We start from the raw sequence: 61,656 nt of genomic DNA on the forward strand, positions 1-61,656 counted from the left end.
AGTCTACCAATATTTTTTTTTTTATACCTATCAATACGCATCATCTTACTTAAAACATAATTTCATCTTGAAATTAGTGGGAAAACCGATATAAATACATATGTACTGTACTTTATCATATATCATATAAGGGAAGTAATTTCATGTACAAACATAAATGAAATTTAACTTGGGTGTCTGTGACCTTGAATTTGTACATGACACAATGTCTTGTGATGGTGAATATTTATGCCAACTTATTTGCAATGCATAAAAATAGTTACAGAGCAGACAAAAAATACAAAAAGGTGAACTTGACCTTGAGTCAGAGGTCTGAGTTTTACACGGAACAAATCAATTTGCTGTGGTGACTGTTTGTGTCAAGTTACTTGAATATCCATACATGCAAAGTAAAGTTACTGACTAGATAAATAAACAAGACTTACTTGCTTTGACGTCTAAGTGTGACCTTGACCTTAGAGACAGGAGCCCGAGTCTTGCACACGATATATCGTCTCATTATGGGGAATATTTGTGCTAAGTGGTTTTAAAACCCTTGATGAATGGTAGAGTCATGGACTAGATATGAAATTGATGCTCAAATCTATGACCTCTATGTGGGACCTTGACCTTGGAGCTAGGGGTCTGGGTCTGGGTCTTGCGCATGACATATCAACTCTTTATGGGGATCATTTGTGCCAAGTAATTTTAAAATCCTTCGATAAATGGCAGAGTTATGGACTGGACAAGAAACATACCATGTGAACATTAAACCTCTAAGAGTGACCTCGACTTTGTCACAATGGGTCTGGGTCCTGCACATGACTCGTTGTCCCATTATGGTGAACATTTGTACAAACTAATTTCAAAATCTCTTGATGAATGGCAGAGGTAAGGACCGGACATGAAACAGACCCAAGTTAACCTTTGACATCTATGTAAGACCTTGACCTTGAAGCTAGGGGTATGGGTCTTGTTTATGAAACTTCAACTCATTAAAGGGATCACTTGTGCCAGGTAATTTAACAAGAGGACCATCATGGTCCTGAATCGCTCACCTGTCCCCACATGACCCAGTTTTGAACAGAGTATGACGTCGTTTTCTCTATTATTTGACATAGTGACCTAGTTATTGAGCTCATGTGACCCAGTTTTGAACCTGACTTAGATATCATCAAGATAAAAATTCTGACCAATTTTCATGAAGATCCATTCAAAAGTATGGCCTCTAGAGAGGTCACAAGAGTTTCCTATTTTTAGACCTACTGACCTAGTTTTTGACCGCAGTTGACCCAGTTTCAAATTTGACCTAGATATCATCAAAATGAACATTCAGACCAACTTTCATACAGATCTCATGAAAAATATGACCTCTAGAGAGGTCACGAGGGTTTTTATTTATAATATTTGACCTACTGACCTAGTTATTGACGGCACATGACCCAGTTTCGAACTTGACCTAGATATTATCAAGGTAAACATTCAGACCAACTTTTATATAGATCCCGTGAAAAATTTGGCCTCTAGAGAGGTCACAAGGTTTTTCTATTATTTGACCTACTGACCTAGTTTTTGATGGCACGTGACCTAGTTTCGAACTTGACCTAGATATTATCAGGGTTAACATTCTGACCAATTTTCATGAAGATCTTGTGAAAAATATGGCCTCTAGAGAGGTCACAAAGTTTTTCTATTTTTAGACCTACCGATCTCGTTTTTAACTACAGTTGACCTAGTTTCGAACCTGTCCCCACATGACCCAGTTTTGAACAGAGTATGACGTCGTTTTTTCTATTATTTGACATAGTGACCTAGTTATTGAGCTCATGTGACCCAGTTTTGAACCTGACTTAGATATTATCAAGATGAACATTCTGACCAATTTTCATGAAGATCCATTTGAAAGTATGGCCTCAAGAGAGGTCACAAGGTTTTTCTATTTTTAGACCTACTGATCTCGTTTTTAACTACAGTTGACCTAGTTTCGAACCTGACCTAGATATCATCAAGATGAACATTCAAACCAATTTTCATACAGATCCCATGAAAAATATGGCCTCTAGAGAGGTCACAATGTTTTTGTATTATTTGACCTACTGTCCTAGTTATTGATGGCACGTATCCCAGTTTTGAACTTTTCCTAGATATCATCAAGATAAACATTCTGACCAATTTTCATGAAGATCCATTCAAAAGTATGGCCTACAAAGAGGTCACAATGTTTTTTCTATTTTTAGACCTACTGACCTAGTTTTTGACCGCATGTGACCCAGTTTCAAACTTGACCTAGATATCATCAAGGTAAACATTCAGACCAACTTTTATATAGATCCCGTGAAAAATTTGGCCTCTAGAGAGGTCACAAGGTTTTTCTATTATTTGACCTACTGACCTAGTTTTTGATGGCACGTGACCTAGTTTCGAACTTGACCTAGATATTATCAGGGTAAACATTCTGACCAATTTTCATGAAGATCTTGTGAAAAATATGGCCTCTAGAGAGGTCACAAGGTTTTTCTTTTTTTAGATCTACTGACCTAGTTTTGGACCGCACTTGACCCAGTTTCAAACTTGACCTAGATATCATCAAGATAAACATTCTGACCAACTTTGATAAAGATCCCATGAAAAATGTGGCCTCTAGAGTGGTCGCAAGCAAAAGTTTACGGACGCACGGACGACGGACGCCACGTGATCACAAAAGCTCACCTTATCACTTTGTGGCAGGTGAGCTAAAAATCCCCTGATGAATGGCAGAGTTATGGACTGGACAAGAAACATACCATGTGAGTGACCTAGACTTTGGCACTAGGGGTCTGGGTCCTGCACATGACTCGTCGTCCCATTATGGTGAACATTTTTGCCAACTAATTTCAAAATCTCTTAATGAAAGGCAGAGGTACGGACCAGATATGAAACAGACCCTGTTAACTTTTTACCTCTAAGTGTTACCTTGATCTTTGAGCTAGGGGTCTCGGTTTTGCGCATTACACATTTTCTCATTATGGGAAACATTTGTGTTAAGTTTTTTCAAAATCCCTTCATGGATGGCAGAGTTATGGACAAGACATGAAGTGTTACATACAAATGGACGGACAGACTAAATTCTAAGTCATAAGGTGGAATGGCCCTATATCGCTTACCTGTTATCATTGAACTTAAAAACAAGAAAGGTCAAAAAATCATGATCAAGATCAATCAAAAAAAGAATTACGAGAAAATATAGTTGAAATTTCTTAAAGTTACTTCAAATAAAACTATTTTCAAATCAGGCCAGTAGTCTCATACAAGAAGTTTTCTGTATAGCCATATGGGAAAATGAGCCCCTCCACCAGGCAGCCATTTTGTCAATGAATCAAAATTGTTTGAAGGAATTTGGTAGAGGGTCACCGAAGAAACATTTTTGTAAAATATGGACCAGCAGTTTCTAACAAAAAGATTTTCAAAGTTCTATATAGGCATATAAGGAAAATAAGCAAAACCCCTTGGGGCCATGTTTTTCGCTGAATCAAAATTATTTGAAGGAATATAGTAGAGGGGTCACCCAAGGAACACTAGACTTGTATAAAATTGTTTTGAAATCAGCTTTCTATACAGCCATAAGTCCAAAGGACAGGAACAACAAAGGGAAGAAATTTAACCAAAAAGAAAAAAAAATTCTTACAAGGTACAGATGTGTCAAAATACACCTGAAAATTGGAGATACCATCCATGTTGTACCACTGAAATGTGGTCTCGGTTTTTCCCTATGGCCAATAATAAAAAAGTTACTAAATAAGCTATTTAAAGTAACACAAAAGGGAAGTAATTAAACAATGATGGTCCTGAATCGCTCACCTGTCCTCACATGACCCAGTTTTAAACCGAGTATGACGTCGTTTTTTTCTATTATTTGACATTGTGACCTAGTTTTTGAGCTCATGTGACCCAGTGTTGAACCTGACATAGATATCATCAAGATAAAAATTCTAATTAATTTTCATGAAGATCCATTGAAAAATATGGCCTCTAGAGAGGTCACAAGGATTTTTATTATTTGACCTACTGACCTAGTTATTTGAAAGCACGTGACATAGTTTCGAACTTGACCTAGATATCATCAAGTTGAACATTCTGACCCATTTTCATGAAGATCCATTCAAAAGTATGGCCTCTAGAGAGGTCACAAGATTTTTAGACCTACTGACCTAGTTTTTGACTGCAGTTGACCCAGTTTCGAACTTGATCTAGATATCATCAAGATAAACATTCAGACCAACTTTCATACAGATCCAATGAAAAGTATGGCCTCTAGAGAGGTCACAAGGTCTTTCTATTTTTAGACCTACTGACCTAGTTTTTGACTGAAGTTGACCCAGTTTTGAATTCGACCTAGATATCATCAAGTTGAACATTCAGACCAACTTTCATACAGATCCCATGAAAAATATGGCCTATGGAGAGGTAACAAGGTTTTTTTGTTATTTGACTTATTAACCTCGTTATTAATGGCACGTAACCCAGTTTCGAACTTGACCTAGATATCATCAAGGTGAACATTCTGACTAATTTTCATGAAGATCCATTCACAAGTATGGCCTCTAGAGAGGTCATAAGGTTTTTCTATTTTTAGATCTACTGACTTAGTTTTTGACCGCAGTTGACCCAGTTTCAAACCTGGCTTAGATATCATCAAGATGAACATACAGACCAACTTTCATACAGATCCCATGAAAAATTTGGCCTCTAGAGAGGTCACAATGTTTTTTATTATTTGACCTATTGACCTAGTTTTTGACGGCACATGACCCGGTTTCGAACTTGACCTAGATATTATCAAGGTGAACATTCTGGCTAACTTTCATGAAGATCCATTGTAAAGTATATTCCTATTTTTAGACCTACTGACCTAGTTTTTGACCGCAGTTGACCCAGTTTCGAACTTGACCTAGATATCATCAAGTTAAACATTCTGACCAACTTTCATAAAGATCCTATGAAGAATGTGACCTCTAGAGTGGTCACAAGCAAAAGTTTACGCACGCACGGACGCACGCACGCAAGCATGGACGACGGACGCTGCGCGATCACAAAAGCTCACCTTGTCACTTTGTGACATGTGAGCTAAAAACAAGGAGCTGCGTTCAATAAACGCTTGATGCCCCCTGTGGCATCCTTGTCGATACAAAGCAAAACGAGGTCAAGGTCAAACTGAGGTCAGGTGATGTTTGAAGATGAGAAATGGTCACAGGTTTCAACTGTATTAATATCAATTCATTCTTGTAAGCGGTATTAATGCTAGACGAAACGGTCCCATTTGGTTAACCAAGAGATGGCCCATATAAAGCAACCTAAGTCCAAAATGAGGTCAAGGTCAAGGTCAAACTGAGGTCAGGTTATGTTTGAAGATGAGGAATGGTCACAGGTTACATCTGTATTAGTATCAATTAATTCTTGTAAGCCGTATTGATGCTAGACGAAACGGTCCCATTTGGTTAACCAAGAGATGGCCTATATAAAGCAACCTAAGTCCAAAATGAGGTCAAGGTCAGGGTCAAACTGTGGTCAGGTGATGGCTGAAGATGAGGAATGTTCACAGGTTACATCTGCATTAGTATCAAGTCATTCTAGTAAGGGGTATTGACGCTAGACGAAACGGTCCCATTTGGTTAACCTCGTACGGACGGACGGACGGACAGGACGATCACTATATGCCTCCCGCATCAGTTGATGCCAGGGGCATAAAAATTATTGTAAGTGAACAAAAGAAGGATCTGCCAAATAAAAACAAGAGCACTGCAATGCAACGCAAATGCAGAGCAATATACACACAAAACAGTCATATGACCTTTGACCCCTTAGTGTGACCTTGACCTTGAAATGAGCCATCCTAAACATGCGCTCTGCACGTCGTTTCGATGAGGTGAACATTTGTGTCAGGTTTCTTTGAAATCCTTCAAGGAGTTCAAGAGTTACAGAGCGGAAGGGAAATTGCTAACCAACAGACATACAGACATACGGACACCAAGGCGATATCATAATATGTATAAACAGGAATTGAGATCTTATGGTGATACAAGTTGTGTGCAAGTTTGGTTAAAATCAAATCATAAATGAAACTGCTATTGTGTAGACAAGGTCAAAATAGCCCATTTTGGCCCTTTCCAGGGACATAAATCTGGAACCCATTATGGGATCTGGCCGGTTCAGGAAATGAACCAAGATCTTATGGTGACACAAGTTTTGCGCAAGTTTGGTTAAAATCAAATCATAAATAAAGTCGCTATTGTGCAGACAAGGTCAAAATAGCTTATCTTGGTCCTTTCAGGGACCATAACTCTGGAACCTATAAGCTATTGTGCAGACAAGGTCAAAATAGCAAATTCTGACCCTATCAGGGGCCATAACTCTGGAACCCGTAATGCAATCCGGCCAGTTCAAAAAAGGTATCAAGATCTTGTGGTGATACAAGTTGTGTGCAAGTTTGGTTAAAATCAAATCATAAATGAAGCTGCTATTGTGCAGACAAAGTCAAAATAGCTAATTTTGGCCCTTTCAGGGTCCATAAATCTGGAGCCCATTATAGGATCTGGCCAGTTCAAGACAGGAACCAAGATCTTATTGTGACACAAGTTTTGTGCAAGTTTGATTAAATTCAAATCATAAATGAAGCTGCTATTTTGCAGACAAAGTCAAAATAGCTAATGCTGGCGCTTTCAGGGGCCATCACTCTGGAACCCATAACGGAATCAGGCCAGTTCAAGAAAAGAACCGAGATCTTATGGTGATACAAGTTGTGTGCAAGTTTGGTTAATATCAAATCATAAAGCTGCTATTGTGCAGACAAGGTCAAAATAGCTAATACTGGCCCTTTCAGGGGCCATAACTCTGGTACCCATAAGGCAATCTGGCCAGTTGAAAAAAGGAACCAAGATCTTATAGTGACACAAGTTATGTGCAAGTTTGGTAAAAATCAAATTATAAACAAAGCTGCTATTGTGCAGACAAGGTCAAAATAGCTTATTCTTGTCCTTTCAGGGGCCACAACTCTGGAACCCATAATGGGATCAGGCCAGTTCAAGATAGGAACCAAGATCTTATGGTGATACAAGTTGTATGGAAGTTTGGTTAAAATAAAACCATAAATGAAACCACTATCGTGCAGACAAGAAATTGTTGACGCACGCATGCACGCAAATTCTGGCCATTTAAGGGGCAATAACTCTAGAACCCATGATGGGATCTAGCCAGTTTTCAAAAGGAAACGAGATATCATGCCAATACAAGTTTTGTACAAGTTTTATCAAAATTGCTTGCAAAATGTGGTCTCTATGGTGTTCACAAGACATTGTGGACGGACAGACGACGGACGAAGGGCGATCAAATAAGCTCACCCTGTCATTACGTGACAGGTGAGCGTGACAGGTGAGCTAAAAACAGGAGCAATGACATGGCACTTTTAAGTATGAATCATGTGAAAAATTATCAAAACTTCAACCTGAAAATTGAATTAATTTGGGGCATAATTGATAATAGATTGGTATAAAATTTATGGTCTTAGTTTCATATGATGTGAGTGTTATGAGGAATAGCTATTTTAAGTCTGAATAAAGCTATCCAGTAATAACACAGATGAAATAGAAGTGCAAGAAAACTTGAGTAACCGAACTGCAGGCGCAGAAGCCGGTGCCAGAGAGACGAGGATAGCTCACCCTATATTTTGTACAGTCAAGTCTTAAATATTGATTTGTTTACACAATTTATTTTCAGCAAGTACATACAGTATTCTTACACATGTATTTTCCTTACCCCTTTCCTAAAACAATTTCTTCAAGGCCATACATGTGGAACACAAATCTGTGCAAAAAATGTGAACTTCTTGGGTGTGTCTATGACAAACTGCAGAGCTCTACCTCATGTATTTCTCTACAAAAGAAAAAATATTTCCTTACATGATTACATAAAAGCAAGTTTTTTTTTTTGCAAAGAATATAAGACCATATTTACAATTCAAATGTGTTTCCTATAAATGAAAGTTTACATCAATGATATATAACATTTTATAAGCTGTTAAGCTGGGAGCATTTCAAGGGTTACAGAGCTCTGCTGGCAGGACCTGATAACATATCTCAGTGTCATATCAGAATTGTACGTTGTAGCAGTTGTTTCTAAGTGTGTGATGTGATGCTGTGTTAAAACATTTAATGTTCAAACAGTTGCTTTCATTATTTTCAATTTTGTTATTTCTGAGACTGATAGCAGCACTGGACCAAGTAAAACAAGTGATGTAAGACTTACCGATCTGCAATAAAGAAATCCCTGCTATTAGGGGAAATTACACAAAACAAGACAGCCATAATGGCCCTAAGTTGCTCACCTGACCTTTACTATGACCTTGAATATATGTTTGACACACTGATCCATGAATGGTAACAAACATGTTTAGTTAAGAAAAACAGAAAATAGGTTAAAGTACCCCTATCTGAACAAACCTGAGGGAGGACCATACAAAGATGCTACTGATAAACTTAAAAGTTAGTAGAAATCTATTTGAGAGAGGATATTACAATGATGGTACTGAAGTAGTTTGATGAAAAAACATTCAGCAGGCCATTGAAAGCATTTGTTCTAATGGTTTTTTTTTCTCTCTATTTTTAAATCTGGCTGCCCATCATACTGGAAAATGTTGATGATATCAAATTCAAATTGATCTCTTGTGAGGTTTGGTGAATTTCATGAAGTGCAAACCCTGTAAAATACAACAAATCAAGGGCCATAACCCTACTGAAATTCAAAGAATCAGGACATGCCAACAATATGCATAAGTCTTGGCAAGGAGGATTTTCTGTAAGGTTTGGTGTAAATCTGCCTAATAATATAAGAGAAACTGCCAAAATATCATACAATTTGATGAATCAAGGGCTATAACTCTGATGAAAATCACAGCACAAAAAGATGCTTATAATGTTCATGAAAGGCTTGGAAGTGATCACTTTTGTGAAGTTTGGTGTAAATCAGTTTGTCGGCCTGTTCGTGTCTGAGGAGTTGCGTGGACAAATTTTGTGATAGACCAATTGACAGCACTAATAGAATATGTTTCTGCCGCTACACGTAGAAGATAATATTCCGATAAAACTTATTAACAAGAGGGCCATGAAGGCCCTGCATCGCTCACCTGACCTATTGACCTAAAGATCATCAAGATAGTTTCATTAAGATATGGTCATAAATGTGGCCTCTAAAGTGTTAACTAACTTTTCCTCTGATTTGACCTGGTGACCTAGTTTTTTATGACTCAGATTAGAATTTGACCTAAAGATCATCAAGATTAACATTCTGGCTAAGTTTCATGAAGATACAGTCATAAATGTGGCCTCTAGAGTGTTAACAAGCTTTTCCTTTGATTTGACCCAGTGACCTAGTTTTTGACCCAACCTGACCCAGATTTGTAAAAGACCTACATATCATCAAGATTAACATTCTGACCAAGTTTCATTAAGATATGGTCATAAATATGGCCTCTAGAGTTTTAACTAGCTTTTACTTTGATTTGACCTAGTGACCTAATTTTTGATCTTACATAACCCACATTCTAACTGGATTTTGAGATCATCATGAGTAACATCTTGATCAAGTTTCATGAAGATAAAGTCATAAATGTGGCCTCTACAGTGTTAACAAGCTTTTCCTTTGATTTGACCTGGTGACCTAGTTTTTGACTCCAGATGACCAATTATCAAATTCTTTCAAGATTTTATTGAGGGTAATATTCTGACCAAGTTTCATCAAGATCAGGCCAAAATTGTGACCTCTAGAGTGTTAACAGTCAAATTGTTGACGACGATGTACGACGGACACCGGGCGATCACAAAAGCTCACCTTGAGCACTTTGTGCTCAGGTGAGCTAAAAAGTAACTATCTAAAATGGTGGTTCTCTGGTGGGCAACAAACTGCTACAGTTCGTAAAGTCTTAAGTATTCATACCTCTTGGCCATGAAGGCCCTGTATCGCTCACCTGACATATTGACCTAAAGATCATCAAGATTAACATTCTGACCAAGTTTCATTAAGATATGCTCATAAATGAGGCCTCTACAGTGTAAACTAGCTTTTCCTTTGATTTGACCTGGTGACCTAGTTTTTGATCCTACATGACTCTGATTCAAGTTTCATAAAGATACAGTCATAAATGTGACCTCTACAGTGTTAACAAACTTTTCCTTTGACTTGACCTGGTGACCTAGTTTTTGACCCTGGATGACCCAATATCAAATCCTCCAAGACTTTATTGAGGGTAACATTCTGACCAAGTTTCATTAAGATTGGGCCAAATTCGTGACCTCTAGAGTGTTAACAAGCTTTTCCTTTGATTTGACCTGGTGACCTAGTTTTTGACCTCACATGACTAAATATCAAAATCTTTCAAGATTTTGTTAAGGGTAACATTCTGACCAAGTTTCATTTAGATTGGGCCAACAATGTGACCTCTAGAGTGTTAACAAGCTTTTCCTTCGATTTGACCTGGTGGCCTAGTTTTACACCCCAGATGACCCAATATCGAACTCGTCCAAGATTTTATTGAGGGTAACATTCTGATCAAGTTTCAAAATTGTGACCACTAGAGTGTTAACAGTCAAATTGTTGACGACAGACGACGGACGACTGACGACGGAGGGACGACGACGGACGCTGGACACAGGGCGATCACAAAAGCTCACCTTTGAGCACTTCGTGGTCAGGTGAGCTAAAAATTCATTCACTTTCAGGAATTGTTTATTATGTTGTGTCATATCTGTGCAGTGTTATTGTTTACTTATGTTGTTTTTCTGACAGATACACAATCTCTCATTGTATACAGTCTTAAACATTTTTAATTTTGCAACTGTATACATGTTATTATAGAGGCTCACAGGGATGACCCGGCATGCCCAACTGTATTGCATCTTGAAATAAAGTTACTTTTGTCCTCGTTATTTAGAGTTTAGGTCAGCAGTTTCAGAAGAGAAGATTTAAAGAAAAGATTAAGTTCTCCATACAGTCATATAGAGAAAACTAACAAATTAATCTGGCTTGAAGGGCTTTGATACAGGATCATCCACGGAAAATTGCAATGAAATTATTTTGAAATCAAACAAGAACTTTGAGAGGAGAAGATTTTAGAAGTTTCCATATAGCCATATAGAGAAAGCTAACCATTACCCCCTGGCAGCCATATTTCTTTTGACATAACCATATGGCTTGAAGGAATTTGGTACAAATTCACCCAATGAACATTGCTGCAAAATTGTTTTGAAATCGAGCCTGAAGTTTGGAAGAAGGTATTTAAAGAAGCCATATAGAGAAAACTAGCCACGACCCCAGACAAACATACATACATTGAAGGAATTTAGAAGAGTGTCGCCCAAGAACCATTGCTGTCATGTTATTTAGAAATCAGACATGAGGTACGAGAGTTAAAGATTTCAAAACTTTATACATATAGCCTTTACGAGAAACTAGCCCCACCTCCTGCCAACCATGAATTTTAAAGAAACAGAATGATTTGAAGGACTTTGGTAGAGGGCCATCCAAAAAACATTGCTTTAAAATTAGTTTCAGTTCCAGCCAGACATTTCAAAGAAGATTTTCTAAGTTTTCCATATAGCCATACTGGAAAAACTAGCCTGGCCCCCATGGTTTTTAATAAAAAAAAATGATTTAAAGAAATCTGGGAAAGGGTAAGGTAAGGAAAATTGTTGTGAAATTATTTTAAAACTTGACAAGCAGTTTTAGAATGATTTTCAAAAGTTTTCCATACAGCCATATTAGGAAAAATAGCCCTGCCCTCTGGCGGCTATGTTTTTTAATGAAACAGAATGACTTGATTCACTTGAAGGACTTTGGTAAAGGTCACCCAAGGAACATTTCTGGAGTCAGCAACTTCTGAGTAGAATATTAATTCTGCTATGATAGTCTAGATTTTAAGAAATCTGAAATAAGAGCAAACCTGTGATATTTGGTTGAAATTGGCATTGTGGTTTAGGAGGAGATGGAGACATTTTGGATGATAGATGGAAAACAGACAACCAATGATCCTAAAAGCTCACCATGAGCACTTTGTGCTCAGGTAAACTGAAAAGATTTTACACCAACGAAGAAAAATTACCTAAAATCCTTTGCAACCTGTCTTTGTAACTGTGAAAAGTTATGCCAAGTTATTTGAGAATCTACGTATCCATTGCAAATTTGTCGGCTGGACAAGTGATAGCCTGACAGACTGATACACACATCTCTGTCCTATAGTCCTGTAAAACATATATGGTATGGTAGTGGTTAAATGGTATGACTAGAGCTATCACTGAAGGTGATAAATGTACCCCCCACATGCACTGACACTGTACATTGCAATTTGATGCACACAAGACTGCATAATTATGTGAACTGTAAGTATAAAGACTCTATGTATATAGTATAGTAACAAAAAACAAAGTCCCATAACTCTGCAGAATATTTATCTAAAAGAACGTAACATGCACAAGTAGGGTTGGTACTGATCACTTGTGTGAAGTTTCATTAAATTGTGTACAAGGCTTCGGGTGATTAGGTGCGCACAAGATTGTACATGCAGACTGTATGTATATAGTATATTAACAAAAAAACAAAGTTCCATAACTGAGCAGAATTTTTTTCTGAAAAAAAAACCTAACATGCACCATGCACAACTAGGGTTACTACTGATCACTTGTGTTAAGATTCATTAAATTGTGTGCATGGGTTCAGGAGATTATGCGCGCACAAGATTGCATATGCAGACTGTATGTATATAGTACAGTTACAAAACTCAAAGTCCCATAACTCTGCAAATTTTTTTCTGGAAGAACCTAACATGCACCATGCACAACTACTGTTGTTACTGATCACTTGTGTGAAGTTTCATTAAATTGTGTCAAGGGGATGAGGAGAGTTGGTGCGCACAAGACTGTGTCTATGTATATGTAGTATAGTAACAGAAAACAAAGTCCCATAACTCTGCAAATTTTTTTTCTGAAAGAACCTAATGGAATCATGCACAACTACTGTTGTTACTGATCACTTTTGTGAAGTTTCATTAAATTTTGTCATGGGGATGAGGAGAGTTGGTGCGCACAAGATTGTATCTACGGACAGACGGACAGAAAGACAGACAACCTGAAACCAGTATACCCCCTTACAACTTTGTTGTCGTGGGGTACAAAATATAAAACTGCATTTATAGTAATTATTGAAGCATCCATCAATTCTAAAACAAAGAGCTGCGTTCAATAAACGTTTGATGTCCCCGGTGGCATCCTTGTCGATACAAAGCAACCTAAGTCCAAAACGAGGTCAAGGTCAAGGTCAAACTGAGGTCATGTGTTGTTTAAGATGAGGAATGGTCACAGGTTACATCTGTATTAGTATCAATTCATTCTTGATGCTAGACAAAACGGTCCCATTTAGTTAACCAAGAGATGGCCCATATAAAGCAACCTAAGTCCAAAATGAGGTCAAGGTCAAAATGAGGTCAGGCGATGTCTGAAGATGAGGAATGGTCACAGATTACATCTGCATTAGTATCAAGTCATTCTAGTAAGGGGTATTGATGCTAGACGAAACTGTCCCATTTGGTTAACCTCGTACAGACGGACGGACGAATGAACAAACAGATAGAGAAAAGAACGATGAAATCCAAAATTCCACCATGGTTCCATCACACATCATACACCATATAGAACAAAGACCTGCATCTCTTCAGTTCTGAATTAACAGTCTTTAGCCATTTTGCTTTACTGTAACTTCACACTACAAAAGAAGAGACAGTTTATAAAATGTTTAGAAAATACAAAGAAATATAAGATGCACATATCACCTATGCGTTTTTTTTTATGATATTTTCCAAGTCCAAAAGGGGCCATGATTCTTGCAAAAAGCAGGATGGAGATTAGTTTCTTGCTGTACAGAGTCAACTATTGATGGTGAAAAGTCTTGCAAGTTTTAAAACAATAGTTTTAATAGTTTAGGAGAAAAGCTGACCTAAACATAAAACTTAAGCAGGCAAAATGATGACATATTAAACTCAACTTTTATTTCCAAAAATCAGATGAGCTAACTAGGGTCTGAGTTTCCTATAATTATGAGATTTCCTGCAATGTTATTTGGAAGTGAATCTATGTCTGTAAATAAAAGGTTTAGACCAAGCAAGAAAGTATACCTAAGTAAATCATTAAAAGTGACGCTAAAAGTACGTCAAAATTGATGTTTTGTTCGTCAAACAAACCTTAAACCAACAGATTCGTTAAACATGCAAATTATTACACCTACAACGGCTATGTCAAGTCAATTTGAAACCGAAAGTAAAAATAAGGAAAAACTGACAATAACAGCATCAGTGACGACTGATTCAGGTAACGATCTAAGTTATAATGAAACACAAGGTACAGTCATGTCTGTTGTATTGCAAGCTCAATGAGAGATGAATATTTGCTTGTAGAAGTTTTTTTTTTTAATGAATAAATATGATATCTTTTACCATAAATCTTGCCTAAAAAGTATTGTTAGTTCATTTATTCTGAAATATAAAATCCCAATTCAAAGAGCTCCAGATAAGGGCCGTATTTTCGTAATAACGAATTTGTTAGGGGTCTGATACGAATTTATTTTAAAATGTGGCCGTATCAATACGAATTTATTTTAAAATGTGGTCGTATCAGTACGACATGTAAACAGTATTACAAATTTCAAAGGAAGATCGAGCCGAGTTGCATGTCTGCGCCAAGTTGCGCTAATCAACGCTATCCCGACTGTTGACAATTTGCACGGTGTCAAATGAGTGTGGAATAGACGAAACACACGCCAATAGCATAATGTAAGCTCTGCCTACTTTAGGTACTTGCGAGAGTTTCCCGAGAAGTGTGAAGCGAATCAAATTATCCGATACACTACAGTAGATTGTGTTCAGCCAATTGGCGCCGTGGTTACGTATTTGACACTTTGTTTAATTGTCAGCATGTCCGAGAGCAAAAAATAACACAATGTTTTATAACCGTGAGATTAATTGGAATAGTGTACACATTTTTTGTCATATATGGTAAAAGAACGACATGTAATGTATTATTATGTTAAATCTAACTGACTTCCATCGATGAATTGATTTGAATATAATATGTAATTTTAGTTTACACAGTTTTACTTTCAGTTTTTATTCGAGTGAGATACTGTTCACCGATGATATGACTTATGCTCATTTTTGTCTGTTATCTGGAACTACCATTACTAATTTCACAAAATATCAGGTAGTACCATTACTAATTAGAAAATATATCAGGTAGTACTATTACGAATTTCATAGAAAATTTGGTAGTACCGTTACTAATTGTACAAAACCTTATCTGGAGCTCTGCAAATTTCCGTGTTTTACGAAGCATTTTTCCAATGGTAAAGGCTCCGGCCCCATTCCCAAACTATCGGAAAAAAACCCACTGAAATAAGATTGCTCTGTGCATGTCAAAGTTGTGGTACAGACAAACAAATCTGGATACACAGATGCACACACATACAACAAACAGTCATTTGGACAACTATGTCTTCACTTCAGCAAGAAGGCTCAACAAAAAAAAGATAATTTATGAAAAAGTGAGTGATGAGAAACTACTTTTCAAAGTTTTAAGCAAATCCATCAAGTAAAAACAGACAATTTAACCAAGATGTGAAACAGAAGCCAACACTAGGCAGAGTAAAACAGCTCTCCATATATTTCGTATGGTTGATTAATAGATTTATTTTGTTGGGTTTAACATTGCACTGACAATTATAGGTCATATGGCGATTTTCCTGCTTTAATGGTGGAGGAAGACCCCAAGTTCCTTCCACACATTATTTCATGAGCACCTGGGTAGAACCACCAACCTTCCGTAAGGGAGCGGGATGGCTTTCTCACATGAAGAATTCCACACCCCATAGTGAGACTCGAACCCACTTCGATGAGGGGCAATTGTTTTGAAGTCAGAGACCTTAACCACTTAGTCAAGGAGGCCCCTTTGTATGGTTGAGCTAAACACAAATCATACCATATGTTTTAAGCTGGAAACAGCTAAAGTTCATTAGAGCACCTCTCCCACTGATCTACGGCCAGTTCTGCTCCTCTGTTGAAGTTCATTTCTGTGGCAGTTGTACAATCACATTGTAGATTACCTTCAAATAAATCAGAAAAATATTGCTCCTTCTTTAACATCAAACGCACGCTATTCTGCACATTTATGTAACGTCATTTAAACAACGTGTTGACGCTAAAATATGATTTTGGACGTCACAAGATCATATACAATATCCATAATCCGCCCCTCTCCCAAAAAGAAAGAAAGCTGGTTCGAACATACTATTTAAGTGAGTTTGCCTTTCAATGCATCATTTGTACGTCCATTACATTGTATTTCAAATCCAAAAAAAATGAAAAAACAGTAAAATATTATCAGTATAGCAGCTTTGACTTATGCCAATTCGATTTATTGACGAAACTTCGGCATAATTTACTTTACCTTATTTGTTTTGTTTTTTTAAGTACAATAACATCACTGACCTCGAAATTAAACTATAAATAACTCCCTCCGCTGTGTACATGTACTCTGGATTCCTTTATCGGATACGCACTACACAGCTATGTTGAACAGGAACGGGAACCAAGTGCATCTAATTTTAGGCCCGCGCATGCGTAAACACCGACACGTGCAGATCTGACAGATCGCGGGAATTAGAGGGAGGTAACTTCTGATGCAAAATAAAATGCAGACTGATGCATTTAATTTATTTTACGCCAATCGAAAATCCAAATAAACTTGCCCAGGAGAAAAGGATTAATATTGTCTAAGCTTCTTCCCCAGTTATCGGTTGCCGAAATCTCCGTTTTTCTCTTCCTTTATTTATAAATGGTCTCATGTGTTCGGGATGAATAATTTATCTAACAGCTTACTCGTAAAAATGAATGTACCACCATACGCAAAACAAAGAAAAAAGATGGAAATACAAGTTGATTTTTACTTTTGCATGTTCAAATTTGTCTGTATACAGGTCATATTTACCGACAACGAAAATGATACAGTATAATGCATCATCGGATACATACAAAATACATTCATATTACAAAATTGTTTTGTTTATAAAATGTGCAACTCTATAACCAAATATCAAAACATGTTTATATTCCCTAAGTACTGACATTAGCATAATTATGTTGCATATCATAGTGAAAATGATTTACAAAACAAGCTATTTTCACAACAAATGAAATTTCTACATGAAGTAGAACTGGGTTAGAGGCTTACATGCCACCAACCACAAAGTTTAGGTTTAACAAAAATATGTTTAACAAATCAACAGGAAAAAGAAACAACAAACGGGTTAGCGGCTTCCATGCCACACACCACAATATACCAAAATAAAACAGGTCTATATTTCCGACTCCAAAACTCGTAATTTACTCATCACTTATCAGCAGAAAGAAAACTCGGAGGGTTAGCGGCTTCCACGCCACACACCATAATACAACAGGAGCATGCTTGTTTATATTTATGTTTTTAAAAAACTTAGTTCTTACAACTATTTTTGTGTTCTAAAAACAGAGCTTTAGAACGTCATAAACCATCAAGCATTTATAATAGGTGTAAAAGTGACCAGTGCTATATAAATTTCGATCAAGTGTTTAAATATAATAGGCCTGTCAAACTGTAATTTCTTACGCTTACAATTGTTAAAGACCTTACGAATGAAATGACATGGTATTGAAAAAGAAAAGAGACTACATTTACACTGTGTGATCTAACTACGAATAATAGCTTAATCAAATATTCAGGACAACAAACGCGCATTATATTGGGCATTGTTTGATTAAAAAGTTTCAAATTATAGATTCTGTATATCAGAGTGTCTGTATATAACTAGATTTAAGTCTTATTTGATAAGCTCGCTTGGTTCACGAATCTAGGAAACATAGTCACAGATCTTTAATAATGAAAACTATACACAGATATTAGTAGACTTGAAAACTTAATTCAAGTGTCGTTTCTCCCAGGGGTCAATTATACCGTTGTATACACAGTTCTCATAATCTTGGTCAGTACACGAAGGACAGTAGCAGGATATTTTCCTTACATATAGGATACCTGGATTACCGGACATTGAGCGTATGCAGTGTAATTTTCTGTTTTCTTTTACAGCTTTAACCTTTAACGTATACCTTTGTCTGTCTATTTCGCTGTCCTCAACATAGAAAAACAAACGCCCTTTCAGTTTTGTATCCCCATTCCTAGGCTTGTATGAAGAAGTTGATGGATTACGGAAGTATTTATCTAAATACAAATACAAATCTTTTGCGTTATGAATTTCGCATTCTCTACGAATTACAGACATATGTGCTTTGTTTTTAACATGGCTACCCGCGGCGTCCTGCTCACCTTTACCATGGGACGTTTCAAAGTAGTTTCTTTGTGTTGGACAGTTGAAATCTGACTCTGAGAAGCTGACATCACGCATACAAAATTTAGATTTATATTGCTGACTACAGCCATCGGTAAATTCATGTACATATTTTAAATCGTACTTCAACTGATCTTTCAGGTAATATTCGATCAAAAGTTTGCGAACATGGTGAATTGTATCTCTGTCATGAGTATTACTTTCAAAAATTACAAAAGCATATTCTTTTACAATGTTTGGTACATGCGTCGAGCTTGATCCAGTATTTTCTGTTTCATGACGGTATAAAACAGTTACATGTATAGATACTTCATTTCGTGAAAAATAATCGGATTGAATCTCGTCCTGAAGTTCACACTTGAAGTCCTCCGAGTAATCATGTACCATGACAACATGCCCTTCCGGTAAATTATCTACGATACTATGTAGTTGTTGTCTCTGCCAATGACACAAAAAATTGTGTAGTGGAAAATTTGAAAGCGAGTTTTTGATGTAATCCCACATTTCTTTCATTGTGGAAGTAACTTTTACAAACTGTTGCTTTTTTATATCTTTACCATTTCTGTCTTTCTTACCTATAAATACGTACTCATACCTGTTCCAGGTTACAAAACTAGTACTATCGTCCAATTCTTGTGCCATCAACTTTATGTTACTTACACCACATTTTGTACAATCACGTTTTAAACAGGACATTCTAAACATTTTTTCATCATTGATTGATACAGGCGGGCATAGACTTTCTTCAGTTATATCAGACAAACTTTCCCATAAAACATAATCATCTTTTAAATTTGGCGTTTTGTCCAAAATCGACTTTCTGCACTCTTTTGCTTTTTTAAATAAGCTGGAAACTTCAACGTGCTGTTTACATAAACAGGTAATTCTATCTTTTCTTTTTGCAGATTTAATGTAGTATGGTTTTAGAGATTCAAAGAGCCGTTGCCCTATTTTGATATCAGGATTTTCCTTAACAAAATTTAAATATATACTTGATTGTGTTGATGTTAAGATATGTTTTGGATGTTCTATGTATGTTTTCGGACCAATGCGTTCTCTAATAACCTTCCTTTTATCATTGAGAGGTTGACTGTTTTTGACCCAGTATTCCGCTATTTTATTACGGGCGCCTTCGCTCAATTTGTCTTTTCTTGTCTTGCGCGTGCGTGGTAGATTAACAGCTTCGCCACTGATTATCTTTTTATTAAGTTTCAAACCTTTGTTCACCAGTCGCCTATTTAAACTGGAATGATTACTTAGGGCAGTTTGTAGTTTATTTGTTTCAATATTGTTGCCTACTATACATGAGACGACTTCCTGAGTTTTTGTTCTGCATTCCGTTGATAAACCTTTGATAATACGTAATGAAGTTTGTACGTCAGACAGAACAGCATCTGCGACCTTTTCACGAATTTTTTCGCCTTCACCTTTAATCACCTTTTCAAATTCAAGGCGCCGTCTTGTTTTTAAGGAGTTAGGACTGTTTGCCGATATTAAAGCAGATATAATTTCAGATCTTTTCTCAGGTGTATAATCTCTAATAGTATCTTTTACACATTTCACGGCCCTGCTCTTTTGCATTCTGTTTTTAAATGGCTTAGTGACAGTTATGCTGCTTTCTGTTTCAGTAGGTTGTTTTGTCCGAAATTTACGTACTCTTTCTTTTGTTAATTGTCTGATGTGTTCTTTCTTTTGCTGAATTTTATTTAGATTCTCTAGATACTTTATGTATTTCTTATTTGTTGGTGTCTTCCTTTCAGACTTGGGAAAAGAGCTTCTATGTTTACTGACAGCTTGTTTGTTTTTTTCTTTCTTTTTATTTTTATACCACTGTAACCTTTCTGCCGGAGAAAGACCTATAGGAGGTTTATCCTTCATCTGAAAATTAATTATAAATGTATTTATGCTTTTTCATTACGTATATCCATCCCAAAATTACGTACAGCATATAGATCAGAACTTGGAGCAAAAACGTACGTCAAGAAACTGACACTTCCTTGTATACTCGTATTTGAACGTCGACAGAAATAATGTAATTTTTTTAGCATAACACTATATACGCTGTTTTATCTAAAAGTGTATTATGTTATATACCAATAGGAAGATATGATTTTGTACATTTATTTAGAGGTAAACTGGTTTCAGGCTTCAGAGCATAAAAACACATTACTATTGATTCAGGTAGGATACCCGTTGAACAAATATGACAAAAACTACGACGTCAGAAAATTTGTAATTATTTTAAATCTCAAATTGACCAATAACACAGTGGCATTTTATACTTTCGTTTACAAAATCCATCTGTTTGTAATATGTACTTTTACATGATATAATTTTCTTTTAAAAAAATAAACAGAATAACACAAGATAAACATTTTTACATACCGTGTTCTAGTTGTATCGAATGCGTTACGCTACGACGCACTACCGTTGTTTACATTTGAAATGACGCAAACAAAGTATCTGACGTCATAAGTATAACGTCGTATTTACGCGCCAAATCCAGAACACGTTGGTGCAAAAATTATCAAAATCGGATAAGAATTGCTACTCCTACAACATTTTAAAAACAGATTAAATATGTTTCTTGTTACGCGTTACACATAGAAATAACGGAACACCTTATATTTATTTTGATATTCTATTTTCAATCAACAAAAAAAAAATTATACATCGTTTTACATTACATGCTACATATGTAAACTCTATCACGATGTATGATTTTACAGGTTTCTGACGCCTTAATTTATTATTTTTAGTCAGTTTCAAACGACTTAACGCATAAAACTAAATGTGCAGAATAGCGTGCGTTTGATGTTAAGTGAGTAAAGGAATTGTTAAAATGAAATTTCTAAATGGTAACCTTTTTACATAAAATAATTTAAGCTTGCACATTGTATTTCAGAGCATTTCAAATAATCAATCCAAACAGAATTCAGTTTAGTCTCTGCCCCCATTCTGCCAACAGCACCGTAAAAATATTTTGTAATGCCAGTGTAAAAATAAGGCCATAAGACAGCCAATGCTTGGCTATTCGAATTGTTGTCCCAGAAGCAGGAATATTACCCTGAACGTTGAAATATCTTATAGAGTTTCAATCCAGTATTCTACATTAGTTTTGGAGATAGTAACTTGCATGCAAAACTTTAATCAGGATTTTCTCAGTCCAAAAGGGGGCAAAAGTTGCCCAAAATGCATGTCAGATTTACACGACTTGACTAAGAAAAAGAAAATCTTAAGTTTCAATGCTACATGCCTTGAAATAACAGCTATATGTACTTACATGGAAAACTTGAACAAAGGTGTCAAATATAAATATCAATGTCAAAAGAGGGGCACAATTTTGTATTAATGCAAGATAGAGTTATGGAACTTGTACAGTGCATGTCAGCTCATTACAGTTGAAAAGTGTGTAAAGTTTCAGTGGGTACTGAGATCCCAGCTTACATACAAAAACTGAACCAAAAACTGTTAAGTGGAAAAATTTTATAAATCAGCGAAGTGCAGTTATGGAACCTTTGCATTGCATGTCAGGTCATCACAGTGAACATGTCCCAGAATCCTAACAAGTTTTAACATTCTGGTTCAGGTGGTTCTCAAGTTTTTGATCAGCAACAATCAGCCCTATCAACCTATGAAATTTAAGGTTCTTGGTCAAGCTGTTCTCCAGTTATGGAAAAAATTAAGTGTGACAGGGAGATGGCCCCTGTGATGTTGACCTTTGATTGAGTGACCCCAAAAACAAAAGAGGTCAATTACTCTGCAAGTCCTATCACCCTATGAAGTTTGAAGTTTCTAGGTCAAATGGTTCTCAAGTTACTGACAGGAAATGGATTTCAATATTCTGGCTGCAGTGACCTTGACTTTTAATAGAGTGACCCCGAAATCAATAAGGGTTAGGGTTAGTTATTCTACATGTCCAATCATCCTATGAAGTTTAAACATTCTTGGTCAAGTGGTTCTCAAATTACTGATCAGAAATGGCTTTTCATGTTCAGGCCCCTGTGACCTTTACCTTGAACAGAGTGAATTCAAAATCAATAGGGGTCATCTGCTCTGCATGTCCAATCATCATACGAAGTTTCGACATTCTGGGTCAAGTGGTTCTCAAGTTATTGATTGGAAATGGTTACCTTGACATTTAATGGAGAGACCCCAAAAACAATAGGGGCCGTATACTCCATAAGCTCTGCCATCCTATGAAGTTTCAAGGTTCTAGGTCAAGTGGTTCCAGTTATTGGTAGGAAATGAAGTGTGACACACAGATAGAATGAAGGACAGACACACAGGGTAAAAACAATATCGCCCCCTTAACAAGAATTCTCACTGGCACCAGAACAGAAAAAAATGCCTCTGTACATGTTATACCTTACCCCTAGGTATTCTATAAGAACTATTGTTTTTTTTTGTGTAACGTTGAAAAAACTATAAACTACGCGTTGTTTTTGTAAGATAAGAAGTATTGAAGAAATGTGACTGGTACACAATGGAAGATAAATTACCATTTGTTTGATATCCATAGTACACATTTACCAAACTGCATGCTGTATGTATGAAATGCCCGATTGAAACGGGTTAGTATATTTTCCCGTTCATGACCATGGTTCTTATAGAATACCTAGGGGTAGGATAGAACATGTACAGAGGCATTTTCTTTCTAGGCTGGCACCAGTGAGAATTCTCTAACTTGGTATTACACTGACCTTGGATGGGAAGGATGTCATACATGTAGCTGTAACCGAGATACAGCTTGGTAAGTCAAGTCAAGTTTATATTTATTTATTGTTGGTAGATAAAATAACATTATAAACATAAGCTATGTATAGCTTTTGGCTGATAGTATTGTACTAGTCCAACTTACTGTACGTGAGCCACGATATTGTGATTATTTTTGCATAGGTCAATATCTTTCCTCCACGACGTAAAGAGAGGGATTATGACCTATCACGAAAATATCTCAGAATCAGTTTTGACGTCAAATAATTTGGACTAGTATTGTACTTGCACATAGAAATTTAACCAAGGCATCAAGCACATGTAGGGTGAGTAGAATAGCTCTTGGAATTGTCTAGGGTTACGGATCGGTATAGCCTTACTCATTTGGTCTATTGGATGACATATTTTATGATCTGATTTTTTTAGCTGTCATCCCTCAACGACAGTCAAATGTTATCACGCTGTCCCGAAACGTCTTATCATTTGGACTAGGATCCGTAGCATTAGACCCTTCCATAGCCCCAGACACTTCCACAGCTATAACTTTTCTTCGAATAGTTGACGCTCCCGAGGTAAAACTGAAAAAAAAATTGTTCAAGTGAAGATTGGCAGTTTTGAGACATTTTCTTGCTATACATTTATGTGCGTCTTGCGACCAAGATTGACTCCAGCTAGTTGTATCGCAATTTTACGCATACTTCTCGCTGTCAATCCGAATTGTCTTGTTTTGTTAGTAAGTATGGATTGTATTTTATTCATTTAAATCGCTGTCACCTTTCCATATAGCATGTTTAACATAGAAATCAAGCTCCAAAATATACGCGCGGACTGTAAGCGCATTTGTTTATCCGGACGTGACATCATACTTGCTTTCACGTGCAAATTTTATTTGAGCTGCGCCATATAAAACAAGAGCGCCGCCAAGAGGGGCAACATACGCCCGAAGGGTTACATCAGAGGATGGGAGCAAAATTTAAAGAACTTGACTGTTGAAGCCCAAAGGACAGGAACAAGAAAAAGAAGAAATTTCAAAAAAATAATTTTTCAAAGTCCACAAAAAAATTTTACCTGGTAAAATTATGTCAAAATACACCTAAAACTTTGATGTACCATCCATGTTGTACCACAGAAAAGTGGCCTCGGTTTTTCCCTACTGCCAATAATAAAAAAGTTTCAAAATAAATAATAATATAGTAATAAAAAAAGGGAAGTATTTCAAAAAAAAAATTACTGTAAGAGAACAAAAAGGGATCTGCCAAATAAAAACAAGAGCACTGCAATGCATATCAATATACACAAAGCAAAGTCATATATGACCTTTCACTCCTAAGTGTGACCTTGACCTTGAAGCTAGTCATCCGAAACAAGCGCTCTGCAGGTCGTCTCAGTATGGTAAACATTTATGCCAAGTTTCTTTGAAATCCTTCAAGCAGTTCAAGAGTTACAGAGCAGACATGAAACACACTCATAGGACCTTTGACCCCTAAGTGTGACCTTGACCTTGAAATGAGACATTCAAAACATGTGCTCTGCCCGTTGTCTCGGTGTGGTGAACATTTGTGTCAAGTTTCTTTGAAATCCTTCAAGGGGTTCAAGAGTTACAGAGCGGACACGAAATTGCTAACGGATGGACGGACACCGGGACCATAACATAATACGTCCCTTCGGGCGTATATCAAACAGAGTGCGTTTGCGACAGCATGTATCTGCGCAGTCAGGTCAGGATCTATGCTGTTCGCTAACAGTTTCTCTAATTCCTATAGGCTTTGAAAGCGAACAGCATGGGTCCTGACCAATTGCGCGGATGCACAGGCTGGTCTTAATCCATACTGGTCGCAAATGCATTATGCTGGTTTTCTCATGGCTCGACTCATTCAAAGTTGGTGCATGCATATATAAACAGAAAACATAAGTTACCGACATAATAGCTATTTACCAACATTCAAGTCATTGTACCGGACAGTTGCCTTAGAATATGATCTCACATTGTTTATCTTTGTTATAAAAGTATGAAAATAGCAAATGTGTTGGACTTTAAGTTATACCAACATTATAAGCAGCCCTTCCCACTGCTTCAAATAATTGTAGATTAAACTAATGGCGGTTTTTATAATTTAAAGAAATGAGGAAAAACACATAGAAATAAGTTTCAATTACACAAACAAAAAGAAAAGAAAAAGTGGAAACAAAAATGGGAAATAATGATTTTACAAAAACTATGGTTGTACTTCTGTAAAAATGCCACCAACGCGATCGACCGACCGCCCCACAACCTCCCCCCCCCCCACCCCCATTCAGCCCCCTGGATGCTCGACCCCCTGTTGAACTAGATACTACATGTATTTTGTGACCAGGAAGCGCTATAACTATTCTCGTTAATGGAATTGTCCTGTATTTTTTATGTATACCTGTACGTCATTAAAGATCTTTTCATTTTGTGAATCAGTCAAAGTATCTGCACCAAAAAGAGGTTTGCGTGGGCTTTAATGGATGGAAAGAGCGAGTACTTTGAAAGAGTTGTAGTTTTGCAATTCGAAACCGGGTACATTTGAAAAAGAAGTGTTCTGTATCTTCAATTCCATCTCCACATGTGCAAATAGGATCATCTCAGAGATGGTTTGTAAAAAGGTCAAAATTTAAGTTGCTGCACCTATTTCTCATGCGTGCGTAATGAACTGAATGTAATCTTTCTTCGTATAAAAAGTATTTAGCTATGTTTGGTGGTTTGGTAGTGATTCATGGATACTACAAGACATTGTCAGTTTATGTGAAATCTGACTGTGAACATCGAATGCGGACTGTCTAGGTAGCGTTTCAAAACACATTTATTCATTTATTGGTTTGTTTTGGTAAGTGCCTTTTGTTTTACAGTATTTCTGTTATGTGATGGCAGGCAGTTGGCCTAACAAGTGTTCTTGGATTGTTTACCGGTACAAGTTAATCTGTTCTCAGCAAGTAATTGTTGCTGTTTTTTCATGGAAAATGTTAAAATGCAACGAGCAAACTATCTTTAAGTTGCTTTAACACAGTGAAAAGTCACACCCATTAACTGTGCATACTGAAATTAGACTGATCGGAGACCATGTAATTACAGTTTGGTGATCATCTGAAGTTCACTTTAAGCTAGTGTTGAGATTTTTAAACTATCAAAATCTGTATCCCTTTGTGGATGAAACTGGTAGAAGCCGTGCATTTAATTTTCAGTGACTACAGTTATGTGCTTAAAGTGCACAATACTAAACAAATTATCCTCTTTTTTTACATTATTTTCTCAACAGTCTTTTATACATTAAAGTGCTCGTCAATCTATAATTATGCTTGAGAGATATTTCAAAAACGATTTTTCTCCCTTGCTGAGAAAATAAAACCGGGAAGTTAATGTTAACTTACAACAAAGAAACATATACTGCAAGGGTGCGATCGCACTCCCTTTTCGGCAAAGCTTCCATTTTTCATTATATCAAAATATCCTTGAATGTCCATTCTTTTTTTTTCCGCTAGCTACGCTCGCCAACTTGCCTATATTTACTATTATTGACACTGTAACCTTTATATATAGTCTGATGATTATTCTTTATATTACAGAATATGATTTTTAGAATGGCCAGAGCATTACTTTTATGTGAAACTGATTATGTATAACTATTTACCTTTTCACAATTATAGCGGAATGAAATGTATAAAAATGACAGTTTACATTTACATTAAGTTTCTAAAAAATGATGTAAAATAAATAATGTAAACTATGTAACTGAATACTATGAAATTTATTAACGGTGTTATGTGAAAATTTTTAACGGTATTATGTGAACTTTAGTGTAAAAATCAAGGATCATATATCAGTGAAAAATTGTTTAGCGGCAGGACCCATACCTAGGTTGCTACTCATTTTATTCAAAAATGATTTTAGGAGTAATAACTCCGCAAACAATATTTCGAGCGGACGTGCCAATGATATGCACAACAAGGCTTTATACCAAGCACTTCCTACTATCATTGAAATCTGAACTAGAATTTTGAAATGAAGCCTTGACAAAAATTTCTAACGGCTTTTTTTTCTATAAATCTACCTGCAGTAAAAGGAGGTAATCCCAAGCAAAGAAAGTATTTTTTTCCCCAATTCTGTGAGATTGTGGATAATTATAGAAGTGACAATGACAGTGCCGGAATGATTTATAATGATATTTGATGTTTTGTGTTGGAGGAACTAAAGGAATAATATTTTTTTTTTATAATTTTCCCACTTTCTGTAAGACAAGAGGGTCATGATGACCCTGGATCGCTCACCTGAATAATATGAGCTACATGCTTCAAATGACAAACTGATGATTTTAGAAATATTTTGGAAGATTTTCCGAAGTACAATCAAGTAACCCCTGGGGCGGGGCCAATTTTACCCCGGGGTCATGATTTGAACAAATTTTGTAGAAGTCTACTAGGCAATGCTACATGTCAAATATCTAAGATCTAGGCCTTCAGGTTTATTTTTAGAAATTTTTGAAGGTTTTCCTATGTAAAATCAAGTGACCCCTGGGGTGGGGTCAGTTTTGACCCCGGGGGTCATGATTTTAACAAATTTGTAGAGGTCCACTAGGCAATGCTTTATGTTAAAATCTAAACTCTAGGCCTTCTGGTTTATTTTTAGAAAGTTTTTGAAGATTCCGGGAAAACGGGAAAAGTCCGTGAATTTCAAAAATTGACTCCCGGCCGTGAAAATACCGGGAATTTGGCGAGAAAACGGTAAAGGTACGGGAAAATACCGGGAATTATCCCATTTTGCTAAGGGAAGTAATTCATGATTCAAAATTGCGGACATGGATGTCATTTCAATTACCTTTTTCGAAAATACCGATGTTTTTGTGGTTGATGGGCCTATATAGGTAGCTATGCTTGAATTTTTAAACAGTAATTTTAGGCTTTCGGTCATTTTTGTGTCGATTTTTAAGTAGCCCTGTGAAATTCCGATTATTTTGAGAACAATTGTGAAAATCGTGATTAGTGACACGCTTGAATTCAGTGATCAAACAACAACTTGACTGAAAATAATTTTATTGCTAGAAGTGTATCAAAGATTATATAAATAATGTAGGTGGCACCAGAGGTGTAGTTATTATGAAGGAGTTGATTAATTCTTCACAACATGCTAGACAAGTAAATGATTCATAGTTTCCTTGAGAAACAAAACTTCAGGACAGTAAGGAAACAAAATAGCGACCAAAGCGACGAAAAAAAAAAAAAAAAAAAGAAAATTTGCAGAGTGCAGAGCCTGTATTTATTTAATAAGTAGAAATTTTTAAGCAATATCGGGCCATCATGGCCCTCTTGTTCTTATATTTTTACACTGAATCTAGAAAAATTGACGGGAACGTACAACCCGATATGTCGTACAGAGGTCCTTGAAAATCGCAACAAGGTCCTGGAAAAGTCCTGGAAAAGTCCTTAAATTTCATAGACGAAAAAATGTGGGAACCCTGTCCTATGTAAAATCAAGTGACCCCTGGGGCGGAGTCAATTTTGACCCCGGGGGTCATGATTTGAACAAATTTTGTACAGGTCCACTAAGCAATGCTACATGTAAAACATCTAAGCTCTAGGCCTTCTGGTTTATTTTTTTTTAAACTTTGAAGATTTTCCTACAGAAATCTATGTAAAATCAAGTGACCCCTGTGGCGGGGTCAATTTTGACCCCGGGGGTCATGATTTGAATTTTTTTTGTAGAGGTCCACTAGGCAATGCTACATGTTAAAATCTAAGCTCTAGGCCTTCTGGTTTATTTTTAGAAAAATTTTGAAGATTTTCCTATGTAAAATCAAGTGACCCCTGGGGCGGAGTCAACTTTGACCCCGGGGATCAAGATTTGAATAAATTGTGTAGAGGTCCACTAGGCAATGCTACATGTCAAACATCTAAGCTCTAGGCCTTCTGGTTTATTTATTTTTAAATTTTGAATATTTTCCTATAGATATCTATGTAAAATCAAGTGACCACTGGGGCGGGGTCAATTTTGACCCCGGAGTCATGATTTGAACCACTTTAGTAGAGGTCCACTAGGCAATGCTACATGTCAAATATCTAAGCTCTAGGGCTTCTGGTTTTTGAGAAGAAGATTTTTTAATATTTTCCTATGTAAAATCATATGACCCCTCAGGCGGGGCAGTCATGATTTGAACAAACTTGGTAGAGGTCCACTAGGCAATGCTTCACACCAAATATATAAGCTCTAGGGCTTCTGGTTTTTGAGAAGAAGATTTTTTTAAGTTTTTCCTTTCGGTTGCCATGGCAACCAGAGTTCTGCATGGAATTCAATTACTTGAACAATTTTTGTATAGCTTCACCCAAGGAACATTCCTGTGAAGTTTGGCCTAGCGGTTTATGAGGAGATGTCATTTAAAGTAAAAGTTTACGGATGGACGCCGGACGGTGAGTGATCACAATAGCTTACCCTGAGCCTTTGGCTCAGGTGAGCTAAAAATGCCACAGGGAAAGATGTTGACCTTTCATGTTAATAAATAAATAAAAAAGATAATATCTTATAAGACATAATGCACTTTGCAAGTAGATAGTTACTTGATTAGCAACTTTGCTACGCATTATGGATTATGAATTTATATAATGATGCGTTATTTTGAGTAAATTGTTTTCAGGGCATCTCCTACTGCCATAGAAAGCAAAGAACTTTATTACCAATCAACACCTTTTCTGCAAGTTTATTGCTTGTTAACATCTTTTTATTAGGGACCCGGGGTCTCATGTAATTTATTACACAGATAAGAATCATCTCGGTGATAGCAGTGAAAGCACTGCGTCTATATTAACAGCCGAATTCTCAAATATATTATCAAAATAGAATACAAACGTTGTCAGATACATAATCTGTATTAATTACTGTTTAGTTCAGGATAATGTGAAAGTGATTTAGTATACGAGATGTACCCAGAGCTAATCTCAAGCGGGTATAGAACGCGCTAAAAGAAAAGAAAAATCCTTATACATTTAATATAACATAATATTAATAATGATGATAACGATTATTATTTTCTTCCCACTACATAAAAGGAAAAACTGATTGAGCTGGTAAAGAGTAACATTAAACAGAGCAAGTATTAAAGAATCAATCATGTAACATTGGCATTTTCCTGCGTTTCGAAAATATCGGTGCGACAGCTTCATTTCCCTTAAAATGAATAAATTTTTGCTGAACTTTTTTTCAATGCTGAGATAAACGCTTGTTTTAACAATCTAACATCTATTAAATCAGTCAATCATAATTCGCACCTACTTTACCCTTCATGACTGGCTCGAAGGCAAACAGGTCACACTTCCTATTAATGACTTAATAACAGGCGTTGTTGTCATATACACTGTGTATTTGTTAGTTTGTTGTTTCTGTTTATTCTCATTCGTGTTTGACAATTAGCTTTTCAAATGTTTATTATTTACGTAAATTACATTTGTCAAGTTAAATCTAATTCATTAAATTTGAAATCATCAAAAAATCTATTGAATGAAATAAAAGTACGCAACAGACTCACATTAGAGTATGACCTCTGAAAATGAAATAGCAGGTCAGATTATAAACTTTTCCTGCTTTCTATTATTTTCTCCTTTTTTTCAAGATTATAGTACTATGTTTCGTATACATGTATCTTACGCTACGTGATGTACATATATGTTACACTACCTGATTTGATTCGCCTAACATATATGATTTTGATTTATACTTTTTATGATTTAGTTTCTTAATGCAAAGGAAACAAGAGAGCCAAGATGGTTGCTCTATTGAGAAACACACCATACCAGTGTAAACATGTTTGACCTAGGGATTTCATGGAAACAAATATTCTGGAGAATTTTCATTAGAATTGGACCAAGAATGTGATCTCTTGAGTTAAACAAGTATTTTATTTGATATGACCTAGTGACCTAGTTTTTGATGCCAGATGACTAATATTCAAATTTGACATAGATTTCATCAAGGCAATCATTCTGGTCAAATTTTATGAAAATCAATTGAAGAATACAGCTTCTATCGCATACACAGGGTTTTTCTTCGAGTTGACCTAGTGACCTAGTTTTTGACCCCAGATGACCCATTTTCAAACTTGTCCTAGACTTCATCAACGTAATCATTCTGACCATAATTCATGAAGATCAATTGAAAACTATATCTTTTATCGCATACACAAGGTTTTTCCTTGATTTGACCTAGTGACCTAGTTTTTGATCCCAGATGACCCATTTTCAAACTCAGCCTAGATTTCATCAAGGTAATCATTCTGACCAAATGTCATGAAGATCAGTTGAAAAATACAGCGTCTATTGCATACACAAGCTAAATGTTGACGAACGCCGGACATCAAGCGATCAGAATAACTCACCTGAGCATTGCTATGATAATAAAGATCATATTGCATATACTGATGCCAAATAAAAGAATAATGTAACATAAATCTATTGGTATAAAATGAATTCTCTATTCTCAGGTTTTTACAGGTCTTTCTGTTCGGCACCTCCCGTAGGTGTTAAGCGAAATAGCTGAAGCATGTCGTCTGCTCTCCTTTCTAAATAATCCGATATTGATCTGTTTATTGAGCTTAGATAGTGAAAGAGAGATAACTGTGTATAGCGTTGATCTTAATAAACAAGGGAAGATAATAGTATCGATTTTTATTCAATTCTTCAGTATTGCTGGAATTGGTGCTCCTGGTAGAATGTTAGCAGTATATGGCCAACTATTTATAACAAAGCATTTCCACAAATACATGTTTTCCCCTATACCCACAGTCAGCAAAAACTGCAAAAATAAAATCCTCACCAAAATATCTTAATTTGGGAAAGTAATGGGAAGTGACAGTATATGAAATTAACATGTAGAAGTAACTTCTGTATTTTACCTGTCCAGCATCACCTTAAGACCACCACATGTAGCGAGCACATTGGCCATTCTGTACACTTCCTCTTTGTCTATATCTTCCAGTGTGTTTGTATCAAGGGAGTTAACTATGTCCTCTGTAGCATCCCCCAACAGTCCTCTCATATGGTAGATAATCTGCATTGGCGCTCCCTGTTAACCATGACAAATAAGACTGTTCTATTGTTTTGAGCATAAAATTTAATGCTATTTTAAATTGGTAGTCAAAAAGATAAAACATTTTCATATGGGTTTGAGATCAACCTCTGTTAGACATATAAAAGGTATTTTCCAAAAAAGACAGGAGTAACATTTGAAAGGTAAGAATCAAGGGTACAAGAAAGGAGTTCACTGGAGATGAGTACCAAAATAAAATTAAATTTTTATCTGTAACTACATGGTATACAATGGGAAATCATCAGTGTTTTGTTTTTGTTTTAAGTAATACTGACACAGATCAGAGGATAACTTTCCAGCTTTAATGGTGAAAGAAGATTCCAGGTGCTCCCACATGTACTATACCAGGCACAGAAAGGCACCTAGGCAGAAATATATGACTTTCTAATGTGACAATTGGAGCTTAAACTCTTCTCCCTTATACTAAATGAGTATTTAGGCATTAGGAAGTTAGAACACATGAAGACCATCTGGATGCAAGGATGGGCAATGACATGTCTCCTCAATCTGAAAAAGTGTGTCTAGAAAGAGTTATAAGACCAACTTCAACATTTACCTCTTCATGTTCCAGTGTCCATTCTTTCCTGTAAACATCTTTCACAGGTAAATCAAGGCTTATGATCTTCTTGTTCACAAGTAACTGAAATGTTTGTTGTATAAGATTTACTGTAAATATTCAGTCAAAACATCTATGCCTATTTTCCATTTGTGAAATTCACAAAAATTTTGAAATGATGACTATGTTGATAAAATATTAGATGTTCAGTCTGTACTTACAATATTGGTTATTTCAATATGGAGATTTCACATGCAGTTTTTCAGAAATATAATTTTAGTTATAAGAAATCATCATTTCCACATGACTTTTGATATTCACACACTAAATAATTATGAAATATGTCTGGATTGGAATTTTATGAAGTGACACATTTTGCCTACCTCCATACCAGAGTCATCTTCCAGGAGAGCAACCAACTCACAATCTGCAAGGGGAAGGTCATAAGCTTCTCTGTATAGAGTGATCTCAGAAAAATTCATTTCATATCTGCCTTCAAGCAGGTTTCAATAACAATTTACATGTCAATTTTAATATTACATGTTTCACTCGCAACTTATATTTCTGATAAACGGGAAACAGTTTACTAAAATCAACTGTCACACATTTTATATGTGAACTAATAAAAACAGTAACTTTCTCTGTATTCATGTATTAAATACATCAAAAAGATCATAACAAAAAATCTGCAATGTGCACAAAAGACATACCTTGACATATTTTGTTTTTCACATCCCTCATGAGAGGTCCGAGCCCAGCTTCGCTCGAGCTGTATGGATTTCCCAGCATTCTCCTCTTGCTGCGGGTCTTTCTCTAGGATCATGAAGAAATCACCAACATCATTCTCCTTCTGTAAAGAGAAAGAACTTTTACACATACCTAAAGACAAGGTAGTTTTCTACACTTCTGTACCAAGATATTGTTTCTGAGAACTACTGACAATGGAATTTGGGGTATTTTTACAGCACAGTACTCCTTCTTGTATTATATATAACTTTGCAACAGTGGTGAACTGGGTTTTATCTTGTATCATGTTACACTGCATGGTAGTATCAATCCATGAAATAAGATGCCCCAAAAGAAATAAGAATTCCCATATTTTTTCTTTATTTTAATATCCACAAATTCATGTTGCCATAAACTGAAACCACAACTTATTACAATGATTGCACAGTATTTTAGCTAGTAACAGTCTATATTACTACATGACTCCCTACATAAATTGCCAGTCCATAGTTTGTGAAACTAACCAGTCATTAGTGAAACTCTAAATTTTTCTGGACAAAACCAAAACGTGAAGTCCATGGACCTTGGGGAAAGATTCTGACTACTGACTGGCAGCTTTTACGTGTATACGATTTAGTCTCCAGCATTTATAATGGTATGTACTTGTGATGTACTAACTGGGAAAATGATGCTACACAGTCGCTCAAATATGAAGACAGGTGACACTTTGTCATCTAGTGGATATTTCTGTATAGTCTGTACACGCACTTGCAAGAATTACTGTAAGTGTATTAATATTAGCAGAGTACTAATTTTCGCGCTATTAGCCGGATCGGGCATGCGCTAATTCATGTCTAGCGCTAAATTTACAGTATACAGACTAACACTAATCTAAACGAATGTAGATTTTATGTCATACTGTACACGTATGCATTTTTATGTGCGTGCCTGGTCGATTTCATTACGAATACCATTCAGCCAACAACTGGCCATTTTAGTGCTGGTGATACTGTGCTAATACAATTACGCGCTAATAAGTCGAAACTACTCAATTCAAGGCGTTTGCGCTAAACTTTAGCTGCGCTAATATTAGTACACTTAAAGTACTTCGTCTCAGACTCTGTACCTGTTGTAAACATTACTACAACATTATTGGGTACATATAACCAGAGATCTCTGATCTGTTAATTACATAATAATATTAACGGTTTCCTTCAACTGTTAAACAGAATAACACTATCACTTCTTACAAACTAGATGTGTGTCCATAAGACACAGGTGCCCCCCACTCCTGCCACTGTAACATGGTTTAATGACTCAGGTTAAACAATTTTTAAGATACAACATTCCTGTAAAGTTTTGTGACTCTACGTCAAATACTTTTGGAGCTAAGCGCGACAAAACATTAAAATGACAATTTTTTCCTAGGTCAGGGGCCATAACTGCTACAATACTGAATGAATCCGGACACAAAACCCCAGGTGCACAACTGCACATGCTGACCAACATTCCTGTAAACTTTGGTGACTCTAGGTCACATACTTTTGGAGCTACGCCCTATACAACATTAAAATGACCAATCTTTAATTAAGTCAGTGGCCATAACTCCTACATGACTGAATGAATCCGGGCACAAAACCCCAGGTGCAGAACTGCATATGCTGACCAACATTCCTGTAAACTTTGGTGACTCTAGGTCAAATACTTTTAGAGCTACACACGACACAACATTAAAATGACCAATTTTTACAAAGTCAGGGGCCATAACTCCTACACGACTGAATGAATCCGTACGCTAAATCCCAGGTGCACAACTACACATGCTGACCAACATTCCTGTAAAGTTTTGTGACTCTATGTCAAATTCTTTTGGAGCTAGGCGCGACACATTCTCTGAAGGACAGACGGACGGACAAGAGCAAATCTATATGCCCCCACCACTCACTATGCTATTGTAGAATTAAAATCAAAGGAACAATTTTATACTGATTATTCTATAATCTTCAGATATAAACAACTAAATGGTTCATTGTTCAATACGGAAATAAACTTAACACATTTGGTTAACCTCTCAGAATTTACCATTAACCAATTATCAAAATAATGAAATACTGCCTTCCCTAACATTAATATCACATTTACCCACATCAGAACACATTAAGACTAAGAACTGTGACACAGTCAGACATGTAAACTTTCATTCACAAAAAAAATGATTCCCTGAACTCTTCCATAACCTCATCTATATTGCAAAGATAGACCTGTAAGAACATACCTGTAGTAAGCTCCTCCAAAAGCTCTAACAGTTTATCCTGTGTCTCATCTATCAATTTAGTTCTCTGGCACAGAAGTTTCTTCAGTGAGAGATATCCATTAAGGACGTAACCAACCAGTCTATTCTTGTAGTTCTGCTTTATCTCCTTTTGTTGAACAAACAGGGACAGTAACTCTGTAAGAGCAAAATATAAATCAACTCTTCCTGCACAGAACTTTGTATCTATTTCCATTTTATAATATATAAAAACTTATTCATGCATAGAACCTAAATCTCTACTACTTTATTTGTACTACTGCTTACTCTGCATGTAACTACTAATATTATTTATTATACAAAATTTATATAGCGCCCTTTTCATGATAAACACTTCAAAGGCGCTTTACATAGCGCAAAGGCAGCCACACAGGGTGCGAAATTCATCCTCTGCTGGTACAGACACAGAGCGATCTATCCAGAGGGACAAAGTGAGACAAAGCTCCTAAAACTGAGAGAAAGAGAAATCCTTTTAGATACAGGCCTGTCCAGCTAACTTAGCCCAGCCCTTTGCAAATAGACAGTCTGATTCTTTAACGTGCCTAGTGTATAACACCCATACACACAAATCCGTTTTTCCTGGGAAGAACCAGTACTGGTCTCTTAGTTAGATGGGAGACACTCAGAGCATCTCAGACATATCCAGTGCCTAGACTGGGAAATTCTATACCATACAACTTACATGTGAGAGATTTTAGAGCAAAACCTTGTGCCAGATCAGAACTCAGTGTTGTCTCCTCAAGGTACTGTAGTTTCTCCTCCTACAAATAAATGTAAGACATATGCCTGTTTCAGTGTAAGATTGAAATATCTTTCACAAGTGAACACCAACATACATTATTTTCACAAGTGGCATAACAACAAGTAAAAATGTAAGATATGGTGTACCGTACATGTGAAACAAATTTGCTGTTTATTTCATGTTTTGACTAAATTTACCCATTTTATAGTTTCTTACCAGTGAACAAGAGCTGTCACTAATGGTGACAAATGCCCCCGCAGCACCTTGACCTTTGACCTGGTGACCCCAAAGTCAGTAGGGGTGGTGTAATAAGTACTATCAGCATGTGAAGTTTGAAGGTCCTGGGTGAAGTGGTTCGCATGTAAAGTGCCTTCATGCAAAAAGTTAACGTTGGCCCCTGTGACCTCGACCTTTGACCTGGTGACCCAAAAGACAGGAGGGTTGGTGTACTCATAAAGTACTATCAGCATGTAAAGTTTGAAGGTCCTGAGTGCAGTAGTTCGCGAGTAAAGTGCATTCATGCAAAAAGTTAATGTTGGCCCCTGTGACCTTGACCTTCGACCTGGTGACCCCAAAGTCAGTAAGGGTGGTGTACTCATAAAGTACTATCAGCAGGTCAAGTTTGAAGGTCCTGGGTGCAGTGGTTCGCGAGTAAAGTGCCTTCATGCAAAAAGTTAACATTGGCCCCAGTGACATTGACCTTTGACCTGGTGACCCCAAAGTAATTAGGAGTGGTGTACTCAATAAGTACTATCAGCATGTGAAGTTTGAAGGTCCTGGGTGCAGTGGTTCGCGAGTAAAGTGCCTTCATGCAAAAAGTTAACGTTGGCCCCTGTGACCTTGACCTTTGACCTGGTGACCCCAAAGTCAGTAAGGATGGTGTACTCAATAAGTACTATCAGCATGTGAAGTTTGAAGGTCCTGGATGCAGTGGTTCGCGAGTAAAGTGCCTTCATGCAAAAAGTTAACGTTGTCCCCTGTGACCTTGACCTTTGACCTGGTGACCCCAAAGTAATTAGGGGTGGTGTACTCAATAAGTACTATCAGCACGTGAAGTTTGAAGGTCCTGGGTGCAGTGGTTCGCGAGTAAAGTGCCTTCATGCAAAAAGTTAACGTTGTGACTAACGAACTAACTAACTATCGAACGAACGAACGGACGGACAGTTGAAAACTAATATGCCTCCCTTCGGGGGCATAAAAATATATTTTGGTATCTTTCACTGTGAAATATCAGATATATTTCACTCTAATATTTCAATAATTTACTGAAAAAAATGTAATAAACATCAGCATTCCAAGGTTTAGATGGTACATGTATTTTCATCCATTTTTAAAGACACTGATCAAAGGTACCATACTGGTTTCGAAGCAGTTTCCGTCATAAAACGAAGGTTTTTAAAATATCTTTTTTCTTGAACGTTTCAGTTCCGTAAAATGCTCCCAAAGAGAACACCTTAGCTCTTCTGCTTTTCGAAAACATAAATATCAATAGTGACTAGCGCACGTGATAACACACAGAGGGGCTCCAAAAGGGGTGAAAAGATAGAGCTGAATCGGTTGACTACAGAAGCAGTTTCCGTCATCAATTTTTGTTTTAATATTTATGTACATTTTTTACAGTGAATACGACTAGAAAAGCACCATCCGCGTTTTTTTAATCTTTCTGGTGAAACTAATTAATACAATTTTAAGAAGTTTGAAGGTTCAGGTGTTAAATTAGGTTTGTTGAAAATAGGAGGTAAAAAAAAGGCAAAACCTGAGACTCGAACTCGCGATCTCATGCTTGTGAAGCCGATATTCTACCGATTGAGCTAATCGGCCAGTTGACATCATAGCGACAATTTATATATCTTATTTAGTATATATACACATATACTACGTAAGGGATACAACCGTTACTTTGTATAGCACATAGTATGTTACCCCCTTGGATAAGAAACTCTGGCAGGCGTAACCTGTTTGGTTTTTGCTCTTAATTGTGAAAAAGAAATTATTGGCGGTGCACAAAAATGACTCATTTTTATCTTTATTATGTATTTTTGGTAAATCATCTGGTTTCGACTGCCAAAAGGAGGAACTTTCAACTTAATTGGGGATTACGGAGGTTCTTTGCGGATGCGCATTAGTTGCACGCGAAATCCCCCATGTGCGGAATGTAAACAAAACAATTATGGAATGAACAATTCGAGTTTTCTTGGAAAGTTTTTACCCTTTGTTGCTGAAATTTAACAGAGCTCTGGATTGCAGGGTAGTGTTATGAAAACAATCTCGACTTCATTGTGAAGAACGTCACGAAACGTAAAATAACGCATTGACAGATACTACTAGCCGATGGAAACTGCTTCGAAACCAGTACATTGTAAAAATACTAACATACATGTAAATGTTAAACCTCAATTTCCAAAACACATTGTTAAAAATACTTTCTATAAAAGCAGCTTTCAACTTTTTAGAAACATTTTAGTTAAAACTTTTATAGGACGAAAGCCTCGAAAGCAGAAACATATCCAAAGGTTGCCAGTATGGTACTAGGGCGTGTGAGGCCTCTCTATGACAATTTAATTAAAGCATGTTTAAAGTCATATGCTTTCTACCTGTAATTCACATTGTAAAGCTGAAATTACTATGCAATTCCTTGTACAGGTACCAAATCAAGAAATACTTGAAGTTACACTAATTTTTTGAAAATTACTGATATACTGCTGTAAAAGGAGTTTACTCATTAAACAACTTTTAGTACAAACACTTACCTTGATGATCAGATCTCCAAGTTTGAGTAACGCCGCCTTGATAGCAAGGTAATGTTTCCAGTGGGTTGGTTGTACAATCCTACCATAGAGGGATAGGAGCTCCTGGGCACATTCTCCAGCCTTGCCCGCCTGATCCAAACACCTGCAGAATGAAACAATTCTAATTTTAAAGTGAGAAAAGAACCTTAACTCTGTATTTGATTTAGTACATAGGCTGAACATTAAACCTGCAATATTTGGACTGGAAAACTCTTTATCTCCTGAATGATCATTTGCAAAAACTGAACAAATTAGAGAAATTGCAAAAGAGGAATTTTACATTTTAAGATAATAATGCAAGGCAATACAACACTTCTACCATACTCTGAACACAGATTATGAGGAAAGATTGACAATGGTTAAAGCAGTGTTTCTTTGTCTTTGTATGGAAATAGCATATATCATTACCCTGTGAGCATGTCCACAATTTCTTTCTTCCTAGATGGAACCTGTGCTATGTACTCAATCACCTTGGTGGCTGTCTGTCTTGCCAGGGCACTCGTTTGGCCGTTTTTGGGGCCGTATATGGGCCCCATTCCCCTCATAAAATAATATGTTTTTTTCCCCTTTCACAGAAGAAATTTCCCCTGATAACAGGTTGTTTGATACAACTAAATATGAACTCTCTTTCAAGTTATATTTAGTTACTCTAAGGAAGGTTACTGCTGCAATATAGTTACATTAGTTAGAAATGATTGAAAACAGTATTGATAAGTGTGAAAAGTAGTAACATATATATGGCTAAAATCTTCCTCTTTTTGTCTTAAAACGTCGAAAAATTCCCCTTCCTGAGGGTATGGGTACCTGTCCCAAAACGTTGTCTAGTGCCCTGCTTGCTGACTGGGACGATGGTGAGAATATAGCCTGCTGCAGCCAAGTTGTTTGTGTCAGCTTCAATGGAACACCGGGAACCTTCCACATCTTGGTACGCCACCTAGTGGCATATTTCTCCTCAAGATAACGAGCCCGAGCTTCAGTCTTCTCAACACATTTAACTTTTTCTGATTATTTCTCAGTAATTTCTTCCTTCTTCTCTGCTGTTGGTGTGGTCTGCTGCGCTGCTGAAAATACAAGATAGTCTCTTTATACAGACACATGACATTTTTTGTTGTTTCTTTATTTGCAACCAGCCGGCCCAACATATCACTTACAGAACCTTGCCTTGAAAGATTTAATATTTTTAATGATTTATTCTGAAGCCACGACTGCTCATAACTGACTTTGTTTTCTTGATGTATGTTAAGTTACACAACATTATATGAACTGTATTTTTTTTAACTAGTTGAGAACCTGAAGCTGTCTTAACCAAATACAACTATATCATTTTTTTTGTCATCTAGTTTCAGGACTTATTTCAGGAAAGAAGCATGAAGTTAATTTTGACTAAACTTGTAATGAAAAACTTTAACAATATAATTAGCAAAGATAAAACACAAATCTTTAATTTTACACAAACTGAACTGTTTTCAACTTATTTCTAGAATATCTTTGACAGCAAACAAAGTTCATCATCAACCTAAATGAGAAATACGTTCTTACCTTGTTGAACTGACAGACATTTCCGCCAGTTCTGGTACGAGTATTTCTGGTTTCCAGCCAACCACTCTGCACTGTTCAAATGTAACTTAGGAGGTAAGGCCATCACTACATTGACAGGGTGTTCTTACTGGCTACCATCCTGCAACAGATATATCAAAGCATTATTACCAGTCTCGAAGCAAATATTGAAGTTCTAAATGTTTGACAGATTTCATACCAAAATAGAAATGTATCCATTGCCATAGAACTGACTGTCTATAACATCAATATTGGACAGATATTACCAAAGAGTTATAGAATCGGTCTGAAAAGTAAGTCAAACCAAGAACTTAGGGTCAATATTGTTGTAACTGTGCATGCATTCTTGATTAACTGTTTATTTGTTATGAAAGATTCAAATATTTGTTCCTATAGAAAATGGCCAGAGATTGATAATTAGATTTTTTAACTTGAAAAGTAAAGAATGACCACAAAGCTAACTAGGGGTTTATTATTATGCTCATATAAATTGTTTGCCTTTGTCATTTCACTTATCAATTAAAATATGTAGAATTACTTTGATATCTTGTGTAGGACAAATGTTCCCATATTTTGCGCTCAAATTGACAGGTACTTGTAATGGTTGTACATGATAATGAATCATACAGCGATAGCGACTCCGATTTTCCGACGAAAGGCCGGTATAGTTATTACCTTTACTTCCAGTAAATATCTGGGGTAAAGGTAAAAAACACAGCTGATTAAAACTGTACATTTTGATTGGTGGATAAAAAATTTCACAAGCTTTTGAAAGGTATTGATAATAGTTTCTTGTGGATGTGCAGGTGCTCTGAGCTGTTTTGTTTGACAGTATAATCCGTTGCAAAGATTCCTGTGGGATAGCCTACGTCATAAACCTGAATCCCATCGGTAGCGAAATCAAGTAGGTTATATAGCACTAAAATTCGGTAGAAAATGTGCTTTCGTTGCGAATAAGAGTCCCTTAATTCAAGTCATATACCAAATAGATCCTGAGCCAAATAGACATTATTTCACTTGTGAATTGTATTTTACATTTGGATAAGACACGTTTCATGCTTATATTCGCATGTTTACTAGTTGTTTACTTGAAAACGAAAGTAGGGTGTTTATTCTGCGGACCATTTTATGAAATGCCGCAATATGAAGGTACCTGACTTCAATTGACTTGTATTTCAATGCATACTATTCAACACCCCTTTTTCTTTTTGTTTTCTTGATGCACATATATAGATATCTTGTGTAAAATAGGTCTACGGCTAAGTGCAAATCTAAGAAGAGTATCAATTTGGTCTGAAGTAGCTGAAATTTATAAATATGAAAGAAAGAACATTTTTTCTTATTGTTATATAGCCACTACAAACCTGCCAGCTCTGACAGATCAATTCTGAGAATACATTAATACATTTCAAATCACTTTACGATCATTCCTGCTTCTTCGGCATTGGCTAATGCGGTCGTATAACTTTTTAAAAGATACTTCTTGTTGAAATTGAAGCTGTGAAAATAAGTATGTGCGTTTGCGTGACATTTCATTCTAGTAAATACAAACGATTTTACAGTAATTTTAAATAGTTTTGATGAAATAGCATTTTGAATTTATGCTTTTTTTTTAAATCACGATACCTTTCTTTGAGACGCGCTGAGTTTCAAGCATCACTTTGCGTTCTGGACATTGTTTTCTTACACAAGATCACTTGTTTAAATAATACATAAGCAGAATTATAATGTAAGCAGAACATTTTTATGATCTTCAGTACTTTAAAGACTGTGTCATTATGAGGACTTTAGTGAATCCTTGCATTTAATCCTCAGGTTGTACTTTGAACGGGATTGATGAAAACATTTTAAAAAAAGGCTATTTTACATGTACATATAGTAGTAGATTTGTGTAGTAATTTATAGATTTTTTATAAAACGGAACGAAAATTCAATACCTTGACATTTCTCTTTGTTTCTTATAATAAAAAAAGAAAAACATAAGTGTATTTTAAAAACCTAATGTAACGTTGCAAGCGATAAAAAAACGGAACTAAACGTTGTTATTTGTCTTTGAAACGTTATGACGACTTTCCTGTATACGGGAGTTGATTTTCCTTAAATACGTTAAAAATAGTTCTAAGAAGAAAGTCGTTTGTTCGATTTTATTTTTGAAATTATTTCATGAATTAAGTACGCAAGAAAAGGCTTCTGTCACTGGCTTTAAGTTCAGATAGGAATATCCGGCTCTCGGTTAACTGTTTACGCGGTAACTCGGCAATTGACGTTAAAGGCGATGTAGAAAATACTTTCAGATACAACCATAAATATAGCATATGCAGATACCAGATGGCGTCATCGTCCGTATATTATGACATCGTTTATCGTAAAAATACTTGATTTGATTCCTTAGAACCATGTTTAATTATAATTGTATCTATCACCTAGCAGATCAACGAGACGCTCATTATATGGCTTATAAAAGTCATATAAAATTGTCTGTGTCCTTGGCAACATTTTCCCAATACTATGTCGTGTTTTGGTATTTGCGTTTGCTATATCCTGTTCTATAACAGTTTGCATGACCTCTACCGTAGGAACACCTGTGAAATATGAAAATTATTTCAAAGTTAATAATAGTCAAATTGCACAGTCAAAAATTGTTTTATCATATATTATCTAATACAGTACACATGTATATTATTCCACATACATCACGTACGCATGCATGCGCGCACCCGTGTATCTGTGTATGTAAGTTTCATTTGAAACCGAGTTCTCGGTTTTTTTAAAATACATAACATCAAACGATAGTGCCGTATTTTACACCTGTAGTGTTAGATGCAGAAATGTTAACTCAAGTTATCATACCAATATCCAGAAAGTTGAACAGTTCTTTACATGTACCAGATATATTTCGTGCGTAATCTTCAACGCGAACAATCTTTATCTGTTCTGGCGGAAACACCCTCATGTAATCTTCTACGTAAATGTGATATAAACCAATATGTAGACGAATCTGAAAAAAAATCCTATGTGTCCTAACTTGCAACATTTGTTTTATATAACATTATCACGAACTAGACACTTTGGAAATATGTCGATTCTTTGTAGAGTAGTTGGAAAACCTGATTTCGAATATAGGACATCCTCTTACAAGCACCGCGGGCAAACTACATTTATTTGTTGTAAAGTGGCTGTTGCTGTGAACAGGTTAATTTATTTAGCAATGTTTCTAGTTGAACACAATATCTTTTATAAAAAGGTTTTAGCTCTCCAGACGAGGTTATACTTGCATGCATAGACAGACAATAAAAACATATTCGATAATGAGTCTTTTTTGCTAACATTACAAACATGGCAACTATGAGTAATTGCTAGATGCTAAAACTGTTAAATGTTACATTAAACGTAAACAGAACGAACGTTTTTCATTTGCTTTTTACGGTGTCCCGTTAGGGCCACCGCCGCATATTGTGAGCTCGAAACAACACTACTACGATATTGAAAAGGCGAAATAACGATACTTGTAGTTTCTTTGTTTTGGCTTTTCACTATTGTAGTGTCGTGTTTTAATCATCGTGGTTCCGACTTTTCAACATTATATTTTCGTTATTCCGACTTTTTAACATTGTAGTAGCATTGTTTTGAGCTCACATTATTCGGCGATGGCCCTAACTGGACACTGTAGTTTTGGGTTTTTGTTCAGACCTTATGTTTTGTTCATAGGCGATGACTACTCGGGCCATTTTATATAAATTCTGGTATTTGAAGGGTTTTAATTATTTAAACTTTTCCATAGATTGTTGACCAATTATAGATGACAGATTTACATTTTCCTATTTTGGCTTGCCAATTTTATCGCTCTCAATTAATTTTCTTGTATCCAACATATTGTAATGAAATACTCCCTTACAAAATGAACGTCATGAAAGTATGTGTCAAATAAACATTAAGCATGCAAGTAACAGTTTATCTAGTGAAATTTAACTGTTCTCAATAGTTTAAAGTGTTTATATACGTCATACCTAACTTAAGTAACTTTTCTACAAATGGACTAGTTCTTACAAAGATTCTTTATAAAATTAGAAATGCATCGTTGTCGACATTCCTTCCTTGCGAAAGAGTACTCTACATTAGAATACGTAACTCTTGTGATAATTAGTCCAGGCGGCAGTTGGTTGTTCTAAGGTAATATATTAATAACTCTCGGACACGTACACGAAGAGATTCTCATAACATCATGACTATCTACAGACGTATTGAAACATTTCTGCCGATGCTGCCTTGTGCCACGTTACGTTATTAAAAAATGGTGGACACTGAACTTTTGGACGGACTATTTCTACATTTTAGAGTCCGCCTTTTTGTGAATGTATCTTTGTTATGACTGAAAGTATTAGGAATTCATATTTATGCTTATTTAACTTAAAGTCTGATGTAAGCCGGATATTTCATTGCAGTTCTTACATTTTACAGGGTATGTACGTAATAGTTATAGTATGTGTGAGAGTGTGTTACCAGGATATATCAGAGCTAGGGGTACATCGAGGGTATTTTTCTCTGCACATATCGTCGAGGCCGGTAGGCCGAGACAGATATGTGAAGAGAAAAATAACGAGATGTACCCCTAGCTCTGATATAGCCTGGTAACACACGAGCACTACATATTATAACTGTTTTATCGCATAGTTTATCATTAAAATTTATATATTATTTTCATTAAAATTTGTTTATTATTATTTTTACTATTTTGATTCCCTTTCTGCGCCTCGCAGACTGAAACACTAAAACTTCTGTTTTAGAAAATGTGCTCTCCAGATAAAAGTACCCAACAAATTTCTGCATTGTTTTTAAATCTTTGCATTTCATTGGCCAGACATATTGTAAAACTTGTTGTTTTGTTTGTAAAAAAAATCAAAGAAAAAGAAACATTTGAGAAATCTCAGAATTTCATATATTTCATGTATTTCTGAATTTGGCAATAACTATAAAGTTTTTGAAATATTCTAGTTTATTTATTCTTTTACTTTATAAATGTAGGTGTTTGTGACAATTCTTTCTCTGTGAACTGTAAATTGGAGCTAAAATCATCTTTTCTTTGAAAGGAAAAAATTATACTCCCTTGATAGGACCTCAATAGAGAAAAAGTGTTCCGATATATATCGGAACAGTTTTACTGTGCTGATATATATCGGAACACTTTTTTTCTAATGAAACTCCATAGAGATTTCCGTGTTGCTATATATCGCAACAGTTTTGTAAGATATCAGCACAGTTTTGTAGTAATAATGTGTGTTACTATGTATAACATGCTGCAAAGATCAAAGGAAAATTGCCGCACTATGCGATAATATGTATTATCTGCGATCTATTCTCAGCTTATAATGCACAGGGATTTTGTCAATATATCAATATCACAACGTATATTATGTATAATTATTTGGCTTTTCTTTAAGCCGTGCATGTAGTTATTGAACCTGAGATGCAATGCATTTGTTTTGGTTTTATTGTTAAATATTGATTTGGGCGTATCACAGTACCTAGTCTTAAGCCTGGATTTCCATTCATCAAAGCAGTTGCGTCCGTTTTCAGACTGCACCTTCTTTTCAACCGTACAAACGTGAGAAGTCTATCTCACAGACAAGAGATTTCTATTCAGAAATACATAGAATAGCTCTTTAGCAAGATAAAGAAACAATATCATGTAATTTTAACTTTTTATTTAAGAGCAGAAAGTCAAATTCAATAAATAGGCCTATTTAGTCTTTCAGAATAACAACCTCAAAAACATGATATAGTAAATATAAGATCATGTATAAATTAAACATTGCAGTATGCCATATCGGAATTACCACGTATGGCAGAACCAAAAAGATGCATTGGTCTACGTAATTCTACCAATATCCATCCACTAAAATGCTTTGTACTGATGCATATATAACTGCTTTGGCTTTAAAAGATCCAGTTGAATAGGCCGAGGTAATATTCATCGCTACAATGCCATAATGTCAACTTCTCGAGCGTACTTTTACGTTATGTAAGCTTTATACGATTATTAGTACGTCGCAATATCATTTTAATAGGTGAACAGAGTTCATGTGATGATTTGGAAGTATTGATGTAAGCCAGAAAGGAATATATATATATAACTGATGGTGAGTTTGCAGGCGCGGTTTGATTGAGCCTGTTCATGGACTGGACGGTAGTGGAAATGCATGCTAATGTCTACACTCTCTAGCCCTGGGTTGAGCAGAACTCAGCATTTACACATGCTAAAAGTACAAAAAGCAATTTAGAGACATCCGCAGATGTTTTCAAACGGCGGTGAACATGGAACCTTCAATGATACACGTGTTGTGGCGTGTAATTCCATGAAAAGGGGCATTTGGTCCCCAGATAAAGTAATGGGTTTGCCACAAACGAGAAAACAATTGGCAGAACTAAACAAACTGGAATTTAGAAAGAGGAGTCTCCCATATGACCAATTCATAATGCATTCTAATATAAAGAAATACCAGGTTTTAAACAAAAGCTTGATGTCAGTGCCTTTAAATTTGAATATGCCATTTAATCCTTTGCTATGGGACTACGTTACTTCTCATCATATAATTAAACATGGGAAATAATAAGGAACTTTATTTGTTGCGAGGTATAATTCTTAAACTAAAGTAGACGGCCAAAAGCATAATTTGTTTAATTAAAGAATTAAAGACTAAAACGATATTATTATTATATTTATTATTTTATGGACTTTTATTTTATTGCTGCTATATTAAATGTCTCCTTTCTTTCAACGAAACATGTTTATTGTGAACAGTTTCATAAAGATGCAAAATCAGGGGTGGTAAAGTACCTCATCAACAGGTGCGCGCAACACTTCCCGATGCGGCATTTTTATGTCAAAAGACCTCGATTCGGTGAGTAAACCTGCGATTATTTCATTGGTTACGAATAAGTTTGGAAATGACATATAGTCTAAAGTACCCGCATGTGTCTCTTGTTTATCACTGACGTTTGCATTTTCAAGAAAGTCTTATGTTTAAGAGAACATTCGAGCACAGTGCACTTCATCGGAACACTTGCCCATCCACCGCAACATATCATATCGCATAAAAAGAGTTTTAATGCATTTCTAATGACTAAATGCTTAGACGGGTGTTCTTTTATGGCAAACAGAGGTCAGTGATACCTTTATTATTTATCAGAATCTATAGTGTAAAAGAAATCAGTAATATAAAATTTCGCCTTCCGGGTTCACCAGGTAAAACGATGCACTTGCCGGCTCACCGCCCGTGTGGCATCGTGTTGGACGCATGGCATTTCAGTTGCCATACCTGAAAAAAATAGTATTTAGCAATGAACATTTATGTCAGTAAAAACAGTGCTTCATTTACCTTCAAGAGCTATATTATGTCAAATTTACTCTTTCTTTTTCAGATCACAACAGAAACACCTGAGATATTCTGTTTGTCATTATTAAATTATGAAGCTAAACACTTGGGATTCAGCAGTATGATATCCGTGGACAAATGAACATAAACTGCATATAGTTATTCATGTTTTTCTCGGGAATAAATTACACGTCAAAACATCAGAATTGTAGAAAGAACGATACCCGCTTGTGGTGGATGTTTGTGAAAATTGTCAGAAATGAAGACCACAAAAGTAGTCGTTGTTTGAGATTCACTCGCTGGCAATATGTGCAGGCACCGTTTAAAACAGATCACTGTTACGCGTGACCACTACCGTACAATATTTAGCCACGAACAGCTTGTGAAGACGAAATTTAATGTGATTTTTGAGTGACTATGGTGCCCTTAAAACAATTGTGATTTTTTATAGAAGGGAGTAGAATTTTGTTTTGCAGCTTGCTTAGTCATGCCCTTAAAAGTTAGGCTCTTGGAGTTCTGACGTCAGACCATTTGTTGAGTACATTGGTGTAATTATACCTTAGATTGACCCTAATTCTAAATTCTATTTGATTTGATCTGGTATTTGGTCACTAATATTACATCATGATCGAAACTTGTGATCCTATGTGTATATTTTAATATACCAGATCAAATCAAATATAATTTAGAATTAGGGTCAATCTAAGGTATAATTACACCAATGTACTCAACAAATGGTCTGACGTCAGAACTCCAAGAGCCTAACTTTTAAGGGCATGACTAAGCAAGCTGCAAAACAAAATTCCACTCCCTTCGTCCGTTTATATAGGATTTAAGAGAAATACATAAAGGAGTCTTCCACTTTATTAATCATCACTACATTAAATAGGAAAACGTAGCAATTAACTGTAGAGGGTCAATCACCAAAAATGCACTATGCTTAACGATTTTCGCATTGTACACTTTTTTCATTAGATTTTAACACATTTTACAAATATTTGATTAAAATAATCATTATGTTTAATTTTCCGAATTTTATAAACTACATCTCCATAGCATACCGGGTGTGTAAGACAAAGATTTTAGTGTTTTAAGGTTAGTATTACACTTCTTTAAACGTTCGGACGATCTGTAATAATTTAGTAAAAGCCTTCCGTAGTTTATGCTGTCTATAAAGGTCAAAAATATGTGTGGTTCCTGTTACATGGCCAAAAAATAGAGTAGTTAGGTAGGGATTGTTTTTTATTGAAACAATGGTGTATCAGTACATACCGGTGCTTTTTATATACCCTTTGGTTATTAATCAATTCCTGCAGCATGTTAACCTTCTTTTCATATAATTTACTTGCTACTATATTGCTTCCTTCTCCTGATCTGTATATTTCTTTCGTTCTTTTGACTAAATGTTCACAGTAAATTAGCTTGCAAAGTGAACGTTTGGCATGTGAAAAATATTAACCATCAGAGGACCTGGGGATTCAGGTTAGAAAAGTACCCGGGAACACAAGTCAACGTAGCAGATATATAAATAGTTTATTTATGCATTCTGAATATTACTAAGTCCAAACACACAGGCCAGGAAAAAGGTCACTCTGACAAAATTTTCAGGCACAGGCCTTCATCTGATGTAACCTGTACATTTTGTAATAACAGTTCAAACTATATATATATATATATATATATATATATATATATATATATATATATATATACACACATAGGATCACAAGTTTCGATCATGATGGAACATCCGATAGTAAACTATAAATCCAATTTAATGTTACAAAGTTACAAATTGAAAAAAAATGTATATTTTGCATATATTTTATCATCATAAATAAGTCTTACAGCCTAATATTTTCTTGAAGAGTGACTTTATTTCAGTATTTAAATATTTAATATCTTTCAGTTGGAGGATATATTCTGACTTAAGCTATTTTGCACATTGTCTAAAAGTGGGTGGGGTTTAATGCCTTTGCATGCTTTTATTTTCTAAAAATACTCCAAAATAAGAGATGCTTTTGCAACAGTTGTCACATTTTCCTTAAATGAAGACTTTTTATTGACTTTTTTATTTAGATTGCACTAGAAAATCTCTAAAAAAATGACAGAAATATCCGAAAACGAGTGACAAATATGGAAAACGAAAGAAAGCATTAATTAAATCTTGATAAAATACTTGTTTTCAATTATTTCATTTCTATTCAAAATATATATTTCTGCTTATTTCTAGCATTTTTATTGGGCCAAAATGATTAGTTATAGACTGTAACGGCCGATCGGGTAGGCAGGGGTCGCGCTGTCGTTCCCCAAGAAATCTGGAGCTATTTTGGATCAGTTGGCGAAAGTTTCTGGCGACAACAAATCAAAGATCGGGCCGATATGGCAAGCCAGTTGTCCAATAATTACGTGAACCCCGGTTCACGGTCGAAACACTAGGATTAACGATCGATATTCATAGTTAAATCGAGAAACCTAGTTTATCGAACGTAAACCATGGTTTACGATTGATATACTAGGATTATGAAATCAACTATCAATTTCGGCCGTAACCTATGCTTACGGTCGTGAACCTATATTTACGAGCGTGAACCTAGGTTTACGGCCGTGAACTACAGTTTACCTTCGTAAAACCGTATTTATCGATTTGTAACAATATGGCAAGCCAATTGTCCAATAATTACGTGAACCATAGTTCAAGGTCGAAAAACTAAAATTAGCGATCGATAAACTAGGTTTTTCGAACGTAAAACTAGGTTTTCCGAATACTAATCTATATTTTCGAGCGAAAACATAGGATAACGCCGTGAACAATAGTTCACGCTCATTAATGTAGGTTCACGATTGTAAACCCCAGTTCACGGTCGTAAACATAGGTTCACGTTCGTAATCCGAATAGCCGAGTTTTTCAGGCTGTTGTCATCTGTTTACTTAAAGTTGTAAAAACCTGATGCACACAAAATAGATGTAGATTATCGATAATCTACAGTAGGCTATACCGCTGATTAACAAGTGGTACAAACATGATAATAGGCTGCTCTTCGCATTGTTTATCAATAAACTTTTACACATTGATCAATAAACACCTTTGATTATCACGGACATTATTGTACTAAATGCAAACCGCGAGATGACTACGTGTCAGTCGGCGCGTGGCGTGACTGACATCTGTCGGTAGCTTATTAATATACGACGCTCCGCCTACTGCCATACTTCCGCTTGTGGCGGCGAACAGAATTGAAATTCACTGGGATTTTGATTGATAAGAGGTAGAACTTTCGAACTCGAGACGCTTCAAAGAAAATTTGATTTATTGGCCTTTTTTGAAATATTTAATTATTTCAACAATTTCGACGAAATATAAATTAACAAGAGGGCCAAGATGGCCCTAGGTCGCTCACCTAAGAAACACATCATAACAGTGTAAACATGTTTGTCCTAGTGATTTCATGGAAACAAATATTCTGACCAATTTTCATTAAGATTGGACCAAAAATATGGTATCTTAAGTGTAAGTGTATTTTCTTCAATTTGACCTAGTGACCTAGTTTTTGAGCCAAGCTAACCTATATTCGAACCTGACCTAGATTCGATCAAGGCAATCATTCTGACTAAACTTTACCAACCTCAATTGAAAAATACAGTCTCTATCGCATACTAAACACTTGTCTTTGATTTGCCCTAGCGACCTAGTTTTTGATCCTAGATAAACCATATCCAATCATGACCTTCATTTTATAAAGCTATCATTCTGACCAAATTTCATGAAGATCAGTTGAAAAATACAGTCTTTATTGTATACACAAGGTTTTTCCTTGATTTGACCTAGTGACCTAGTTTTTGACCACAGATGACCAAAATTCTAATCTGACCTAGATTTCATCAAGGTAATTATTCTGACTAAATTGTATGAATATCCAGTGTATAATGCAGCTCCTAGTGCATACACAACGTTTTTCTTTAATTTGACCAGGTGACCTAGTTTTTTAACCTAGATTGCCCATTTTCAATAAAAATTCATGGAGATCAATTGAAAAATACAGCCGATAGCGCATACACAAGGTTTTACTTCTATTTGACCTAGTGGCCTAGTTTTTGAATCCAGATGACCCATTTTCGAACTCGTCCTAGATTTTGTCAAGGTTATCATTCTGACAAAATTTCATGAAGGTCAGTTGAAAACTACAGTCTCTATCGCATACACAATCTAAATGTTGACTGACGACAGACAGACGACAGACGACAGACAGACAGACAGACGCCGGACATCGAGCGATCACAAAAACTCATCTGATGGGTGCTAAAAATGAAAAAATATTTATCTGGTTATTTCCAAAAATAATCTTTGAATACACATTCAGACATTTATTCTTTTCTGAAATAAACATGCTTACACATCTTTGTTTGAAATGTGGATAATAAAACACCATCTTATAATTCATCAGATACCTAATCGCCCTATTCGGAAAGCATGAATATTTTATCTTAAATGAATGATTTAAATAACCTTCTACACACATTTTTATTACTTGATATCTTTAATTTTTGTGATTCTTAAAATAATACCAGTGAACATGTTAAAGATACGGTTCAAATATATGTAAACACAAAATGCACATTTTTGAAATATGAGGACTTTCGATATCTTAGGGTCATATTTTGACGTTCTAAGGAAAACAATTTGTCAAATAATCAAGTTGACAATTTCCCTTCGAACACAAAACTTTGTTTGTGTCATTTTGTTTTCAATAAATAATCCTGTATATATCTACTTTTGGTTAAACCCTCGTTCCTTCTTTCACCATTCATTTGCAGTCAACAAGATTAAATCAATTTAATAGACATTTATCTTTTGATCAAAAGGTCGCTGTAAACATCTAATGTTATAAGTAACCGAGCTGTCTGCTTAAATATTCTCCTCGCATTTACGTGATTTACATTAAGAGTATAGAATGAATGGCTCTATTTTTTTGAGGTTGAAATACATTGAATTTTGTGATAAAATTTATATGGATTTAATGTATGTAATCTAAACTTTGCTATGTTATATATGACGTTATGCTGCTTATTCCTTGTAAAATGATATTTGAAGATATTTAAAGAATAATAGAGGACAATGTAATTTCGATATTTATCAATTTCATTTTAATCCGTCTATTGTCTAGTATCTAACAGAGTATGCTACATATGAATAAGCTCGCGGCTCTGTGTTTTACCTGAAATTACAAATTACGAAAGCCTGAAAGGGCAAAAACAAAATCTATATACTACTTGGATATAGACTCCTGCTTGCGTCTTCTATACACGAGTGTCTCAGGTGCTGTGAATTTCGTTGTAGGGTAACTGTGATTAAGGAACGTAGCATTTTCCTATTGAATATTCATCATTGTTCCACTTTCCCTTCAACGTCCCCCTACCCCTTCCACCCCCTTTTCTATATTTTGCATAAAATCAAAATGTAGTAGATTTTTAAAGCAACCCGTCTCTAATATCTTTCCGTTACAGCTTCTTTTCGTTGTGGGCCTACTTTGCAAATGCGTGGCTCTGGGGCTGTGTTTGTGGTGCTCATTTCCAAGAAATCTATTATCTTTTGTTTTTATTTAACGGAATTGTTGAAAAGTTAACATCAGCGCATTTGATTTTATGCACCAATTAAGCAGCCGGTCAGAATGCAACACGAGTACCACTGAATACAGCGACCGATTGTTTAAATACTATACTGAACTCAGGACCCACGGCCGAAACTCAGCAAAGTTTGGATGCCATTTCGTCGTCTAGCATGATAATGTCAAAACATATCGAACAAGTCAAACATGAAGTACGTGCTATTTGTGCTGATATGGAAGAGGTTAAAAACGAAGTAGCATAATATTAAATCCAAAGTTTCTGGTGTTGAATCAGAACAGCGCAATATGAAATGTCAATTACAAGAAATTGACTCTCAGATGGATACATATAAAAGTGAAGTTGCTCATGGTGACGTAAGAGAGCTAGAAATGAATTTTGAGATAAGAAATCAGCATACTGATGACATACAGAGACAGATGCACTTGAAAAAAAAATTCGTAAGAATAAGAGAGTTATTGGACTTTACGAATCTGTCAATAAAACATCGGAATCCTTGCAAACCAAAATAGAAAATAAACTTTTGAAAGTCGCCTATCCAGATGACGATAATATGTTTTCCTCGATCCTTTACGCAGGACGTTTTGGCAGCTAAAACGGTGACCAACCAAGAATGGTATTGATTAAATTTGCCACTTTTGACATTAAAATAACTTTTTACAGTGAGAAATGAATTGAGAGTACATAAAATAAGAATCTCAAATGACTTGACGAATTATGAAAGAGGAAAACTAAATGAGTTAAAAAGACAAGGTAAAAAAGGTTATTTTTAAAAATGGAACATTTAACATTTTGCCTGAAAGACAAGAAACACTGAAATTCAAACCAGGATATACCGTAAAGCGGGTAGAATGGTGAATAGAAACAGTTATACTGACACTGTGGAGCTCTACGTTCACACAGAAAATGTTATGGTAACGGTTTCAAGTGAAAGCGTAACTACCTATGATCCATAACCAGATGCTGTTTATGGTATCTGCGGAAGTCCAACGCATGTATATAATAACATAAATATAAACTCTTTGAAGAGTAATGGTTTACGCGAATAATCATATGACTTAAATTGAATATTTAAAAGCATTTGACATAATATGTTTAATCAAAACATGGATTTCTGATTTTGAAATCGTTCAAAATTTATTATCAGACAACAGTAACTGTTGTTTATTTTTGTCCAGCTTAATCTTCTAAGAAGTGTGGAAGGAATATGGGCGGTGTGTAGGTACACATTAAAGAATGATATCTAAACATTGGTCTGGAATACTTTATGATCGTGCCTTTGGTATTGTTTTTCGTCTTGAAAGGTTTTTTCTTTTAACTATCACGTGATTTGATATTTATATGCAATTATTTGCCACCAGAACATTTCCCATACTATGTTGATAAATCCATGTTGGGTATACAGTGTCTTGAAAACTTATTAGTTGAAAATCATGACATATCTTATAACTGTGAAATATTAGTTTATAGCGATTTAAATGCACGTATAGGAGATCTCCAAACACTGTTGCCGATGAATAAAATACCCCTGAAATGAACGAATATCTTGATATTCTACACGACAGTATTGTTTTACATAGAAAATGCTGTGATAGTAAAATAAACAAGCAAATCTGTGAACTGGTATCCCCCGCCGAAAGCGGTTGTGGTGAGGAATAGCAAAACAATATATTCGGCAAAAAAGTTTAGGATGTTACTAAGAAGCAAATTATTTCATTAGTCAAAAACAATTAGTCAAACTCAATTTAACAGAAAACGAATATTAAAAGTGAACATAATAAATGTATGTTACGTTGATCCTTACTAAATAAAGAAATTATTTTGAATGGAATATGTTTACTGTAATAAGCTTAGCTTTTAGAATTAAATGGAGTTATTTGAAATGTGAGTTTGAAGTGTAACTACAACGAAATATGGTCTTCGAGTAGTTTTACTTTAAGTGTTCCTGTATAACAAGTTTAACTACATTTGAACAGATGTCCTTACGATAGCACAATCAAGTAAAATATCTTGAACATGGCTGGCGGCGGGGTGGGTGTGGTGACAACTTCACACGTTGAAGGTTTTGACATTTTTAAAGAAAGGAATATATATATATATATATATATATATATATATATATATATATATATATATATATATATATATATATATATATATATATATATACTAGTATATATCGTATTATTATATATTATCAAATTATGAAATGACTTCACACGCTCGCTTAGATTTTCTTAAATTTTAAATTTTAATAATTCTCAAACATTGTCTACCAGGAATATACTCTGTAAGCAATTCTGTTAAATACAGAGGTGCTCTGCCAGTGTGACAGCTATACATGAAAGAAAGGATCTTGAACTCAATTCTTGCTTTCACCGGCAACCAATGTAAGTGGTACAATGCTTGTTTCGAACTGTCACATTTCCTTCTGTTAAGGACAAGTTTTGTGCACATATTTGAATACGTTGCATCTTACGCACCTCACAGGTAGCTACACCATACGGTATGGCATTGCTATAATCCAGATATGAAATAAATAGAAACAAAATTAAAATTTCAGTGGCTGCTTTTGTTAAGTATTTTTGGATGTTCTTAATTCGTAGGTAATTCAACATTATTTATTCATTTGAACAACGTGTTATTTCTAGTAAACTTTACAACAAACACGTTTTCATTCAAGTTTGCTTAAGCATTATAATGCTTAAACAAAATTTCCAAATAATTTGGATTTGAAAATTTGATAAAAGAAAGATAATTTTCTATCTTTGAAATAAATTTGCACATTCTAAAATGAGGGCTTTAATTATTCTGTCATTAATTTTTATTGCTTAAGCTAATTTGAGGCTTTTTTGAGCCTATTTTGTCTTTCGATCGAGAGACAATGTTTAGATCAAGAGAATGTCTCTCAACCCAGGTGAAGTGTTCGAACCAGCATTTTTTTCCACCAAAATATTCGGCGAAATTAGACCCCATTCCCCCCTCAAAATAGTGTGTTTTTTCCCCTTCCCGATGCGTAAAATCCCCCTATGAAAATACAAAAAAGTACCAGTCAATTAAATCATAATTCACTAGTTTACTTTACTTATTTTCATATAGTAATCATATAGATAACAGTTCACCGTGGTACCTCGCGTTTTGTTTACATCGACACCGGTTGGAGTAACTTCCCTTGATAATCATCAGTATCATCGAAGCACTTTATTATTTTTGCACAACAACGGTGCAGAATGTTAGTCTGTAAATGATTTGCATTCTATTTGGCCGGGTAGTGTTGAGTGTTCCATATTCTAGTCAGTCAGGGTTTGATTTTATGCTTTGGGAAGGGTTTAGTCCATGTGCCAACGCTTACACTTTTTTTACAGTTTGTTTTTTTATTGTGTCTGCAAATGAATGTCAGAATTAAAACAGCAGCCACTGACTCAGCGACAGCTTGTTTAGGAAGGGACCTAATGTCTCTTGTAAATTTTGGTAGTTCAATTTTCCTGTGGATTGAATACTCAAAATTTCTGGTCAGAAATGGATCTCCAAATTGAAAAAAATATTTTGTTATCTGGTATTAATATGCTCAGGGATGTGGAAATCCCAATATTTTTCACTTGTCCACGGACAAATGAGACTTAAAAATCTACTTGTCCGCAGTCAAAACTTACTTGCCCAGATTTTCAACATTTTAACATGCAAATAATTCTTTACTTTGGACAATAATATACAAGTAGTAACAAAAGCGAACATAACAAATTGTAATACTGTAGCTGTTTCAAAAAATAAGCTTTCAACACTTCAGCTTGTGTTCGTCCGCGAGGCCGTCGAACATTCAACAGAAATACCAAAAGACTGCTCATCATGCAATGTGAACCCATGTGAGAAAGCATGACATTTACTGACTGTTAGAAAAATAAACATGAAACTTCCTGACTCGTACTAGCGAGTGCTTTGACTGTTCACTTCAATTTTTTTTGGCAGACGAAGTTGTAACCGTTGAACGAATTTGTCCAAAACATTGTGATAATTGTTTACGTTTCCGGTTTCTATTAGACGAGTAACTGTGATCGTGACCGGGAACCAATCAGAACGCAGAGAAAGAGCTGCTTAATTTAGACACAGTATGGTTTTCCCAAAACTGGAGAAATCGAGAGGCCCTTGGCGGGTGAAATATCCGTTTCGTACATCAAATTCTTTTAAAACTCCATAAACTTGAAGTACTGTTCAGCGTTCTTGAATTATTCTTTCCATTTTTCATTTCAAACCAGAAGATTTGTGCTTGTCCACGGACAAACGGAATGCGAAAACTCACTTGTCCGCCGTCAAGAAGTCCAGAGTCGGACATAGGAATTCCACACCCCTGATGCTATTTTGTGTTAAATGTCATGCCACATGCTCTTAAGGGCCCTGAGTTTATCAATAAACTTGAAACTATTTTATTTCAACACAAATAAAAATTCCCCTTTTCTTAGTTTTATGTCGTATTTTTCCCCCTCCAAAGGGCACCGACCCCCTTCCCCTAAAAGTGAAAAAAGTCACTGCGAACTGAATATGTATGGACAGTAAGATGTTCTTGAATATTTCATAGAATTTACACACTGCCCCACACAATGATGGTCTAGACCAGTTTGGCAAACCACATGGCAAAGATGGCTCATTACAGCACTCACCTGAGTACCACTGCTGTGCTTCTTTTCTAGTCACTTCATTTAACTAATCAATAATATAAACAAATATAAAATCAGATCTTGATGATGAAGGTAGATTACAACTAAGTTCCAACTTGTTTAAAAATGTTGTAACATTTATAGCAGTTTTCAAAGTAAACAAATATACAAGAAATAATGTGAAGTCGTTTTCTGTTTTTTTCTGTTCACGAAAAGAATGACATGAGTGGTAATCGATGTTATTCTTTAAACAATATGAGGTACACTGATCAAAATCACTGTATTTTTTTGTCTCTATATATCCAACAGCATGTGCACATGTTTTTAGTGAATCCATTTTCAAGATGGCTGAACTTCCTGTATATAACATTGAACTTCCTGTGACTAGGGAAGAAAGGAAAAGACCCATTTTTTCAAATTGAGATATAACGAGGTTAATTTTTATCATGATTCATTCAAAATGGTTGCCGTTAAAATGGTATCGTTCCGTGTTGGAAATATCGTGTAAACGTTTACATGCAGAAATCTTTAAATGTGGGAGCCTAACCACACAGTGATGGACGAGACCAAACCACGTAAGGGTGGACTACAACCACATTGTGTATGGACAGACTGCTGCCACAATATGTATGGACAGTAAGATGTTCTTGAACATTGTAATTTTAATTTGAAGACTCCTACACTAGGGCTAGAATTAACTTTTTATTGCACTTACAAATCTTTGCTAGTACAAAATATTTCAACTTGCAAAACATCAACTTTACTCGCACATTTATTTTGACCAAGCATTATTTATAGAAATTTAAAATACGTGAATACCTGGCAGAAAATCGCCCTACCCTCCCCCGCCAAGTCTTGATAAATATTGTATGTATTGTGTATCAAAAATCAAAAGTGCATGAAGTTTACTTGTGTTGCACATTATTTGTATTCCTATAGCTGTTGCAGTTACATTTTTTAAAATTTATTTTGTTTGAATTTTAAATGTCTGTGAATTATGTAAGTTCTATCTGTCACTACCTATGGAAAACTAGGTTAGCTGAAAGAGTATAATTATGAAAAAGGACATTTTAAAATTATACCATACTTTACCTTACTCAATATAAAAGCTTTCTTATTGCTTTCGTGACAAAATGCTATAATCGGATCGGATTTAGCATATATTTTTTGCTTCTCACTGTATATTTCTATTCCACAATAAGAACAAAGAGTTCCTTACATTAGTGCAAACATCAAAATAAAAATAACCAGTAATAAATTAAAGTATATAATACATAAAGTGCTAAACATATGCCACTCCATTTCAAACAAAATGGCCGAACTCAAACTTCCTGTCTTAGCCCTCTAAGTATGGACAGTGTATTAGCCAAGCAATAATGGACGCTACTAGGAGGTATGTGTTTTCTAAAGCATTGTTCTTAGAAGACCTGGCTGCTGTCCTAAATGACAGCTTCAATCAAAATTTTTGATTGGTTCAAATCTGCATAGGATGAGGCACATTTTTGGCAATTGTGCCTCTAATATTTCTGAGTTATAAGAATGACTTTCATTAAAGAGCTGCAGTTGTATTTTCATAAAGTGAAATTAATAAACATTCAGGGAAAATTTATGAAGATCCAACATTAAAGGTGTAACAATATATCGAAATTCACTGTATCACGATACAGTAGTCTGGCGACACGCGTATTATATCACTGGCCTGTTTCACGAAACAGAAACAAAACAGTGAAAAGTAGAAACATTGAATGAAAATTTTCATACAATCAGTGTTAACTAAACAAATGTATCATTTATAACAGTCTCTTTAACAAAATTTGTAGGAATACTGACTTTTTTTCATTTTGTCACACAAACGCTTACTCGATTTGTATCCCGATATGTACCGTATCGTTGCATCTGTATCCCGATATGTATTGTATCGTGAGACTAGCGTATCGTCACACACCTAGATCCAACATCATTCGCACAGTTAACAGTCAGGGCTTTGGCTTGAAAACAAGATTAGTATACAAACTGGCGCTTTGGTGAATTTGCTACATAGGTCTTCGCTGTTAGCAGATTTTCATTAAAATGATTAACTTATGCAAGACAGTGTACCTCAGTCAGCTGATATTATATTATTGAATGAATTAGGACAAAGCTAGTGAGAATTATGTTGAAGAAATCAAAGATCATACTGCATCAACATTTTTATCTATGTGATACAAAAATAAAGGTTAGAATCATTTATATTATAATAACATGTTAATAACTATCATGTAGTTTACTAATTAAAAATTCAGAACACGGCTTCTCTATACTTGATATTTATAACTACATTTAACATACAAAATGTTATGTTTCAGCACTTGTATCCAAAATAATTGTATATCGGGATACAGTTACACCTTTTCTAAACATCACCCAAATCTCCAGTTTAAACAATATGTTTGAAAAATTATGATGATGTAGAGACAGTTTAAAAGCACTTGACAGTATTTAACATTAAAGTATACCGTGACATTACCCTTTTTAAAAACAATTTCGAACAAATTTTCATGAAAAGTCGGACCGGCAGTTTGATACAGTCGATTGGTCAGTTCCGGATCACCAAGGGCTATATTTGTTATAGAGCTTCGGAAATATATCTTATAAAACAAATTTTTGCACAGGGAGAAAGGAAAATCCTTTTGCTTTTTAAATTACCACATTTGGTTTGAAAATTCAAAGTAAATAATTATTCTGCAGGAGCAACAGTGGTGTAACCACCTCGGTCAGTTTCAGATCATTTTGGTCAGTCTTTGATCATTTTAGAGTAAAACTTAAATGCACTGTGACACCTGTGAAATGATTATTGTTTTCAATCAGCTAACCTAATCATTACATTTTGACAGACTTGAAAGATAAAAATATTTTCTTGTTTAAAAATGGTTTCTCGATCGTGTTGCGTCCCTGTTGCGTGAGTTCCGGATCACATGGATTGAAAAAAATATGAATTTTCTTCGCATTCCAGCGATCTGTAAAAGTTATATTTTGGTATGTTATTTCTCTTATTGAAACAAAATGTCATGCTAAGAACTAAATGACTATCTTCGTCATGTAAGTGTAAACAGTGCTGT

General features: G+C 35.5%; 1 protein-coding gene and 1 long non-coding RNA gene across 2 annotated transcripts; both read right to left on the reverse strand.

Annotated features, from left to right (window-relative positions):
• Positions 1-12,106: 12,106 nt before the first annotated feature.
• On the reverse strand, positions 12,107-32,653 carry LOC128552135 (uncharacterized). Its single transcript, XR_008368980.1, has 4 exons — positions 32,034-32,653; positions 23,520-23,717; positions 16,023-16,146; positions 12,107-12,242 (listed from the first exon to the last, which is right to left on the reverse strand). It is a non-coding gene; the product is annotated as an uncharacterized LOC128552135 (long non-coding RNA).
• Positions 32,654-32,714: 61 nt separating this feature from the next.
• LOC128552134 (protein purity of essence-like) lies at positions 32,715-33,863 on the reverse strand. Its single transcript, XM_053533152.1, has 3 exons — positions 33,494-33,863; positions 33,167-33,210; positions 32,715-32,867 (listed from the first exon to the last, which is right to left on the reverse strand). Exons 1-3 carry the CDS (start codon positions 33,570-33,572, stop codon positions 32,730-32,732), a joined length of 261 nt encoding a protein of 86 aa, XP_053389127.1. The 5' UTR covers positions 33,573-33,863; the 3' UTR covers positions 32,715-32,729.
• Between the last annotated feature and the right edge of the window lie 27,793 nt (positions 33,864-61,656).

This window comes from Mercenaria mercenaria, unplaced genomic scaffold (assembly GCF_021730395.1).
Source record: "Mercenaria mercenaria strain notata unplaced genomic scaffold, MADL_Memer_1 contig_2071, whole genome shotgun sequence".
In the NCBI taxonomy this organism is placed as follows: Eukaryota; Metazoa; Mollusca; class Bivalvia; order Venerida; family Veneridae; genus Mercenaria; species Mercenaria mercenaria.

What these genes read in the sequence shown, in the direction of transcription:
- LOC128552134 (XM_053533152.1), bottom strand. Translation starts at nt 33,572, where the DNA reads ATGCTGGGAAATCCATACAGCTCGAGCGAAGCTGGGCTCGGACCTCTC. An exon ending in GAAAAACAAAATATGTCAAG is followed by an intron (nt 33,211 to 33,493) that starts GTATGTCTTTTG and finishes TTCCCCTTGCAG; the next exon opens with ATTGTGAGTTGGTTGCTCTC. An exon ending in AAGATGACTCTGGTATGGAG is followed by an intron (nt 32,868 to 33,166) that starts GTAGGCAAAATG and finishes CAAACATTTCAG; the next exon opens with TTACTTGTGAACAAGAAGAT.